The sequence below is a fragment of the Oxyura jamaicensis genome, chromosome 8 (assembly GCF_011077185.1).
Source record: "Oxyura jamaicensis isolate SHBP4307 breed ruddy duck chromosome 8, BPBGC_Ojam_1.0, whole genome shotgun sequence".
Classification (NCBI taxonomy): domain Eukaryota; kingdom Metazoa; phylum Chordata; class Aves; order Anseriformes; family Anatidae; genus Oxyura; species Oxyura jamaicensis.
The window spans coordinates 16,007,516-16,079,604 of record NC_048900.1 but is presented as its reverse complement, the minus strand read 5'-3'; positions in this window follow the sequence as shown (position 1 = coordinate 16,079,604).

The following is a 72,089-nucleotide window of genomic DNA, read 5'->3' as shown; positions in this document are numbered from 1 at the left end:
ATTACTAAGAAGAGAAGATAACCCTATCCCCACTCAAGCTCTTCAGTATTAATAGTGCCATCATGTAATTACTTTAGGCATGGGCAGGTGCATGAAAGGACAGACTCTATAGTACACTGCATCTAAGATTAATGAGTTCTGTCAATTTGCCCAGCAGACATCCGATTCTTCAGCTTTATGTAGCCACTAGTTTTATACACGCCTCAGGGCTTTTTTTCCTGAAAAAAAAAATCAACTCTTATTTAAATACATTCAGAAAGCTTATACCTTTAAAAAATCCCTAATTTGTAAGTAAGATTGCACCAAGAAGATTTCTAATATGAGCATTAATACAGCACGTTGCCCTAATGGTTATCCTTTCAGTTTACCATTATTTTAGTCAGAGTAATGAGTGAAACACAAGGTTCTGGGTGTATCTCATGCCTCCAAGAAAAACTGACAGCATCCAGTTCTGCAGTCACAACATCCTGAATTTCACTCACACAATCAATTCCAATAAGAAAAAAAAAAAAAAAAGTAGAGAAAAAAGAGAGAGAAAAAGAAATGTTTCAGTAAGTAAGTCATTGCTCAGAAACCAAGACAAAGCAAATACAGAAGCACTTTGCTGCTAAGTTAGCAAACACGCTGAATGAGCACAGCTGCCAAAAGCAGAATCATTCTCCGTGACAAGCTACAGCCTACAGAGTTAAGTCAGGGATACGTAGGCCTATGGGTCAAGAAAGAAATGGCTTAAAATAGAATTTCTATCTGGAAAGTGGTTTCTTTTTTCTTAAAGTTATATCTACTGTAGTCAGCAGCAAAAGTCAGTTTTTAAAAAGAAAAGGTTCCCAAGTGAAATATGACCAATTTTTAGAAACATCTTCCCCATCTGGGAGGTACATGAAAAATTCCCAACACCAGAAAACACGACTCATTCAGTATTTAAAGAAACCTTCACACTTACTAAAACCCTGTTTCAAGAAAGTGCTTAAACACTTGCTTAAATCTTTCAAAATTAATCCGGGATATTTAAAGTCATTTAGCTGCTTAGACGTGCAGACAGTCTCTCAAAGATCCTATTAGGCATCTCTCTGAAAGTTCGGGCTCTTAAATACGTTTGAAAATCTGGCTCAAAGTGCTTGGCTGTACATGCACAGAGACCTGATGAAATAGCACACTGATCTACATTTGTGTTTCTTAAGTGCAATTCTTCAAAACTAAGAATTAAAAATTTAAAGAGTCTGGACTCGTCAGCAAAAATTCAAGTTCTAAGTTAAGGAGGTTACCGCACATCAGTCAAACCTCATTAACTGACCCTGTGAGAGGTCCAGTTTCCTCAATTGCAAAAGCTTAAACTCCTAAGAGCCCCAGGAGCCATGAGGAAGGTAGTGAATGTGACCTTCTTTTGCTCCAACTGCCTAAGGCTGATCCTTGAACACAAATGCAGCTTCTGTAGTATCAAAGTATCAGACTCACTGACCAGGCAACAATGATTTCTGTTTTCAAAGTATTTCTACCTAAAATGTATGCCCCTAAATATGGGCCTATGTGAAAAACATGAAAACTGTTCTCAAAGCCTTTTTGGTGCCAGGTACAAGAACTGACCCATTAAATTCTGTCATGCTATTTATTACTTTCCTGTCACTTCTGCTAGATTATAGAAAATTGCTAACAGTATCTGTTTTTTTTTGTTTTGTTTTGTTTTGTTTTGTTTTGTTTTTTACCTTCCATTTAATGTCACAATTGACCACCCATGAAATCTTTCTCAAGACTACATTTACTGGATATTAGATTCTGCTAATTAATTTTCTGGATTAATTTCTTCTGAAGTAATGTTATCAATTGTTTCCAGTAAAGAAAAAACAGGCCAGCAGTAACTTGATTTTCACATAAATGGATTAAACCTACACAAATGCAGTGGCTGAAGATATCATTGATCCATGTTCATCAGCTGTTGCTGTTTCAGTTGTTATTTGATATGGTAAAGGACAATAGAGTGGGAAATTGTTTTGATCTTAAGCAACTGCTTCTAAGAAGATACCAGCAACTCTCTCACAATACATAACTTACAAAAGGTATTCTATGCATTTAAATACACTAATCCCTAAAATTATAACTATTTTTGAAACTCATAGTTTATGTTTGATCCCAAAAGATGCTCAAGTTCATAGAAGACATTTGAACTGAGGCCACTCAGTGTGCAATAAAAATGTGTGGGAATTACCAGGGGGAGGAACTATTCTACAAATTGAAAAGAAGCAAAAAATATGAACTGTCCTTGAAACTACAAACTGGATAACATCAGTTAATGTTTTAACACAGAAAGGCAAAGACAGCTGTGCCAGTCAGCATTAAATATGTTAAGGAGAGACCTTCACAGACATAATAAGTTAGGGATACCTCTCTTTCTGAAAGTTAATGGAAAGTTGTCAACAAACTTTCTTTCTACATCTGCATTTTATTTCCTTGTAAAGATGCTCCTGGAAATACTGGTTTGGCATGCTGTATTTATTGCGTACTGAGTGTTGTATGGTGGCACAAAACCCAGAGCTCCACTTTTGAACATTTTTCTTTCTTGACTCTGTTCACTTTTGACCCCCAAATGAAGTAGAGTAGTTTTAAGGGTTGCTTCAATTCATGTGAGCTGACAAGAGGTTCAAAGGATATCAGAGAGGCTGCTCCTTTCAGCTCTTCCTACATAGGAAATAGATTGGACAGGAAGAAGAAACGACCTTTCCATTTAGATTTTGCTCCTTGTGCTCTCTCTGCACCAACATGACACACCACCAACAGTGTAGACAGTTTTTAGCATGATGAAAATCAAAGTTCAAGAAAGGAGGGAATGAAAAGTGAATGGAAAACAAATCTCTAAATGTTATTGAAGATACTACTGAATCTAGACAAACATGATTTCATCTCATCGCTTTTTATATTTGATAGCAGGGATTCCCACATTTACTTCAGTCATCTGCTGCCATGGGGCAGACAAACTGCTCTTACTTCCTCTCTCATCGTACCTCCAAACTTTCTGCTGTATAAGCTCACTCCCACCAACATTGTACCCCAATGTACACCACGAGCTAACCTCACAGAGCCTCAGGCCCTACTGGTACCTAACCTTTCCATATCAGTCTTGGCCATACATCTTCATTCCAGACATAGAGGTTTCAGGTCTTCCCAGGTTACTGCTGCTACTGTCAATGTGCCAGAACAGGCAAGGCAGATAGAAGCCTGTAGCCCATCTGCTTATGTTGACAAGCCATGGTACAGTGCTACTACTGGGAAGAAGTTCATGCATCACCTGAATTAGGCACTCCACAATTTGGGAAAGTATTTGTGCAGATTTGCCCTGGACACTCAGAAAAAAATCTCATTTTATAGGTCCCATTCCCCCTGATTTCTAAAAGAGATTAATTGGACTCATTACACATCATTTCTGTCACATCAGAAAGCGACCCTTAATTCCACCTGGAAGAATTCAGGTGCCCTGGTCTGGCCTGCCTTTGCAAAACTCTTGCATCTCTCTTGAAGCATTTTGCTCCATCTTTGTTGATGGTTTAACCAACAAATCTAACACTGAAATACATTGCCTCTGTATCCCAGACAGACTCTAGGCAATAGAAAACAAACTTTCCTTGGTTTTATATTTACCATAGTTTTAGTAGAAACACAGCATTTTTCCACTGCAGCATCTTCTTCTGAAGATGCACAGAATCACTATTTCAATATTTTTTAAACGTGCTACAAAATTCAGATAAAGCCCTACTGGTCTGATTAATAATCACGTATTAAACATTTAAAATATTTTCAAAACCATAATATTTACAGTCAGAGAGGTCTTCACATACTACATCTTTCATTCTCGGTAATTCAAACAGAAGAAGATATGATAAAAAGAGGAATCTGCCTGGACATTGTGGGCATTAATGTTTCTTGTTTATTAAAGGAGCTTAAGCTGCCAGTGTTTATGAAAGGGTTATCACTGTAGGGAACCTGTAATATAAGTTAAAGTATGTCACTGTAATAAAAATAATGTCTGAAGAAGTTTCTAACTGTTTCAGTTCCTGTTTGGCAGAGTATCACCAACTGGTTAATATACTCAGTTCATTTGATTAATTAGCTTCATAAATTAGTGTAAATTATCCTTTTATCTCTGTGGTATTAGCAGCTTTCTGTTTTGAACATGTACTCTGCCTGTAAAAACAGTGACTGCTTATTCAAGAATTCTGCTCCTCGTATAAAATTTCCCATCTTCAAAATCATATCTATTAACTTTAGTGACCAAAATAAATAAATAAGCATATTTACTATTTTTACTCATTTTAGCATTGCAGAGACAGTACAGCTACAGGAATGCAAGGCAGAATCAAGTCATGCATTGTGAAGAATTACAGTTCTGTAACACAAATGCAAAACCAGATTTCACTAATCAAATAACGGCAAGAGAAAAAAAAATCCTGTATTCTACATGTGAAAGGTAAGGAGATAACCTAGCTATAACTGAAAGCAGAGTTAGACCTACTGAAACTTTCATTAGTGATAATTATGCTTGAGCTAGAAAGAATCTGACTGACATTCAGAGACCAGTTGAGTTTGCTGAAGAGGCAGTTCAGAAGTTCATCTTTGACATGTCAACTCTGCAAATATAATAGGGAGTCACTGAGAAAAATAAACATGGAATCTGACGCTATTTTAGCACTACATTTTTTACAGTACTATTGAAGTATACAGCAAAGGCAGAAACATTATGAGAAAAGAAACAATCTAGCCTTGCTGTACATATTTATTCAGTTATCATGTCATCAGCCCTCTTCCTTCCTGCAAGCAGAAGTGAGGGGAATTATTGAACAAGCATGGCAATGTTTTAGTTCATGCTTCTCCTCCTGTTTATCCCACCATGACCAAAATATTCGCAGAAGCACAGAACTATTGCATCATGCTTCATATTTCTATTTAAAACATACTTATACTGCAGCCTCCACAGAGCATGACTTGCCCTTAATGGTTATGCAGGACCAGAATGGAAAAACAGTTCCAATCAGTATCAGTCTATCCTTTTATGGCCACCAAAAAGCTCCAAACAACTTGCCTAGCTTGTCAGGTGATAGAAAAGCCCACGCTATCAACGCTTGCTTTTCATCCTCCATTTGTACTCACCACAGCTAGATGTAAAATAAGAAAGAAAACAAAATTCACAGTTTGTGGTGAGGAGTGGGGAGAGAGGGTGCTATTTTTTTTATACAGCATCTTCAATTACACAATAGGTAAAAGCAGTTAGAGTTTCTGAATACCTTCACATCAGAAACAAAAGGATCTAAAGGACATTTCTTAAGATGATCCATTACAATTTGTGCTTAAAATAACCATTTTTGATGAAGTTAGCTATAGGGTGCACCAGACTGTTACAAAGAGGCCTCACTGTAGTGGAATTTGATCTGCTCACTTTCTTTCTGCTCTACCTAATTTCTGTCTAAGAAACTGCCTGTTTACTCCAGGGCTGCTTTGACAGTTAGGATTGGCTGTTAACATTACATTAGTATTTTCTGGGTATCCAATGCAGAAGATTTCAACCACAGTACTTTCAGTAGCACTTCTTGCTGTACAGATTTGCTCAATTCCAAATTCAGTGTGCAACTCTCTCGTCTCATGAAACTTGAAGGAAACAAACATGAACGTGAGAAGTTTAGAACTACAACGCCTAGGTTAATCATATGTTTATAAGGTTTAATGTGCCTGTGTTTGTCAGATGGGCATATTTTATATGCAAAGATACACATGGAATTCCAAATCTACCATAAATTTGCTGTTTCATTGTAATTATTCTTTTTTCTCACCATACCGTACAAATTGAATGAACTCTGTTGGTGGCTATATCAGACTATATTTTGGTGACTATACCAGTTATCCTGACTGTATTGCTGTTTGATTTTTTGTGTTTTGTTTTGTTTTTGTGGGGGGGGGGGGGGAGGGGTTGTTTGTTTGTTTGGGGGGTTGTTTGTTTGTTTGTTTTTAATTACTAATCATTTCTTCCAGAAGTGCTCTTGAGAGAAACTATAAATCACTGGAGGATCACATTGATATAAGTCTAAATACTAACGTGAAAAAGGTAGAATAAGGACACTGCAGAACTGTTATATTCATATGACAGCATCTGAAATAAAGTGAAAAAACACAATATGGATAGAGAGGGCAATACCTATAATTCAGACTACATCCAAGTCCTAGACATAATGTCAAAACATGAGTACTTTGGGCTTTGATTCAAGTATGGCAGGGAAAGAAAGGAATAGGAAGGATTTTAAACAGAAACCCAAAACATCCTCTGTAAAGCTAGTTGTATCATAGGAAAATTCCAGTTGGAAGAGATCTTATTAGGTCTTTAGTCCAAACTCAAGCAGGGTTGGCTCTGAAATCAGATCAGGTTAAGAAGGGCTGCTTCTAACCCTGGTGAAGGGCTGCTTCTAATCTCCATGGATGGAAGGAGATTTCACAATGGGTCTGCGTGCTCTGTTCCAATGACTAACTGCTCAATATGACACAGCTGTCCTTTATGTCCAGTCAGAACCTCTATTTTTTTCAATTTATGCATGTTTTCTCTCCATGTCCCACTGTGTATCACTGTGAACAGCCATCTCTCTAGCCCTCTGCTGAATTTGCTCCTGTTTATTAACATCCTTCCTGCACTGGAGTTCCAAAACCTGGACTTGGTATTCTTGGAGAGGTCCTCATGACCTGGAGTTCTAACAACACTAGATAAACACTAGTGATTCCCTGGAGCGGCTCCTCACCTCCACAGCCACATCCCTTCTAGACTTTATTAAAAGAAGCTGAAAAGCTCATAGCTACAGCTCTCATTCACAGCCTGGCAGCAGAAGAGGAGTTATGGGCAGGTGTTCTGCCTGGACAAACAAGCCTTTTGAAGGATGGCAGAGGGCTCTCTCACCATAAGATGCTTTTTAGTCTTTTATTTTTTGGTCTTAATTCCTCATTAGGAATAGGGAACAGGTTCCACAAACATCCACTGCTGCTGCAGGATTTTCATTTTTTTTTTCTTTTCCATCTTCCCCAACCCCACTCTACTGCCTTCAGTTTCTGTGTATCATAATTTTATATTCAAAGAAAACCCTTAGTGTTAATCACCCACAGAGAGGACTTGCCAAGGCACCCTGGGGGGTCTGGTTCCCAAATCGCACTGAATTTCACAGGGAATTTGGCACCATACTCCTTCAGGTTTCATTTAAAAAAATGTCATTCTGAAATTAATAATGTGCAACTGGAAGTATTTGCTCTGAGTATTAAAAAAAAGTCTTTCCTGTTCTGTTTAATTTTCTAAGCATTTCTTCTTGCAGATTGACTCAATAGCCACATCAGGCTAAATCTAAGTGGAGCAAGAATAAGCTTCTCATTCAGGCACACAGTACACTACCGCTTGATTGGAATGGATATTGTACATAATATGTCCCTGCAGATGTTTCCTCCAGTGGGGCACATTGAATTTCATTTAAATGCCAAGGCTCAAAATCTAAAACAATGTGACTTTAACAAAAAATCTGATGAGGAATTTGATGAGAAAATGGCAAGAATTCCTGTGGCATTTGGGTAACAATTTCAAGCCTTCGTTTTAATAGAATAAACAGGATCATATTTCATTCAAATCTGGCAATGAGATGAGCTTTGGGTATTACATTGATATAAACCAATAAAGAATTTGCAAATTTGAAGCACTAATTAACAGACACAATATTAAATGAAAAAAGTTTGCTCGAGGGGCAAATATATTTTGAAGACTTTAAACTTTTATTAAAAGACAATTTTGAATAGCTTCTTCAGCATTTGACTATTTTGTTAGTTTCAAAGAGGAGGATTCTTGTGTTTTTAAACTAGCATGTTTAATATTGTTTGAATATAAATGAATACAATAACAGTTTCACTTCTTCCATCTTGAAAAAATAACTCAATGTCATGCGATTTCAACAGAACAGAAAAATACCTCGTAAGTTGAACCTATACAGCAGAGAGCTGTGTAACAGGATGTTAGTATTAAGTGTACTTTATCACCTACACTGAACTCTGCTGTTTTTATTTTTATTAAATGATTTTTTTTTAAGTCTTACAGTGCTGAATTGAAAAGCACTCATATGTAGAGCCTGTCTGTGCTATTATGAGAGTCCTAGTAAAAACATAAAATAACAATAATAATAATAATTTGGAAGTTTTGGTTTACCAGTCACATAAGTACTATAGCGAGAGGATTTTCTGTACCTATTTGCAATGCTGCACATAGTAGCCTTCTTGATACTACAATATCTAAGACTTATGTATCTAAAGACTCATAGTTCAGAAAATGGGAATGTCAGCTAGAATATTAAGGAATGAAATCTATGAGACTGACCTTCACATAGGATATTACAGTCTGTTTTTTGGTGTTTTTTTGTGTGTGTTTTTTTGTTTTTTTGTTTTTTTTTGAAACAAGTGGTTATTTCATCCTAAGCATAGTATCATCAAAATCTGTTGATGATAGTCACCTGCTCCAACAACTCAGTAGCTGTGCTACTCTTAAAACCTGCCAAATATTTAATTCATTAGCAAGCCAGCTATCTCCTTGTTTCAAGAAATTAAGATTTTTTTTAATATTTTTTTTACTTCTAAATCTAAGGTGTCATTTCCTTTTTTACATTCTGTATGATTATTGTGCACCTACATCTAATCCAACAATGGCAGGTCTGTGCTCCCTTGTACCTTATCTTAGATGATGCCTCCATTTTTTCTAACCACTTTCATTTTTCTTGTCTTAATACAGCTGATCATGGTACCTTTTTTTCTTTCTTTCTTTTATTTAAAGGAAAATTATGAGGTTAGTGTTTAGAAAGGTAATTGATCTGTAGTTTGGAGATAAAAGGTTTGATCTTTCCTTCTGATACTGAATGTACATCAAAGTCAAGTTGAAGCACTTCTCATGCACTGCTTAATTCTGCCAAATGAAAACTTGTAGTAAATGGAATATAAAAAAATCCATTAGCCATAAAAATAAATGACAGGGAGTACGGGAACCTATTCACTGAAGATTTGTGTTATCACTTGGATTTAACATTTTTAGAATTTACACACACATGCAATACTGCATGAGTTTCATGAACACCTGACTCACAAAATCTGCTAAGAGTGTATAACCTGTACACCAAAAACTCTGCACTTAAAGGATGCGCAGAACAGGATGACGTGAGGATTCAAAATGTGGAACAGGCTTTATAGCCTGTTCAAAAACCAAGGAAGAACTGTGTGTGGTAAATAAAACGCTTGAAAGCCCTGACTGTGAACAGGCATACACATCCTTCATGGCAGCAGTCAGAGCAGCAGCCCAGTTCAACACATCAGTGATCTGGATGGAGGAAGTGAAAGAGGGCTTCTGTCCCCTGTGTCACGCTGGGCATCATCACACCTACCCCAACACATGTGGAGAGCAGAAGACAGTCCTGTTAATCCTGTTCCTAATAACAACACCCACATAAGCCCTCTACAACGGAGTCTGTTTCATTTTGCTGTTAATGCACGCTATTTTCTTAATAGAAGAATGCAAGGCAAATAAATGTTTCAGAAGCAGATTGAAATTTTAAGGCTGTTGGACTTGCCTCCTGTGCAGCTCTTCCACAATAACAATGAGCTATTAGAGAAATTAAGTAATCACAAAATGAGGAGAAAAGTTTGACTTGTAGAGAGCTATTACAATATGGATAAATAAACAATTAGATGCAGCAAGCTGGAGTGTAATATTGCAGCACTACAGCTACTCTGTGCTAATTCCCCACTCTTGCCCCATTACTAAGGAGGACGTTATCTTACATTTACCCTGAGTTAAGAAAAATTCAGCTTGCAGTTTGCACTGTTGTGCTGCCAGCTTGTTCTTTTGCTTTATGGATACTGTTACCTGTTCGCTTACCCATCTCATTACAGAATTACGTAGGAGATAATTTCTGTTTTAAAAGAGAATTCTATATTAAAAACTATCTACTTCATATCCTTCTGAGATCCTCACTGCACTGCAATTTTTTTAGTGAATGCAATTTTGCAATGAAATCTATCATTGTTCAGATATTTAAGATTGTTGTTGGTCTGTAAAAGTAAGAATAAGCAAATTTGCATTTGCAGCTGTCACATTTTAAGACACTTCTGAGGAACTGATGGAAAGACCTAAGGACAGTGGGTGAATGTAGAATGCAATGCGAACTCACGAAACACTATAGGAATGAGCAAAGTATCATGAACCAGAAGGAATAACTTCAGCCTGTATTCTGAGGGGTTCTGAATGGCACAGGAGTAGAGAGAAGACATAGCTAGAGGCACCATGGGCTGCTCAACCAAAAAAAAAGTGGTCACAAAAGCAACTAAGATATTCTGCTATGCTGAGACAGGAAGAAGGAACAGTACTGAAAATACTAACTCGTTATCTAGATCATCCCTTTATTGCCCAGGGAAACAGTGAGGTGAGATAGCCCAGATAAAGCAAAATCACAGATACAATGAAATAGAAAATGAAATTTTAAGGCAGAGGAGAAAAGTTAGTGACAATGATGTACAGAGATCCCAAATTAAGCCTCATCAAGCCAAGCAAAAGCACATAACACAGGCCTGCGTAAACCCAGCTATCATGTATCCAGGCTCACGTCAGTTCAGGCAGAGCATGCGTGGTGGATAAGAGGAAATCCTCAACAATAAATCTGGAGAACATAACTGGAGAACCTAACACTGATCACAAATTTGAATATGTAACAATGAGTGCAACTTTTGCATTTGAAAAATAAAAGGGGGTAGAGCTCTAGGATCACAGAGGCAAAACGGGTATTTGTGGAGTAATTTCTAATAGATGCATTAGTAAATATTAGGTCTTTCCAAATTACAGCTGAAAAAAGTAAGTGGGGATGACACCTCCTCTATATTACATCCACTTTTCTACACTAAGTACTCCTACATACCCTTCTACATAACACATGGCCTGAACTATACCAAGGAGAAATCAAACACTAAAGTTTTAAAACCACAAAGCAGTATTCTAAATACAAATAAATAAACACTTTGTGGAACTTACTCTTGTATGTAATCAGCTTGGTTGACGGTTTGGCAAGCCTAAAAAAAAAGAATGCAGTACTTATGCAGATGAAGATAACTTCCACAGCTACAATAAGGTCTAGACCCTTTGCAAAGGCAATAGGAATATAAGCCTTTTATGAAAGTAGATAAGTGTCTGCAAGATTCACATCTCAGATGAGGTCAGATTTACCAGTGCTACCACTTTTTTGGATTAAGGGAGAGCTGTTTCTTAAACCACATTCGACGAGTTCATGCTTTTTACCGTTTGCAATACCTTTACCCTGTTCTGAAAACAGCCAAATGAGATGAACCAGAAGTATGGCATAAAAGACCCTGGAACCTCAATCTCAGCAATTCACCAGAGACACATCTTTACTGAACAAAACACAGCATTTTAAGTCTGGCAGACTTTTCTGACAAATACCCAAGCCAGCACTGCAGACATTGACCAGCCAGCCCAGGAAGCAGCTGTACTTGTTAGCTAGTACTTGTACTTGTTAGCTACCCTTCTCTGCTTTACATCCAATTTAATAAAGTATCTAATATAAGCATTTAGAAGTCTTTAATGTTTCTGAACATGCTATCCTAAATAGAAACAGTCTCATGAAAGCTGCTGAGGAAAAGGACAAACACCATTGTGTATTTTTGCAAAATACTGCTTCAGGCTGTTAAAGCATTTATAATTCCTGAGTAGCTATCTAGATCTGGCGAAACAAGTGCACTATGCATAATTCTCCTTTAAATACACAACTTCAGAAAAACGCTACTCTAATTTACTCCCCTACTTTTAACTCTACTTTTAAGTAGCTTACTTCAAACTGGAAGAGCTTGCTGTAAAAGATGAGTTTATATTACACAGCAACTCTCACTTTCTTAAAATTCTTCATTTCTAAGATGTTGGCAAATATTTTAAGAAATATGTCTAAGAAAGTAATTCAGTGGCATGGCAACTGACCATCTTCAATAGCAGCTAGGCTCTTTTCAGTAGTCATCCCTGTAAGAAAAGCAGACTGTTGGAATCATCTTACTCTAAACTGTACTAGTGTACACAGTATCCCACAGGCAGTCAGCAAGATTCACACAAGGAGATGAAAGAATAGGAAGTGTTCAACAAATTTTGGAAATTTTAAGAACATTTATTTTTAATAATATTTTACTTATTTATTTAATATTTTAAATTTTCAATAGCAGCAGATGAGAACCAGGTCAGGCTATTCAATCATAGTTCAGAAAATAAATTGCTAAATTTTCAAAAGCTTCAGTATTAATTTAACTCTGGTCTCATTGAAGTCATTGGGAACTGCTAACAGGCTTCAGCATGAGAGTCAGATGAGCCCCAAGCAGTTCTAGAAACCTGATCTTCAGACCCTGCCAGCCTGGTCACTGCAAATACATATTATATTCAAGTACACATGTACACAATGGTTTTTCCTTCTCTTTCTTTCTACAAAAACACATATATAAATATATAAATGTGCTCACAAATACAACATCTGAAGTGAAAAATCGAAGTACTCAGGAAACTCCAAACTGTATGAATTTCTCCCACCCAAGAAAAGCAAACAAACACCAAGAAGAATACACTGGTCTATTTCAACCACTTCATGGGTAGCAAAATGTTGTAATTATGGACTTCAGAATGCACATCTTTTAAGCCCTACATTTGTATTTGTACCGTAAGATTGTTCATACTTTCAAAACTTGGACTGTAGTCTTTCAATAACACTAATGAATATATCTTTTAAAAGAGGTACAATGGTGATTAAACTTCCAGGAATGGTAAGCAGGTACATATATGGATTCCAACCCAGCTGCTGGATAAGAGAGAATGCTGAGAATAAAGTCCCTGCCACGACTGCCCACTGACTTGTCTTATAGACTAGCAAAATCTCTTCTTCTACATGCTGGGATCTATGCTCAACTCTCTGAATTTGAAATGACATAAATAAAATTCTACATAAGTGCATCATGAGGGCTTCTGAGAAAAGGAAAACGCTGTGTGTAACTAGCAGGTACTTCTGTGAAAAATCCGAAATAGCCATCTCCACAGGGTGTTACTGCTAGAGAATGAAGCCCTTGCCATATTACAATCCCTCACAGAAAAAGCAGCTTCAAAAATCATAAATATCCGGCAATCAGTATCTACTGACCACTCAAGACAAATCTTTCAACCCCTCAACTCTTTCAAAACCCGTAATACTTAGAGGCGTGTGGAGCTCCCCTTGTCAAACTCTCCCTAGACTGTTTTGCTATGTTTCACGCCTTAGAATATGAGTTTCTTAGAACAGGCTCACTCCCTCTCTGTCCCTTTTCCTGTAGTGTGTCACACTTCTTGGGTAGTCTTTGTCTCTCTGCCCCCTTCCCTGTTATCCTCTGAGATTAGCACCACTCAGAGTTGTTGTTCTTGTCACTGAGACCAATGCCAGACCATCAGGCTCCCCCAAAGCATATACATACATGTGTTACCCAGTTTTGAGCTTAGTCCTCCATGTATAACAGCAAAAAAGCAGCAATCAAGTAGGTTTTGATAAGATTTCCACACACAGTTCTTTGTGAGAGAGCACAAGAGCCTCATACGTAAATATACATATAGTATACACATATACATACAAACGTACCCACACATGCACACACACACAAAGACTATAAATCTATAAGTATTTCCCCTTTCCTGACCCTCTTTCTGGGTCAGTTATCTCTCAGATACATACTATTGAGTATCCAACTATTTTTCTCTAAAAGTTCACAGTTATTTTTTGAAATGCGTTTTTCCTTTTTCCCCTCCAAATCAGTTGCTGGTCCATGACAGGCTGCACAATGACTTTCCTTCCACATACCTTTCCAGTTACAGTCAGTCCTTCCCTCACCAAAGCATCCTTTCCAATTGGTCTGTAGCTGTTTTTCTTTATAACCCCCAGCCATCCTTGCTGATGTGTCCGTATAAGGGCCTCAAACAATGTACAGCACATTAATGCAAAAGTCATCGGGATTCATATATTTTATATCCACAAATTACACAAGCAATTTTTTCAGTAAAAATTTTCCAACAGCCCTTTACCCTTGACTCTTTTGGTTACCTTTACTTTGCACAGAAAATGGTTCAACGAAGCTCAGCCCCATGACTATGTGCACACATCCGGGTGCTGCCAGACTCCACTCTTCAAACTACAACATTCCAAGCAAAACTGAAGCAAATGTAAGCAGTTTTCAAATTTCTGCAGGACTGTCATTTGTGTCACAGAACCTTTTATGATAACTTCCAGACATTTCTAGAAGGCATTTTACATTGATTTTGCTTACACAGGCGATATTCTGGTAAAGCAAGAAAAAGGAAGACAAACAAAAGACTCTCTCTACACAGACTAAGCTTTGATTAATCCTAGGCAGTACTTCAGAGGTTAGAAACTCTGATAAGCATGTGACTTTGAAATTAGAATTGTACAACAAGATCAATAAGAGGCACGCTATGGTAATAAGTGAAAAGAGATGTTGGAAAATGTACTCGTTTTTTAAGGTGTATAAAAAACAATTATAGTAGTGGGATTTCTAAGATCAATGTATGATAGTATAGGGGACAAGTTAAAATTATCACTAAGACCAATTGGAGCTCAAAATGCTAAATAGTCGTTTTTGACACAGGTATTATATCTGAGGTAGGTAAATTCTCATCGTGTTATGGATAAATAAACTGAGGCACAGAAGTTGATGTCCTTGGCTGAAATCACTCAGTATTAAACAAAATCTGCCTTAAAAATACATAAAGTGCTTCACTTAGAAATTATTGTTGATGAAAATCAAGTACCTAATTATAATCAAGTAGTAACAGGTTAAGCTGTCATGTGAAAGTAAAAATGAGATACACACTGAAACCTGAAGGCTTGTCTTCTGGATCTAGTCTGTATGGGTTTTAAGTCCTTTCCAAACTATATGTAGTAAAGCACCGTCATTACAGCATTATGTAAAACAAGGAATACACTTTGCAGTACATTGTTTGCCCAGTGCAGGCATCATATCCTACAAAATCAGGATATATCCTTATGTACATCCTGTTAGGCAGCCTTGCTTCCCCATCTGTCTAAGCAAAACTTCATAACGAAACCTAGCAATGTCAAGCTATTATACCATGAATTCCTAAACTAGTATGAAGTTTACTCTTCAAACATCAATTTTCACTATGGACCCAATCCTATAAGGTACTGAGTGCCCTCAGTTGCCATTTGCCATTCACTATGGCTTAATGACTCATAAAATTGATTATAATGTTACATTAGACTGATTAAAGCCTCTGGACAAATTTATTTAGGATAAGTAAGAGCAAAAGGAAAAAAAGCAACACATAACTGAAAATAGGACTCATTTTTGACATCTTGGGCACTAGCACCCTCTTTCATTTTACTGTACTAATGGAAGTGGCCTAAGAAATAAAAAGAAAGACAATTTGAGTCTTTCGGTTGGAAGTTCCATACTGCATAGTCATTGATTTCCTTCTCAGAGCACTACGCTGACAACAAAATCTCTTAAGTTGGTAAACATTAGCAGAAAGGGAGAACATCTTTTTTTTTCTTTGGCAGTTGTATAGGCATAGGGCATAAAGGGAACAGAGGACACTGGTATTATTTCATGATAAATGATATCAACAGTGGAGAAGTCATATGTCTTTAATGCAAAGTGAAATAAAAAATACCCAGGTTATTTAGAAGTGGCAGAAAGAGGGGCTGACTTCTTAAAGGGTGTTTGCACATACTATGAACACAATTCATCAGGCTACATTACACCACGACGCGTAAGAAAATTCAGCAGGAGTACTTTTGTAAGCATGACATCAGCATGCACACCTGTTTTTTTTCCTATTTTGGTCCCAAATGTATCATACTATCTACAGTACAGAATAATTAACTATTACTAACAAAGAGCACTTACATTCTAACATAATGAAATGGAAAAGAAGTCTCAGAAAGCTCATCCATAAAAAAAAGAGTACAGGTTAATGAATTTTCAAGCCTAAACGGCATCATCAGATGATTTTATCTGACCTCTTACAAAAGCCTTACAATGCTTCTGCTTGTGATAAGTCAAATGACAACAGACCACTGACTACAGACTACCTGACTACACATCTGCTCCACCTCCCTCAGAACCATACTTCCATAGATGTACAGAACAACGTCTGTGACCAAAATGGGAAAAAGAAAGGTTTTTATATAAAACAATAGCATCTTCTCCTCTTACAGCAAAACACAGTAAACCAACAGGTATTGTATGTTTTTCAGCACAAAACCTCTAGCTATACGCATCTGAAAATTTAAGAGAAGGGTTTGGGACATGTTTTTTTTAGGAACATACAGATAGTCTACGAGTTTTGTCAATAGTGGGCTGTTTAAAATGCACCTTAATTATATGAATAGTAAATATGATTAATGAAACTGATTCAAAAATCTATAATTAGGATCTGGGTGAGTTAGTTATTAAATTATTATTTTTAAAACTATTCAGGATAAAATGCTGATATAGTTCTATTAACAAAATAATTCTGTAATAAAGAAACTGTGAGGGCTGACATTAAATCAATTTGAGAACAATAACAATAGTGGGGGTTTTTCAGGTTTGCACTTTAACTGCATTAGAGAGTTCTGAAGAAACAAAAAAAAAGAATTTACAGGTTTTTTTCAGAATGCAGCATAACTCAACTTTTCTAGCACTTCTACCATAAGCAGTGTTGAAAGCTAACTTTCCCTTTTAGTATGACAGGTAGAATTGTCACTTAGACCATCAAGCCATTAAAACAGTTTTTAAAAAGTATTTTGTAGATGCGGTAACACTAGCATTCTAGATAATTTTCCAGTGCCTTTTCAATCAAGAAAATCTGGCTAAAATTGCACTATCTGACCTTTCGATTAATGGCACTGCCTCTCGCCTGTCATACTAATACAGAGTTTGGGGAATAGTTAGGATTCATCTGGAAGCAATGTAACTTCTGCCTGTGTCTTCCTTTTCTGGACGCTAATGGCTTTTAGTCAGTCCTTTTCACTCAATGTATGACACATGTAACCATTCTATTTTAGTTGTCCATTAACTTCAAGCGTTATGACAAGAACAAAGCAACTTCTTAAAGAAGTTGAGTTCAGCTATGTGTATTAAATTTCTGTAAATCCTTTGCTTGTAAGGTGCTGTTTTCAATCATCACTAATGTTTATCTGAGTGCAACAGTATCTATTACTAATTAAAAGAGGCTGTTTAAACAAATAAAAAAGGTCCCAAGGCCTGAGGATTCAACCTTGGCATTACTATTCAGTTTCTCTATGCGTTACTGTGTGATGATTTTTTTTCCTACAAGTATCTACTTTTTTAAGCAAGAACTGTGGGAAAATCAACAGCCAGAAAACTGCAATTGTTGGTTGGAATTCCAAGGCCTCAGCATGGTGCCTGATATTTCGTCCCTGAGACCATGCAAAATACGGCATACTACAGCACTCATAAGCAGAAACATACATACATTTCTATGAAGACTTACAGGATCAAAGATATGAACTACTTGGGGAAATCGATTCTACTAGGGAAAGTGACACCTGTAGTCCTGGAAGCCTTTTAAATAATATTTCTGATCTTTAAATATTTATCACTGAGCTGCAAATAAAACGTCTGCAATACCCTGTAGAAATAACGTGCATTGGATAGCTTTTAGAAATATGTATCACTGTACTAGTATTTTACTTGATTCTACCAATCTGACATCTGGTCTATGTCTGTATTAAGGCTGCATTACAAAGCATTTCAGTTCCCATTTTAATTCCTCATACTGTTAAGAAATCTCAGCTCCCAATATTAGAATACCAATTAGACAGGAAGTTTCTAGGTATGGCTGAGAGGTTTGAGAATCTGAACTATCCTTGCCAGAGCTTCTCTATCCAGGCAATCCATTTTAATTCAATTTAAATTTATGTGATTTTTAGGCCTATGTGGCAAAGGCATTTGATTCAGCTCTGACTCAAAGGTACATATTCTATGACTGGGCTCTGGCTGAAGTTAACAGCAACTTGCCTCTTCCCTAGCCAAATTTTCCACCACCCATTCCTGTGAAATGATACCTGTAGCCATGGCATGGGATGTGATGTTCTATCTCAAGCCACAAGCACACACACAGCTACAACTCAAAGTCTGAGATGTTTACTTTCTACCTGAAACTGGATTTTGCATAGGGTTTTTAGGACACATTATCTGACACTTCTGGATCTCCTGGAGTTACCTTTTTCAGTTTCTCACCTTGGGCTAGATGAGGAGTAATGAGGCAGCTATGTTCTAGTCTTTGTAACATCTTCTCTTCCATTCCCAAAAGCCCCAAAACAAAGACCTCACTTCAGCTGAGTGAATCTGCAAGACAATGAATAAAACAAATTTTACTCATTAATAATATGAAGCCTTGACAACAAAAAGGTATTTTAGTGACCTGAACTATCTAGCCATACTGCAGTATCTCAAACAGAAGAGGGACCTTCCATTAAGTCACTAAACCTACACAGTGTTTTTAAACTCCTGTCAGTCTGAAATCACAAACCTGTTGCACTTGAAATAGAATAATTCTCTGCTACTTCCCTATCAGATGCCAAATGACATTCAAAAGATAATTTATGTCAGAAGAAAACTACAACTATTTGTAACAACTTTTGTGTGTGCCATCCTATGCAATAGTTTCTCCCTATTCTTTCTTGCCAGCTATTCATCAGAACATCTCCCCTCAGAAGAGGCAAGGCAGTGCAGCAGTGTAATGTTAGCTTTGCCCATCAGTGAACAATCATCTCCTTCTGATGATGGGTCTTAGGACCCATTCAATGAAAAGTGTCTCCTTATCCCCAGAGTGCTGTCCTTTCTTTCTCCATCCTCTGACATTTTAAGAAAAAACAAGGAACATTCGGGATAGAGAAGGAACCAGTCAGGTGCATGAGTACCAACAGGACGAACCTGCTCTCTCTGATCACAAAACGTCTCTGGTAGTCTGAATCCAACAGACAAAGAGAATTGCTCAGTGCATTCCAGCCAAGGCCCAGCAATCAACCCTACAAACCTGACGAGTATCTGAGGTTCAGCTGCACAGTGCAAGGTTGCTGGTGGAAGTGGGGACAGGATAGTGTTGTCCATCACAGAAGACGGGTGAAAAAATAGTTGCCAATAGAAAAAAATAGTTGCCATGTACTCAGCGCACTGCCAGGCAGCTCAAAGAGCTCAGCTTCATGCAGGCTGATATCTTAGGTGCTGTGAAATCAGGGCAGAAGATTCTCTGAAAATCTTCTATACCGGTTACTTGCCATTACGGATATAATTCTGTAGATAATTCTGGAATCACAGGTTTAGATAACAAAACAAAGCACAGAAATAGCCCTGGGCAACCAGCTGCAAAGCAATGTGGTTTCAACCTCTGACTGATTTCCTTCTAATGGCCAGTGCAGTTTTTTCAGAACTTCCTTGCAGATTATGTTCACCTGCCAGACCACACAGCAATGGTGCACTTGTAACATAAGCTAATCACAACTGCTAACAGGAGGTAAGATTAAGCTCTCAGAGCAAGGTATAGCAGGCTAAAAAGAATCTGTGTAAAGCTCTGTGGATGGCTGCAGAGTCCCCATGGATTCTTACTGCTCAGTTCACTCCTACTTTACAGCAATCCAGTAAGAGCTACCATCACCTTTTTGATACTTTTTGAACCACTTTTTGATACCATATTTTCCAAGTGCCTGCCTCTCCCTCTGTCCCAAATGCACTCAGTCCTTCCCCTAAAGTAGCTCATTGCCATCTGAGCAAGGTTTAGCATACACATGCCCACACACTTTACTTTAGACTGCTAAAGACAGACTATACATGATTGTTCACCTAACCACATCCAGCCCAACCATCTGCAAAAGGCTAAGACTTGGCAGTATTTGTCCAGCATATTTTTAAATTGAAAAACCTAAAACATATATTTCCAGATTGAACCATTTAACAAATATCTATATGAGGATTGGAAAATGCACAGGTTTTTCAAGTCTCCATTTAAGTATGGTATAGAATCAAACCCCTGTTGTCACTTTACATAGTGTGACTATGTAGCGCATGAAAAACTTCTATATTCACAGACAATGCAGCTGTGTAATAAAGTTAGCTTTGTCCTCCAATGCAAAATCATTTTTTCTGACATGTGTCTTAGGACCCATAATACTGAGACATCTGAAAATAGCGATCTTTTGTCATTTTGCCAAATTTCGTGAACATGTAGCATCCTTTTTAAAACTTTTGTTCCAGCATCTGCTCTATACAGAAAGAGACATCAGTCTGAAGATACAACTTCACTGCTCTGTGCAACCAGTGTGTTCTATAGCTCAGAGTCAATGACAAGGGATTGTACTAAAGGCTACTTCTATATGTCACTAGACAATTTCCATTTATGATATAGACCTAAGTTTCAAGATAAAAGGAATTTAATTCTTCAGATTAGTTACATGTTTAAAAGCCTTAAAAATTCCAGCTGTTAATGTTATGAAAAGGAATTATTTAAAAAACCAAACAAGCCGAAACCCAAAACCCCAAGGGTATGCGTCTGTGTGGGGTTGGGAGTATTAAAAATGCAATGAGCTACAGAGCGTTTTTCAAAGCAAAATGCTTTCACGTAACCCTTGAGAACTATGTATCTGTGTACGTGTATGCCCATACAGACACACACACTGAAATTAGGCAACTTGTCCTCATCTGCTCTGGTGCAGTTCTTTCTGATACTGTAATTGAGGTCATGTAATAGAAGGAAATCACAGTAGCAGAGATAGATGACTCCTGTTCAGATGATTTTTGAAAGTGAGTAAGAGAGAAACAGAAAGGTGAATTACAGTGTAATGACAGAAATCAGTTTTTATGTGAAAAATCAGATGATGGATTTATATGACAGATGAGTACTACCCCAAATCACTCTGTAACATGGGAAGGTGGTTTCATTATAGGCTGAAGGAGAAGATATTTGCAGTGATAGTCATTCATACTAAATGCAGAGAGAAGAGGAAATCGGAAAACAATATAAGAGAGAAGCTTTAAAAAATATATACACCAAGCTGACGACAGAATTAGCTTGGTTATATTAACAGGTAGTCTTTAGCGTAAGAAGTTGGACAATATAAAATAAAAACAAAATTTGTTAAGACATCTTCCTAAAAAAAATAAAAAATAAAAAATAAAAAACTAATGAAACATTACACATTGATACCACTCAAAGTAACCAATTTAGCTGGGTGGGGAATGAAAGTTCTTGTTCTAGCAACATACAACATCTCATCAGAAACATTCCTAACAGTGTAGTTTATCATGAAGTGTGGGGCTTATGAAAAGCCGAATGGAACAGCAATAAATAGGTTATCTATGACCTAGCTGTGACTAAACAAATAGCTGCTAATATTTTCTTCAGATTAGACAGTGTCAGCATAAATTAGAGAATTATAATTATGTCAGGAACTACACATTAGTGAAACGGATTTTAATATACTATGAAGTATATTGGTACTATCTACTACTAATCAATGGACATAAAAACTTTGTTTACTTTTGTTTTGTTCCCAGCATGCAGTGTATATTAACCTGTCCAACTGCACATACAAACCAATTGTGACTATTACAATCCATTTATCAGATTTAAAAAAAAAAAAAAAAAAAAAAAAAAATTTAAACCCAAGCAACACCTTTCCATATGGCCAATTAGTGAAGTCATAAAATGCAGCAAATATATGATGCCGTATTGAACATCTGTGCTGGTTATCCTATGGGAATTTTTAATAAAGGACCAAACAGCATATTGATGTTAATTCTATGTTACCGGGACTTTAAATAAAAAACTAAAATAAATAGCATCCATTAAACTGATCATACTGTTGTAACTCAAATTGTGTTTATTATGCTAATGGAACATGAAATTAAGAAAAAGACCTTTATGCCAGTGGAATTAATTAATGAGCTTTATGAAGGCATTGGGATGTAATTTATTTCTAGATAAGTAAGTCTAATTTGCAGTTCCATGGGTCTCTGCAATGCTGATTGTAATAGTTATTCCTGCAGATGTGCTGCTCACAGCATGTCTTTCCATTAGAACTGAACACCTCATTATATAAACTGTACCTAATTAAACATAATACAGTGGTGACTTGTTAAACTGGCCTTTTTAAGTCAGCAGCTGCCTAAGCTAATAATACCGTACACAAGATTTATATCATCTACCATATAATACTGATATTAAAATATACTGCCCAAGGGATTGACAACTAATTTACCAGTATGTAACAGGTACCCTTCAGATTCTGCTGTGGAGATTAAAGACTACTAGTCTATAAAAATCAAATGAGTTAAAGTCTATTTGGAGTTCTAAATAATTATGAAAGTTTTTTAATACTATGTCATTTTAGCAGGTTATTTTAAAAATCATAGTCAGAGAATAACTCTTCTTATATCTTTTCACAATATCTGATGGGGTACTTTTCTTATGTGGTCTGAGTTATTACAATATTTGAACACAATTGGGTATGTGCAGGCTTACTTTGTTTCAAGCAAGCCAAAATGAGAAATCCCCAAGACAGATATAGCTATTTTTTGAACTTTGCAATTCTGACTCTGTGACTATTCTGTACATGTCCTTCTTTCCACCGAAATGTAGATATATCTCGTGTTGAAAATAATGACAGTCTGTCCCTAAGAAGCCTGCCTATTTTGATCAGAAGATCAGAAGGTCAGAAAATACACTGAGAACAGATTGATTCTCTCATGAGATAAGATAGGAATACTTGAGAACTACACAAGAATAGATTTTGGATCAACAATGTTTGATCATGACAACTTTCACATTCTGTGTACAGTCTGTGGTTTAAGACTTCTTTTCTGTTTCTGCCTTTTTGGAGGCTGAATCAACTGCCACTGCGTTCTAATGTAGGACAAAAAAAATCTTTTGGTTCTAATTCCCATTTTGCCAGTATCTGCATAAAATATATGTTGTGCTTGCAGGTATATGCATGGAATGACAGATCCATTCCTCTCCCCCTCAAACACCTGTGAATATTCCTTTCCTCCTTGCCTGAGTATGCAAACCTGGCTCAACTTCCACTAGCTCTTGCTCAATACCACAGCTGAACCACCTGGAGACAGGTGATCAGCCCTGCACGCTGGTGCCACCTCCCCTCTGAATGAAGAAAATGATGCTCAAATTCTGAACATCTTCTCACATATGCATTCCAAGCTATAAAAACATGCATAAATTTAGTCCAAGACTTATGTCCACCAATGTCCTATACCAAGACTCAAGTTCCAAGTTAAGAAACATCAGTGTGTACTTATTAAGGACGTTGATTTCCTCACAATAGTCACTCTCTTCTACAATCATTTCTTGCACAAAGAAGTAAGAAAACACACACAAAAAAAGAAAAGTGGTCATATTATTTAAAGGCGATCACTTTGTTTGGATTGTCTTCATGCTTGGGAGGAAAAACATCAGGCTCATATCAGATTTGCTCTGAGCAAAGCACTTTCTCTGTCTTACTGAACACATAACAAAGGGACAGTGTTCTTAAACCAGCCATTGCTCTGTCTTTGTTTTCAGTAAGTTGTGACAATTGAGCCACAATCCTTTCCTAAAGACTGCTGCTCTGATAGCAACCTCTGCCACTCTCATAACCCTTAATATCCGCAGCGTCATACTTTACTTTTAAGGTTTCTTTGTAAAGACAGTTTGACAGTCAGTCACCCCTCTTGCCTGAATCCCCGTATCATTCTGGACTATCATCCAGAATACATGAATCACTGCAAATGAAGGTAAAATTATGGTTTGTCCTAGACTTACAGATTCAGAGAAAAGGGATCTGTCCTGTCTTAAAGGATGTACATCAAGAAACAAAAGCAGGTGCAACTTTACTTCACTGGCAGCAATGAAGAGCTGGCTTCCAAAAGCAGCAGCCTACACACAACTAGCCTTCCCTACCGACAGAAAGAGTATTCTCAGGGTAGAGCTGTCAGCATGCTTTGAAGAAGCCTGGTCTTCCAGGATAAGGAATAGAACAGGCATTTGCATGGGAATCCGTGATTAGAAGCAAAGCCTGCACGGGAAATAATTTTGTATGTAGAAATTGTACCATAATCATTCTGTTCGAATACTGCCTTTACCAAGGCTGCATTTTAATTTCCTGGATGTCATCATTTACTTCATGCTTTCAAAAGACTATCCACCAATATCATCCAAACTATTTAATTCTTTCTATACAGTGGGATAGCTTGGGATCTTTATTGTGAAATTTTTTACTATAAAATCCCTAAACTAAAACAACTATCCTTAAGATAAAGGATGTAAGGATGTTGTTTATATTCAAAAACAGAGCTTTTTTTTATTTTCATAGAAGTCCCATTTAAATTGTTTCACAATATTTTAGCAATCAAACATGAAATGTAAGAGAACAGCAATATAATTTGCTGTGAGAGTAAAATTTAGCAAAATCAATCAACAAGAAAAAGAAAACAGGAGTTCATGAGCACCATGGGTCCATTATAATTATTATTTTTAATTAAAGTATTCCACATACACATTAGTTTTCTTTGGTTACTACTTTTATTGTTTGACTTGCCATGAAATTGGATCTATGAACACTTTGAAAAATGGCTTGAAAGAATCTCGTTTCACAACAGATCAAGTAGTTACTCCTCCATCCTCTGCCAAAATGCATTTTAGTAACTTACCATGGCAAAACTCCTCTAAGACTCACAGCAGATACCTCCTGACTCTTAAAGCAACAGAAAACAGGAAAATAGTTTCCTTATACCTCTATTGACAAAAGCACATAAATCTCACTAAAGGCTTTCTGAGACCCAAAGACATGGCCATGTCTTAGATCTTAAACTTGGAAAGCATTTTCAAGTGATCTGATTTAAAATTATCAATCTTTATTCGTGTCTCAAAACAGAAGAGGAAAATCTTGTCATTGCACTTTCCAACTACTTAACAAATTAAAGATAAACAGAACTCAGCCAAAATAAAATGCAAAGTTATTTAATAGGATTGATAGGAAATTTATGAATTGAATACAAATTTTGACTATTTTATAGAAGCATTTTACATCTTCTTACTCTGCCTGGTCGGGTGAAAAAAAAAAATCTAAACACAAGAAGAGTGACTTCACAAGCTTACTGGTATGCCTGAGTTTTACAAGTTCATTTACCATTTCAGGAAATCAATGAAACTGACAGAAATATGTACATAATTTGATGCTTATTGAGCTGCGCTTCTAAAACCTTTTTGAGAAAGTGACTCACAGCTGGTATGATCTCACAGGTGCCTGGGAAGACTGGCTTGGAAGTTATACTGCCTACTTAACTTCGTTCTTTGACAATGAAGTAGCACCATACACACAAGCAGATAGCCTGGAAGAAGAAAAAATATCCTAGACTATCACTTACAGATGATCTTCAACTTCCTTTGGAGATGAAGGAGGACAAACAACTTGGTTCAACCAAACAAAGTCTCTCAGAAACATTTCTGCCTAGAGGCAGAAACATTTCTGCCTAAAAGCATGCAAAACTGGAAAAAAAATGGGAAAAAAATTGAGAAAAAAGTTGGAAAATAATTATTCTGTATTAAAGACCTCACAAAAAGAGTTATTATTTCATCCAACTGCTGCTACCATACAATCAAAAGAAGCAGTTAGATGACAGAAAATATGAAATTACTTATTTTTTTCCACTCAAACCAAATGCAGAAGCTTATTGTCAGCTGTATTGAGAAACACTTTATTCATAGAGTCTCTAAAACTTTAGTCCTCTTTCTGGAATAATTTAATATATACAGAGACATTTAAGCAATTTTTAAGACAACATCAACTGAAAAAATAGCATCACATGGTGGTTTGGGACTATTACAAGAGGCATTAATAGCATCTTCTTCCAAAAAAATGCCAGGCTAGCTAAAAATCTGTGTCTGGGGGAAGTGAAACCTCCTAAATCCACACTCAGACAACAGAAGGATAGGATAAAAGTTCCATCCACTGTCTCACCATATCACTTCGCCTAAAACAGGACAATAATTTTTGAGCCCTGGAAAAAAAAAAAAAAAAAAAAAAAAGAAAAAAAAAAAAAGCTTTTTTTGTCCTTTTCCCAGTAACTTGGAAGGCAAAGAGAAAGTATGGAATATATGTACATTATTTAGAGCTCATTTTGTTGCCAGACCTTGTAAGATCCCACAGGCACCTTGGCAAAACAGGACAGGTTTCTTAATTTCTTAATTGCTGATAAAGTTACAGCACTAAAATCTTTTCATTTATAATGATATTTTCAGGATTTCAGAGGTCAGTCTATATTCCCCGTGTGTTTACCTGGGAAGAACACTAACAAAATGCAGTGAAGAGAATTCAGATCATTGATTCTGCTCCCATCAATGACAGAAATCCCCAATCACTTCACTGTAAGCAGAATCAGACCCTCCACATGCATATTAAATAAAGCAAACACTTCTATCCTGAATATTTTGAGTATGATGGCACACAGGAGATAAGACGATCTGATAAAAGTAACAGATGAAAGCATGTTACTATCTATGCTATCTCCATTCTAGGACATAAAAAACTATCCTGCGTTTATGTATTACCATAAGCTACAATGAAAGTTGACCTGGTTTCTAGAGGACAGTTTTTTAAGTACGCTGCTGCAGCAATTTTTGATGAGATACATTTCTACAACATTTCTCATGCCACTGAAGATTAGATATGTCTGCAAAATAGAGTATAAATACAGAACCAGAATTGTATCTTATCTCTTGGCTATCTATGAAGTAAATGTTTCAATATTGTTTTCTATGTAAGTATGAATCATTTAGACTTTTCCTCAGACTTTTATTAAAAGACAAATTATTATTACTGTCATTGTCACTAGCAACAATAACTACTACTACTTTTTAATTGCATGTTCTCTTTTCTCCATCTTGGGAGGTTCCTGTACAGAACCCCTCTATAGCATATTTTAAAAGCACTGGTGTTTTGAGTTATATTTCCCCAGCTTCAGAAGCAAATTCTCATAGAAACAGGGTGCAAAGCAGTAAAAAATCCACAGAAGGAAGCACAACTTGCATAGTGATAGCGTACCCCCTTCCAGTAAGTCACAAGTCAGCAAGGAACAACAGTCGGGTGGGTTTTGCACACCAAGCGGGCATTTGTGGAGCAGAGACTTAAGCTGCTCTCCTTCAGATGGCTCCCCAGGTGACACCTGGGGTAATCCTAGCACAGACAGCTGACATTGTTTTCAAGGTACAGAACATTCCACTGAATTACTATGCAATACATTAGAAACTGTATTAGAGTACTGGTAAGAGACTTCAGCTAGGTATGTTTGATGTGCTCTGGAGAGGTTAAACTTTGTAGGAAAAGAGCTTACAGGGGGTGGGGAAAAAAAGAATGTTATTGACTCAACAAACAGGGAATCGAGTCAGAAAGAAGTTTTGGCAGAAAGCTGCAGAAAGCTACTGGATGATTACCCTGTGTGAGGGAACCCCAGGCCAGCTGGATCCCAAAATAACACCACTTCTTGCCAAACATCTCCTAGTCTCCAGCCTGCATCAATTACTGGAACACATACCATAGGACTCAACAGTGTTGGTGTTAGCGGAGTTATTTTTCCTGAACCTGAGACCAGCATGAATTCAACACATAACTCAAGGGAAACACAGCAGAGAAGGGGGAAAAAATGCAAAGATGCCTTTGATTCCTCCTCTCTGCATAATGAGCCAGATTCTCAACTAATGCATAGCCTCATTTTTCCACTCATACCTATTGAGCTCTGATATTCTGTACAACTGGTGTGTTTAACAGCATGGCTAAAAGTAAACTTACAGACCTAAGTCTTAGTACTTTCCAGACCCGTACAAGTACATAATGGGATGAAAGGTCATAGAGCTGCCCATATTTCTACCCTTTGCCCAACCGTATCACTAATTCATCCACCCATGAGCCGAAGATTTGCTCCAGTCACCAAGGTACTTGTTAGGTTTAATGACTGAGGCTTTGTGCAACAGCTAAGTTAAATCTAGACATGCATACACAAATTCTGACCTCCAGTGAGAAAAAGAATGAATATTTGTGCTCCTTTTAGCTTTTATTGGTTTCCCACCAAATCTGTTAATTTCACTATACTTTTTCTGACTTACTCCAAATTCCCAACTTTTAAATAACTACATTTGTAGCTCTGCTAATTTTGCTGCTTTGGGAACACAGCAAAATCTGGCTGCCACAACTGTGGTTCTTTTGTGTTCAAAACTGCATCACTTATGTATTTAAAAATACATATGATATTTATAAAGCCTACTCAAAACATTACCAAATTGTCCCATTTTCATGTTTTCATGACAATTTGTATGTTTTCCATATGGGCAAGTGCTGACAATATGATACAAACTTAATGGAACAAATTGTGGTTTCTCTTTATTGTCTTGGCATCAAAAATCTACACTGCATAAAAATAACTCTCTCCACGATTTTCCAGGGATGATTCTTCATTAATGCAATATTAAGTGCTGCCTTCTTATTTTACTTAAAAATGTGCCAGCAATTTTCAGTGCTCACCTCACCACAGTATCTGAGAGCATTACCAATCTACTGAAAAACCAGCAGCTGATATCCACAGTTTGCAAATTATTGAGATGAGTTTTCTGTAACGTACCGTGTGCTCCACAAAGACTCAGGTTCATGGGCATGGTTGCCTCACTCTTTTTGTCCGCAGGCAGACAGAATTCATCTCTTCTACACTGCCCTTCTGTTTTTGCTCCCCAGCTTTCTAGAAGCAGGAAGAGTTAATGCCTGCAAGCATTAGAAGACTGTGCACTAAAAGACTAAGGCTGAAAAAGCTGACAGTAAATGATTTCCTTAAAAGTTCCCCAAGACTCCAATGTGGCACTGAACAGAGCTATTATTTCTATACTCCAACAGCATATGTACTTCAGCCATCCCCATCCAGTCTCTGCCTTCCTCTCCCTACCTTACCGCAGATCTGTCCTTGCCTTCTACTTTTCTCCTCCTCCAATTACTGCAGTCCTAATGTAGAGAAAGCTTTCCCTAACCTGAAGCTCCTCAGTAGGCAGTCAGATGAGCTAGCTTTCTCTTCATTTAATCTAGCTCCTACACACGCTTCACAACATGACAGACATGTCAAATGAGCCATCCGCCAGGCCACTGACAGCAGTTTCTGGGGCATAAGAGAGGCAGCTGATGGAGAGGAGATTGTTGGAGGGAGTCAGGAAGACAGAAAGCCATAGGTAATATCACCAGTGTCCCGCTGAAAACTGACAGCTTAATGGGTATGATACTGACGGTTATTTTACGTACCTCAAGTCTTGGTCTTGAATAATACACTTACTACTGAGATGTTAAAGTGGAAAATAGATTTTGCCAGAGTTAATAACAAAGGCTAATTCTACAGGAGTTGTGGGTAATAGGCACCACCTCAGATACATTCCAAAATCTGTTTTACTTCCCAAGAGCTGTGTGTTGATGAAAGTTGCCGTGCTGATGGAACGAAAGCTAATTCATATCATCCACAGAAAAAGCAGCTTGCACCACACACAAACCTTCTCCTGGACAGCCTCTCTCTCAGATAGGCACTAGGCAATCTGTTTAAGAAGCATGCATTAAAAAATGCTGACTCAAACATTCTCTGAACAAGCTTCCTATAAACTAACTAGAGATATTCAGCCACCAACTGGAGCTTCCTCCCACGAGGAGAAGAAAGCAGCACTGCCACCAACTGTTCCCTTATGAGGTGACTCACCTCAGTGACACGACTGTCCTTAGACATGCACATGGTTTCCATTTGACTCCCACGTCCGATGGGGAAAATCTGCAGTGAGCACTAAAAAAGTGCAGGGATTGTCACTCCCTTTTTTAGCAAGACATTTTTTTTATCAGTTATGTGGGAAATGCACTTCAGGACAGTCTTACTGCCTTCTGTATGCCACATCACCCTGTTCTCACAGCAAACCATACTTGCATGAATGTAAATATGAGTGCAGATCAGCTTCAGCAGAGATTTCCACTGCTGGCATTCTTTATCTAACTACGTTTTGTTTATTCTGACTCATGTTTCCATCACCCATGATCTTCATTTCCCTCATTTCGTTACATTTCCTTTAAAAGAGTTTGTGGCTGAAGTCTAAGAAAGTTCAAGTAATAATTGCTATCATCTTTTTCTTTTGGTAGATCCCTCAATGTTATTTATAAAATGAGCATTAAGAGCAAAAATATTAACTTCAGAGGAACAGAATCCAGTAATAACTTCTCTTGTTTTGGACTTACAGATTGTTTTAATATTAGATACAATATACACATATAGTTTAATTAGGACAAATTCTCTGCTTGCTTATGATCTCATCCTTTGCAAAACTACCACGCTAGTAGTGTTGAATAGGCTATAAATCAATCTGATGTTCACACATAGTGTTGAATCTCTCTCACCAATTAAGCACACTTTTTGGAATAGCTCTGGATCCAAAAGTTCACATGATGAAACTTTTGGCACAGAGATGAATATTCTCCATTAAGAAGCACTACACAAAGTAGTAAGCTATATTCTGCAGTGGTTCATTTATCATCTAAGCAGAGTCTTGATTAAACACCTGTCTGTTCCCTGTACTTGTCAATAGCTTGTATTTCAAGCAACTGATTGCTCAGTAACAGGGAGGAAGTTTGCAGACAGGAAACTGCTGAGTCTATTCTGTAAACCATAATAGAATTACTAAAATTAGGTAAATTTCCTGGAAGCGGTGCAATGGAATCTACTGCAATGACAACCTATAGCATTATATCTTAAAATTTAACGAAATTGCTCATTTATTCAAATAGCTAGTTGTCATCAGGCTATAGATGATTCTTGCTTTTTCATGTAGCAATGAAACCTACATAATTTCATTTTGAATCTTCACTGCAGTTCTTCATGATCAAAGTGATTTAATAGTCACTAAAGTCATTAATCATATCATAATTTTTAAAATGGTGTTTTTAAAGACAGAAGAATACAGAATACTAACCATTGTGCAGATATTTTGCTGAGGAACTTTGGTGCCTGGATGGACAAACAAGATTTTTTTCTTTTTTAAGGAAATTAACAAGTTGAAGAAATCTGCTAAAAGGGAAAATGAAAATAGATATTTTTGCCATTTCTTTGGACTGAATTAATAGGGTGAATACTCCTAGGGTAACCTGACCTATGAATTACAGTGAATGGAATTCTTTGCTGTTCACAAACCATTTGTAAATGAGTTTTTCCACATTATTAATCACACAATTTAATCAATTCCAGTTGTGTCATAAGCATCAAGTGCTCTTTTTATTTTGGCACTTATATGCATTTCACCCTTAAAACATGCTTTGCAGTTAAAACGTCGACACCAAAAAGTACTGATATATATTTTCACTAATTTTGTGTGCCATTTGTTAAACATTTTATAAAACAGAACCAAAGCATATGTATTAACTAAACCAGACAATATACATAGTTTTATAAACAATAATAGACTGTGGTCAGATCACTTTTAATTTTCACCAGAAATGCAAGATTTCTTTACTAGTCAAAAGGGCTTGTCCAGCCCTGGTAATGGCTGGAAAGCCAGAAAAGAATGGCAGGTTTTAAAAAATTCCCTGCAGAAAGACTCCAAGTGAGTGTTAAAGGGTACCTTACGCTTACCACCTGATTTGGAATTTAAACCACTCCCTTTTGATACTATTTTCTTTCAACAGATGTATTTGAGGTGTGCAAACATGGAAAGCCTAGACTCTTTTTTACATAAATTTGATTTTTCTACCTTAATTATTGTTTATATTGTACATCATTTAGGTGTGATTATGTTATATTTAAGTATTCCTAAATTAATTCAAATTAATCTAGTTACCTAAATTACCTTTGAAAAATTATTTTAATGCGACATCCTGTTAATTTGTTCCTCTAGTACTTCAGCTCTGCAACCCTGGGGCAATGCAACCATATCCCATTTCTAACACTAGAGTTTCAAAGCTCCAGTACACAAACTTAGGATCGTACGAATCGCCATACATGATCAGGATCACAGGCCATTTAGTTTAACATCCAGTCTCCTGCACAGAAGGTGCTCCAGGGGAAGGTGGAAGAAACCCAGCAGTAGGCAAAACAAAATACAGCTTGTAATGCAGTCATTTGGCACAAACAAGGAAGACACCATACCAATGATTTTATGGACAACTACTGTATGAGCAGAGATGAAAATACAATAGTAAACAAGCATTTTAAAGAACACCAGGATGTTTCTTTTATGTAAGTTTTCATTCTAATGACTCTTGATAAACCTCTGATATTCGAGCATGAGTAAATTTAAAATTACTTTTCAGAAGACAGCTATGGGAAAGTGAGAAAAATGCACACTTATTTTATAAATGCCTTTTATAAAGTGTTCTCCAAGTGGTCCACAAATTCTGAAGAAATATCTGCTTTTGCTTATACTAGCTTAAGTCTGTAATAAATCTAATCGTACTGCCTTTGGTTTTGTATGGCATAATGGAAAGCAGAATTCAGCCATTATGCACCCACCCTAGGACATACCTAGGCAGTGTGCACAGGTCAATGATCTTTGTCAACACCTGAATCACAGCTACCCAAAAGCCCATGTACAGAGAAAGCCTTGACAAAAATAGCAGGTGCAGAAGCCCCACCTCCCTTACCCTCTCTTAAGTAGAGTACCCCACTAGAGCCCAGAGGCCTGAAATTTCTTCACCTTTCTAGACAAGTCTTCAACTCCCACAAAAACTGAGAAGAGACCCTGGTTCCTTTTCACTGAAAATTTTCATGCTCTCACACATCTTCCATGAGAAAGCCCTGCCCAAAGGAAGCTAAGTTTGGAAAGAAGGTTTGAAATGAGCTTCCACAAAAGGCATTGATATTTTGCAATAAAACTTGCCTCAAATTTTCCAGAGAAAGAGGGGATCTCCTTGAAGAACATAAAACCAAGCCTTCTAGTAGTGATACAACAATAACTCCATATAATGGAACGTTTGTTTTAACATTTTCTGTACAAAGTAAAGACAATTTAATCGTGTTGCTGCAGCAATGAAGGCAAATTGGGTCCTGGGCTGCCTCCACAGGAGTGTTGCTAGCAGAGACAGAGACGTGATCATCTCAGTCCACCTAGCACCTGTCAGGCCACACCTGGAGGACTGCGTCCTGCTCTGGTCCCCACAATACAAGAGACACGGACAGACTGGAGAGGGTCCGAAGGAGGGCCAGAAAGATGATCAAATGGCTGGATAACCTGCCTATGAGGAAAGATTGAAGGAATTAGGTCCTTTCAGCCTGGAGAAGGCTCAGGGGAGACCTCATCACAGTTTTCCAAAACTTGAACGATGACTACAAAGAGGACAAAGACTCTCTCTTCACAAGCAGCCATGCTGAAAAGACAAGAGGCAATGTGTACAAGTGGCAGTGGGAGAGGTTTCATCTTGATAGAAGAAAGATATTTTTTTACAGTAAGAACCATCACTGGAGCAAACTTGCCAAGGATTTGGTGGTGTCCCTATCACTGGAGGTTTTCAAGATGCAACTGGACAGGGTGCTACATAATCTCATCTAGGTTCCCCTTTCCATGAAGGTTGAACCAGATGACCTTTCCAGATCCCTTCCAACCTGGGCTGTTCTCTTATTCTATGATCCTATAAATCCAACTTAGTGATTTTTCAGAAAACTATATTAGAAATGTCACATGATCAAGCCCAGAAATTCAAAATCTTTTTAGCTCTACACCTTTTGCTTATACATTACAGTACAGTCTAATTGCACAATCACTTATTTGTCAATATCATATTTTTTCTCCCACAAATTCAGAGACAGATGTAATATCTTTTAATGTTTTTCATTGCCATAATGGCCCAGTATGTCTTTACTGACAGACTTTTATGTGATTAAATTCTCATATCTCTGCAGTAAATATTTTATTATTTTAGTCAGCAGTCATATACTATAGACTTTTTTTCAACAAGCAGCATTGCTGCCTTAAGTTCAATTTTGAGATGAGATTTTACTTCGAAGCTAACCTAGCTGCATGGCTAGGTAACCTACAAATGCGAGTCACATCTCACAATGTTCTTCAGCTTGTCAGTGTAGCTGACAAGTAGCCAAACTACGCAACAGTGGCCAACCCAGGATCAACAAATAACAGTCGTGGATGGCTGAAAAAATTCTGTCTGTAACATTTTCTTAGTTCTTCGTAAACAAAAATACTCAAGAACAGAACTTTATTCTGCCCTTGAAAGTGGATTAAAAATAACTACTCAGAGCATCACCCAGGCTTAAAATATGGGTGATCTTACCTGCAATGTAGCACAAACCTGTGAAGCAAACCAGCTGTGCCACTGGCTTACGGAACTGTTCACTAGAGAGTGAATAAATGATCCAACTAAGATGGTGGTGGATCGGTGAATCCATGCTCTGTTTCTGGCCACAGGAATACAACACATACCAGTGGTTAGAGACTGCAATAGTCAAGAATGCAGATTTGGCTCATGCGCTTTCAAAAGCTGAGACAGATAATTGATTTGCCAGCCTTTCCACCACAAACAAATTGTTCAACAACACAAAATGCAACATTATCTGAAGTGATATGATAATTGTACTTCAGAAGTAGTAGATGAGTAGATGACAATGTAGTCAAGAGTTGCCTCTTACAGGGATTTTGTGTGACATTTCTTTCCTTTTGAATACTTTAGCTCACTCCTGCAACATGTTTTTACCGTGAGGACTGCTAAAGAAGCACGCAGAAAAAAACAGGAGTAGAAAAGAGCTGTACCAAAAACAACACTGTCCAGTTGGAAATTAATTCAAGCAACCTGTACAAAACCAATTGTAAGGAATGTATTATTTTTCAATCTCCAGAAAATAAACTCAGAATATACAATAATAAATATTATCTCCAAATAAATGGAGTATTGTTTGTACTGTAGGTAGAACCAACTTAAGCTCTTCCATATAGGCAAAGAAAAATTTAAGCAAGGCAATCTTTTTCTCCCCCTTAGTTCTTTCTTGTATGAACAAATAACAATTGATTTTCATTTCCAGTGTCTTGTCTTATCCTTCTTTGAAACAGGGAATTTGAGCTTCAAGCCAAGATAATTTACTAGTTACTACAGTCATTAGTATAGCCAAATTTACTCAAATTTCTGTTGTAAAAACACTTAATTTTCTGTTTTAAAATACATATTAATATGTGCCCAGTATTTCTGTTTCTCAGACTGATAAATTTCACTAGCTGAAATTTTTCTAACAGTTCATTTCTTCTCTAGGAAAGTTACAGCTTTGGCTGCATTTTGTTTATGGAGTCATACCATTCCTGCCTGACAGAGACTCAAAAAAAGCCAAACCTCCTGGGAAAATATACTCTTAAATTAGAGGGAAAAACAAAGGACATGTTCACTGAGATCAGATTCAGTTCTGGAATGGGGAAAGCCAGTTTAAGACACACACACAAAAAAAAAGAAAAGCTGCATTTGACATATGGTCTTCCTTTGTACATAAGACAAGCAACTTTGAGAAACTGTTTCACTGTACCACATATAGGGCCCTGTAGGGTTTTTCCAGATGAAAAGAAAAGCTAGTAGACTCAACTGCACAGGTGTCAACAAGAGTCTAATCAGACAACATTGGGACTGCAGAAGGTAGGCACCTAACTGCAGAACTATTACTACAAATGATGACAAATAGATGGAAGAGCTTGGTTTAATGGTCAGAGCTTAAAGGGAACCTGTAAGATCTATATGCAATAAAAATGGTTCTGCACTGAAGAAGTTGATAAAAGAATCAGTGATAAACATGGAATATGGAATACCACAGTGCTATTACAGTACGGGTATTTCTAACAGGAACACTATCTTAATGACTTTTTCCTAGATGTTTTATAAGGTAAGCAATCTTTGGAACGTGTGTGCGATCTCATGGGTTTAATCTGGCACGTAGGCTGTAAAGACTGATGGAGATTTGACATCTCTCATTAATTAGAGCACTTTGTGAATACCTTTACAATGTTTTCTATAGCTGCAAACACCTCAATACTTTTCTAAGTCTGGTTTATGTTTCCTTGAACCCACAGATATGATTCCTACATGAAAGAACACAGCTGTGTATGAACTGCAACTGCAGTTTCTTGTAAAAAAGAATTATTCCATCTTTTTCTAAATACCTGCAGTCTGAAAACATATAATACACAAGCACACTAGACTAACAAATCTTTCTTTATCACTTCTAGAAAACCTCCGACCCCATTTCCAAAGAGAGAAAAATATTTGCAGAAAAATTCATTCAGAAAATGGAAATCAAATCCTTGGCGCCTCAAACACTTCAGAACACAGGTATCCTTAAAGCAATACTGTTTAATCTCCCAGATTTGTAAAAACAAACTTTTACCCTTAATAAATATTTTCATTTGTGTACCATGCAAAAAGTCTCTTGGCACTTCTTTCTCCTTTATACTGAGAAAACATAACAGGAAACTCCAGGGAAACAGAAACCTATCAGTTCTGGATACACAGTGGGAGCTGCTCACAAGTCTAGAGCAGATTGTTAAAGGTGTTTAAAGGAAATTATTCAATTTACTACTTCTTATTTTAAAAGAAGTATATGCCTTTACTTGGTGTCTGGGAAACAAAGAACATACGTGTAGGGAAGGCACAAGTCTGAAAAGGCAGAAGACTGAAATTCAGCTGGCAGAATTTCACCACTCTCTTCACTTAAAAGCACAGAATTTGATACCCCCTGAATTTGTCATTAATCTTACTATAAATTACTTCAGTACCTGATACATCACTGTATCCCTCATCTAACACTATTCTTATAGGTTCAGCCATAAACGGTAACATAGATTGTTGTTTTTTCCTATTTCATTCCTTAGATCCCCTTAAAGAGGCTACATAATTTCAAAAATTCTCAAAGACATGGCATGACCAGCTCAAAACAACATAAGGAGACTTGGCTCTTGATCACCTCTGAAAAGCTAGAGCAGGCACCCAAATCACACAACAATCTTGAAAAAAATACTTTGTTCTCTGAAATGGCAAAATAAAAGAGCCTGATCCTGGTGTCTATACCACAAAAATAACAGTGGAGAATGGTGAGGCTATTAAAGCACCTAAGGGCAGCAGGACAGGAACACAGAATGAAAAGGGCAGAGTCCCATCACTATTCATAATGCTGTCTTGTTCTGCCTACGTGTTTTAATGGGGGTAGATGCAAGGTATCTTGCACTGTGTTAAAGAAAGAAGGTTGTGCTACCCACCATTGACCCACAATGTAAACAGGGCTGCCTCTCGGCATTTGAAGGTGCACAAAAATCTTCACTACTGCTCCTCCATGCATAGCTTCCTGCATTGAAGTTAAAATGTGGCTTTTTATACAAGCTATGTTACAAGATAACTTCTTCTAAAAAATAAACTCATAAAAATGCTCTTAAAAAATTCCTGATCCATGTTTTCAGCCCACATAGATATTAAACCTAGTTTCCTAGACCCTGAAAAGCTAATTATGCATTCAATTAGAGTTTCTTAATAAAGATTAAAACTCTGAAGTCTATTACAAGCCCATATTTAATTCAACTGCCATTTTATCCATGCCATGAAAGTGTGAGTGGTAACAATGAATATAAATTATAATACATGCCATAGAGTGAATGCTATTTGTCCAAGTACGTTACTATAAAGAATTAAATTTTGCTATCGGTTCCATAATCTAGTTAAAATTGGTATTCTTTATTTGGTCTTTCAATGTAGTCCAATTTCCTACTTTGAAAAACAAATTCTAGGGAATAAAGAAAAGAGATTAATTTATCATTAAGACTCTGCTTAATTGAAGTCAATTCCGAACAAACTTGAATTCAATTTCTGCTCATTAAATTGAATGTGCTCTGCGTTTCTCTCTGCATTGCTTTGAGCAAGCAGCTGAGAACAAGGGACTAACATCAAAATTATTAAATTGAGGAGATTTTATTTGGTCTTCACATGCCAGAGCCGCTTTGATGAGGAGCTGTTTTGGCACTGAAAGGAAACGAGAGCAGCTGGAGGAAAAATCAAATGAAACTAAGCCTCGGAAAATTGAAGAAAACGCAAGCTTAATAATATTTAATAATTAAATTTCCACAAACAATAGCGGCAAATGAAGTAATCTGCAAAGTCTGTGAACTCATTTGCATAATTGATGCCGGTCCCCTGTAAATGAATAATGAAGATAATAAAAGATGTTGCTAAAAATGGGCACAATAACAGCAAATTTCATCAAGCCGTGCGCTCTGATTAATCTGCTCTTGCAAATCAGCAGCGAGCGGGGGACGCGTGATTACCCGCGCTGCGGCCGGCAGCAGGCGGCAGCCTGCCTCTGCCCCTGCCCCTGCCCCTGCCCCTTGCCCACCAGCAGAGGCCCGAGGCACGCAGCCACAGCCGAGCAGCACAGCAGGCAAAGCCACGGGCCCTCGCCAAGAGGGCGTGCTGAGGCTGGCCGCAGGGCTGCACCCAGCCCAGGGGGGTCCCATGCTCTGCCCTCCCGGTAGGCCAGCTCTGCCACTCGGGCTGTCCTGAGGTCACTGTTCAGTGACCTTCCTGCGAGCCCAAGCCTTCTAGAAAACACTTAGCCCAGCCACTGAATCACCTGGCCACCACCCCAGCACACTATTATTGCCTGGTAGGGCCTTCAGAGCTAGAGAAGGTGCAGCCAGGTGAGCTGAGCACCTGGAGCTTCTGCTCAGCCTGCCGTCTGTACCACCGCTCACTTGTTGGCCAAACTAAGGCCAGCCGGATGGGTGACTATCGAACAGCCTGACGCAGCACCTCTGGCTCTGCCCAGAATGTATGGCCCACCGCATCGCGAGGCAGCCTCTGCAAGCGTAAATCACTCACCAGTCGTAATCTGGCTCAAACGTTGCTCACCATAAAATAATACTTCTAAACTACAAAGTCAGTTTACCCTGATTTAGCTACTCCCACAAGGTTTCAACTCTGCAGATTTTACCAGTATTAATTAGTGCTTCTCACAGGACGGAGATTTTTCACAGATTGCAAAGAAGCTACGAGAAACCGGTTACACTGCTGCCTGAAGCTGATGCGTAGGCTGGCAGTGGACACTGCATTGGAAATGGGAAAGTATTCTGAAAAGTAATATATTTTTATAATGCAGCCACTTTTAAAGCATTTAGAAATAAACGTTTAGGAAGACATGACTTCATTGGGATTACTCATAGGAGTATTTATAGGATAGGCACCAAACTGTTAATCTGTAGATATAACTTCACATTTATTCTGTTGGCTTGAACACATGCTCTCTTAGCCCATTTAACTATTGCAGTGAATAAGAACTTGTCATTGTATCTAATACTTGTGTTTTATAGACAAAGCGCAAGGTACCCTCTATTTTAACTGTGTTATTTTGCCCAAATTCTGGATCCACCTTAACTAGCATTTTTTTCAAGTAAAGGGTAGATATTTTATTACAGAATGGAAACTTCAATACTAGACATCCAAAAGAGAAGCCTTTCATATCAGTTTAGTGAAAACAGCAACAACAAAATTCTCTAGGTAATGCTCATTTGCATACTGCAATTCCATCTGTTTAACTTTGTGAGCTTTAACAAGTCTTGTGAACCACCATCTCACTCCTTTAAGCATAAAGGAGAAGAAAAGCCTGCCCTTTGTGGCAAACTTACCTTCTTCATCTCTCTTTTTGCACTGGAATTAAACAAGTGTTTGAATCTGGTTATTAAATCTATGTACAGCACTATATAGATACGCAGTAGAGTTTGTTTGATAAATCATAATTCATACAACTGTATCATGGGCAAATTGCTTTCAGAACATACAAAAGCACCTAAGCTAGCATTCAAGCTAGCATGAGCTGTTTCTCAGGAGCTTGACAAGGAGGGCATTAACTAATCTTAAGGTACCACAGAGCCTGGATGGCAAGAAAGAGTAGGGTTTGATTGTTTTATTAGGTATGTAGGGAATTGTTCTATTAGTGAAATAGGAACAGATCCCACTATAGGAGATTATAAATCCATGTTGTGCTGTTAGGAGAATAGCTTTTAATCATATCTGTGTTTTCCTAATACTTGAAGAATAATTCTGATCCCAGCATAAGTTAGGGCAGACTTTGAACTGCTAGAAATCCAGCAACTTTGTCACTGACCATAAGGGCATCCTACTGGCTGTGAATGGCGGTAAGCACAAAACAGCCAAAACCCAAAGGGGAGTGCTGAGCTGTGTATCAACCAAAACTGCTCCAGCTAAACCGTGCCAAGTCCATGGAACAGGACTAAGGATCCTCACTCCAATAGTTTTGTAAAGTTAGGAGTCAAAGATATCATTTATAAGGCAGAATTCACTGAAAAAAAATGAAAGAATGAATGGGAATTAGGATTTGATTTCTGATAGAAGTGATATATTTGGAGTGAAAGCTAGCTGATATATCAACTTGGGTTATATGTAAATTTAAAGGAAACCTTATGGTCATTCACAACAAGAATTACATTCAGACTAGAATCAAAGTAGCAGGTGGAAGTGTTCTGCTTGGGGCTCTTTCAATTCTCAACTTGTCGATGAAATGCTGAGTCAAAAAAAAGGACATGATGACTTCTGAGTGAGGCACAAAATAATGCAAGGGCCATAACAATAAGAGAGCAAAGATGGGTGTTGTCATCTGCAATATATACATTTTTAAATTCAAAATAGAGTTCAAGGAAAGAACAGAACAAGTGTTGCCCTCTGCATGGTGCTCCAGTTGTAGTTTAGCAGCAGAATCGCTTACTAGGCATTTGCTCTGAGTGATTTTTGTGAAAAGGAGGAAAGAGGCCACAGACCCACACCAAGCGTTCAGGGCATTCACATGGGATATGGGATAATGACAAAGGAAGGACTAAAATGCATGTCCTAGGTGCCAGGCAAAAGTACCATTTCCATCCCATTCTAACCTACAGTCAGAGTCATTTCAGAGATGAGGTTTCAGCTTTTAACATCAACAGTCATTCTTATGCCAAAAGCATATCCCAAAGATCAGTGGTGATTCTGGAAGGGAAAATTTGTTGAGAATTTTTTTACATAAACAGTCTTCAGAGCTAGGACTTGAATGTGAATTTCCCAGGACAGTTCTCTATGGTTACCAGAAGTCTCCATTCTTTCCACCACAGTCCAGCATAAAAATGATTTTTCCTACAGAAAAATACTCAAAACTGGCATATTCAATCAACACTTTCTGATAAAACATATTCTCAAATACCTCTCTGTACAGTTAGATTCGTCAGAGTTGCAATGTGTAATTAAATGGGAATTAATGGTAGTTTCACATCAAAATGCCCGGGGGAAAAATGGTAATTCCACTGAACAAAGCTAGAACAATTCTGCTCTGGGCAGTATCCAGACATACAGGTATATCGCTAGTTCATGATCATGGAAAGATGGGGGAACCAAAAGAAAAAAGAAAGGTTTTTAAATGTTTCATGTTGTGATCCAAGACCAGGGAGGATTTACTGGAATTCTTACTAGCTAAATATGTACACTTTGGTATCTGAATAAAAGCTTGAAATTATATCCAGTACAGCAGCATAATGTAAAATTCAGTATTTTCAAAGCATATAACTTGGTATGACTTTTTTTTTTTCCAAACAGAAATGACAAAGTTCAAGTATTTCTTAAGCTTGTCAGCCTTCATCCCTCCACACCTCTCCCCTTATTGGAAAAAAAAATAAATAAACCTCCAGGCTGTAACTTGGCATGTAAGTACTCAACCAGAAAAGCAATTAGTACTTTTTTAATTCTGTTCTGGGGAAAGTTTAGTTCAGTCATTTTTAACTTAAATAACTGTAAAAAGAAAAAAGTATAGCAAAAGTAACTTTGAGACTAAAAATACAGATTTGCTAACTGTTGAATCACAGTACCACAGGCCAGGTATTTAAACAATACTCAGTACAGAATTCATGTATCACAGCCACAGTCAAAGAATTTGGACATATATTGACAGTACAAAGCATAATTTGTTTGGTGTTTGGATTTATTTTTTTTTAATATTTCCAACTTTTTTAACTGATGCACTTCCCAAATTTTTAAAACCCCTAAACCTTTGGTTTTCAGTGTGTTTTTTTTCAAAACCAGGTGACACTAAAGCTTGAAAAACCGATTCCATGTGAACCTTCAAGCTAGAAGAGCACTAGCATGAGCTTCTGAAGGAAAGGCAGGTAGCCATGCGCCATGCTAATACGTAAGGAAAAAAAAAAAAAAAAAAAAGAGTCGAACTAGTAAATTAAAACCAAAGTTGTCTCCTTCATTCTGTCCTTCCTTACTGCCAGACATTTCTTCCAGCCAAGGCTCAAAGGTGGGATGCAATGTGTGACAGATTCAGAATTAGCTCCGTAGCCTCAATATCACAATTCATTATTTTCTGTATAAAATATGTTCAACAATAAAAAGGAGTAGGTGTCAATGTATGTGAAACAAGAATATATTAGGAACTAAACGCACTGACATTTCTTGTAACATGGGAAGTTTGAAAACTGTTGGCAGGCTTGAACAATACCCTTTACAAATGGAAAAGTTCAGTGGGATAGTAGCCACAGATTTTAAAAATGAAAAATCAGATGTTTGATTTAAGAACTTCTGCAGTTTTCAGACAGTATATGCTGATATAAAGCCCATTTATTTTGAAGAATCATCTTTTATTTATCTTTTATTTCCTTCTCTTTTTGAGCCATATCATTGTTACTCCTTGTTAGAATTCATTACCAAGAAATCTTTGTCTGATAGTAAGACTGGGAATAATTAGATTTAGTCCAGTCCAGTCCAATGACTCTGGTGCATTGACTCAAGACCTGACCTTTGTTGACTAATTAATTAAAAGGACCCTGTATCAGATGCAAATGTCGTGATTGTTTTTAATGCCCTAGAGCAATCTTAGAAAAAAAAATCTAGTGTGTTTTTCTCAGCATATATTTTATACACCTGCTATTAGTATAGTTATTTTCATCTTTAAACATGGACATGAAGAACTGTGGTTTTAATTACTTTCATTTCCATTAGAAGTATTGTTTAGAAATGAGGTAAGCTCTCACCTCAATGAGACACTAATTCAAAGATGCTGAGACTGATGCAGTATCAGGATAAACATGATCTAAAAAAAAGTCAGGAAAAGCTTTTATTAGTATCTACTTCTAATTTCCTTCCTTTCTCCCTCTCCTCTCTCTTCTGACTCTTAGAGTGCCTATGTATTCCTTATTCATCCAAAGTGTTTTAGTGTTGTGTCAACATAGACTCCATTTGAAGAGCATCCAGAAATACAGATCTTCAGTGCATCCCTGTTTTGCCCTCCAGTGTTCCAAACAAAGACAGGCAGAATTTAGCAAGTCTTGCAGGAAATTGTTTCATTTGAAGTTTCACTTGATCTTAGCTGATAGTTTTCAGGGAGAACCAAGCTATATTGCTCTTAATAATAACGAACTATCAGATTGCATGACATCTCACTGCAAGGGGGCAAAAGGACTTGTTGCTCATTCAACCTTCTCCCCTGATTTCTACCATCCCTAACTGGAGCTCATGGGTTTTATCTGCAGAGCCACTCAATAAATCTGGCCAATGTCTTTATAGGCTAAGCCCACCCAGGAAATTGTGTTAAACCTTTTTGTGCTCTCTTTATTATTCAGCTGCCAAGTTTCCTGCTATAATCACAGCCAACTTGTCAATTTAATTGTTAGGAAATGGGCTTTCTTCAACCATTCCATTTGTTTGTTTTCACTTTATCTTGAAATTGTATATGATGGTCTTCCATGTTAAATTTCCCTGGACAGTTTAAGAGTTGAATAGTATTTCTAAAAATGAAAAACTGAAAATTGACTGGTTGACAGTACCTATATCATACTTTTAGGACAGATTTCTTCCCATGGGAGGTTTCTCTTCAAACTTTATATCATTACATTACTTATGTTGCATTTTGTTGGAATTTCCATGTTTTAAATGTTCCCTTTTCATTTTTATTTGCTACTTTATAGCTTGTATTATGTTAGTAACAGGACAAGACAGGTAAAAAGGTGTAAACTTATGACCATGGCTTAAAAATCCTTATTAAAGTATCATTAAAGATTGTGTTTATTCTAAGAATTCTCTCAACTAGAGCTTTGGCTCATTCCATCATGTATTTAGTCATAGCTGGTGAAATTTGGTTATGCAACATGCTTTCTTCCTCTTCTAGTAAAGGAGATTTATTGTCATGCTATGCCAATTTCCATACAACAGAAAGGAGCAATGAATAATTAAAATAATTTTATTGGAAAACAGTTGCTGAAGGGTTGTTTTGCCAAAAAGTTAAACTAGCTATTTATTTGTACTAACAGAGTTATATAGAACAAAGAATGTCCAGGTAGAAAAATTGGAACTATCTTTGCCTAAAAATAGTCCTGCCACTACAAAACATTAGGTTCTGGAGCAGTTTTCTCAATCTTATTCAACGTCATCTAGTTATTAATTCTAGGTGGTACTTTCAATGACTCTCCCTCGGATGGATGTTAGACTTGTATGATCTCCACCTTGTATGAAGAGAATGAATAAAAAATGAAGTTCTTCACTCTGAACTATTCCAAACTAGGTATTTTCATTTATAAATCTGTTTATTTTACTTTGACAGTATGAAGGTTAAATTAACTCTTCAGTTTTCTGTTCTTTTACTGTGCAACTAATGGAAAGACTTAGAACATATTGCTGCCTCTTAAGGAAAGCTATAACATAGGGCCCAAACATTAATACTTTAGCACATTAAACATCTAAGTCATGGACTCATCAAAAATTTTCTGAGCTGTGATAATGTTTGTAAAAGGTCTTGATACAGAACTGCTGTAAATAAAAATGAATTAAGAAGTTATTCAAAATAGATGCAAATTTTCTGTTGGGCATTTTGAATGCCATGCAATATTTCCTTTGCATTCCACAACACATGACTAGGTACCTCCAGTAGAGATACTGTTCTTGAGCCAGATACTGAAAGGAATTAGATTCCTTTCTTTCCTTCCTGTAAATGTACATATTTAAGGATTTCATTCCAGTACTGGATTCCTGCAATTGCCTAAACAGAAGCAAAGGTTTTGATGACCCTGACTATGAAAAAAAAGCATTAAAATGTATTGGTCATGCATATCCCTTTGCCCTTCTTAGTAATAAACTATAAGTAGAATTTGGGACATACTCTGCATCACAGATTTTGTAATCGCCTCCTCCACATCATTACTGAATCTTAATTGGATTCACTTGGGAGGACAGTTTTCCAAACAGTGAGGCTTTTCTGAAAAAGCTGAAGTTACAGGGCTTTTAGCTGAGGTTACCAGAATCTATATGGGGAATTGCAGGTCACTGCAGTCATATCACAAAATGCATATACTGCACTGGGAAGCTACACTGAGCGAGCTTTTTCTGGAATAAACCTGTAAAGTAGAAAAGTATTGGAGATATTTGCTACAAGCTCATAAAGAAATGAGTCCAGAGCCTTTTGAATTACTTGTTCCATGTTCTAGCTGATAAACCACAGCGTATTTATTATAGTGCTTATTTCTCATTGTTCAAAATGTACTTGCTCATCATGAAAGGCTGCTATATTGTAACTAAATGTAAATCTTAAATACACAAAGTCTTATCAACTATGTGTAGAATATCTTTTAAAAGCATGTCTTCAGCTAGAGACTGACTACTTGCCTTAATTTATGCAAATATAGCCTATAGCAAAAAGCTTTGTATATTTGTTTCCCTGTGGTATTAGTGTTCACAAAATAGGACATTCTTTCAAGGGCATTTTATAAACGCAGAACTATAATTTATATAGCAAATTAAAGCTCATACAAAATGTGTGCACTGAGGTACAGATTAACATATTTAATTTCAGTATTACCTGCAAACCTATTTTTTTCCATGCACTGCTCTAATTAGCCATATAAAATCAAGTCAGTATATTGTAAGCAATTATTTTAGTGGGAGTAGAAAGAGAATCTGAATTAAATATATGGTAAGAGATATTATCTTATGGAAATTAATATAGTCATTTGTATCAAGAAAAATGTGTTCTAGTTAAATTTTATAAGATTGTTTGGAGTTCAAAAATGTGACTCATGTAGAAGTTGTAGTTTTATAGTTACTAAGATGTTAGACTATGGAACTGCTTTTAAGATCCTTATTAATGTGCCAGTGCTCATTCTTTGATATCTACAGATTGTCAGTAACTAATAATGTCATTTCATATTGTGCAATTTCTCCTATTATGAATATTCACTCCCCCTACAGTCAAATGCTTAAATTGTTAGCAACTCTGTGTTAAAAGAAGCTCTTCTTCCATGATTTAAATGTGTATGTTATACTTGGCTCTTTATATTTTTACTTAACTATACACTTGAGAGAATTAAATGATGGTGAAAAGTGTAATTTTTGTTTCACTGAAATCTAAAAATAGTCTGCTAAAAAGTAAATTGTCTTTCCCATTTTATCCTCAAAAAGTCTAAAGCTAAGGATGAAAATAATGTTTAGGGAATGAGAAAACAAAAAGTGATCCACGTGATAATGAACTTCAGCTGTCTCCTCCTAATGCCGTTTCCAATTGTGATGGGATTCAGACAGCAGAAACCATTTTCTAGCAGTACGAGCATTTAGCTGATCAAGCTGCTGCAATTCAGAATTTTACACTCAATTTCAATTGTAGAGTCAGCAATACGTGTCATAGTTAAGTTCCCTTTATAAGAAGGATTACAGACCCAGACATTTATTCCCACTCCTTGCTCACAGTCTTAAGATCTCCATTGAAGACCAATACTAACCATATGGAAATCTGATGCCTGTATAACTATCTCATGGCTTTAAAGCAACTCCTCCCCACTTTTTGGCACAGAAGTTGCTGTCTGACATAGCTGTTTTATACCTCCACTCAGTCCTGGGAGAATGATAACAAGGAATTTTATTATTTGGAAGGGGCCCACAAAAAGAAACAAGATAATAACGCCTTTGAGAAGAGAGGTACAAAAACATGAATTCCATTTTTGCTTTCCTGCCCCCAGAAACACGCAAGAGTAGCCAATGTGCAATAAACTTCCTGGATCTAGAACTGTGAAGAAGTCTTCTCATCCCATGAAAAGTGAAAGCTTTGGAACACTTTAATGTTTCATATCTTGATAAACCAGTGGCCACTACAAAAATACAGTGCCAAGAAGCATCTTCTAGTTCTTCCTTTAGTATTCTCACACATCCCAGCTGAGCATCCTGGCTACTTGGAAGTCTGAGGTAAGTCATTCATGAACTTCCCACTGAAGCCTTTTCATCACATGTAAGCAGGAAATTTTCATAGGATGAATCTGTACATGGACAGAGCACCAACTACTGGCCAATCTTAAGGAGCCAGCCAGTATCACAAAAAAAGCATGTACACACACACGTATTCCTGTGAAACATATGGGTTCAGACAAATCATCACCTCTAGTGAAACCCATTCTACTTTACAAATCCCACATAGTTTCCCTCACTGAAGGAGGAATAATTTCCTATCCTCTATATTAAAGTGTACAAGTAAAAGTAAAAGAACTGTGAATAAAATATTTTTATTTAATAGTTCCCTTAACATTGTAGGACAAATTGGCAACATGGCCTCAACCCAACCTCTAGAAGTATGTGGAAGGACTTCAGATGTGACAGCTAAGCCTTGCACTCAACATAAAGTGCAGTAGGAGTGACAGAAAAAGTGGCAGACAAATTAAGGAGCTACCTCTGTTTTAGCAATTTTTTGTGACAGCATTTTAAAAGTTTGCTGGGCAATTGCTCTAAAATGACAGTGTGCTGCTGAGCTGGTAGTGCACTGAGTACATAAAAGAACTTGTCAATAACTATTTCAATAGGGACTTTCAAACTCACAAGAGCTTCAGTATACATCATTAAAATATTAAATTCTTTCAGCTTTCACAGATGTAAAATTTCTGCTGCACCAATTTTGCTAATTATCTATGACCTTTCAGTTTATGGCATAAATGTTACAAACTTCAGAGACATCTCATTTATATATGCTAGTTACTAGTTCTGCATTCTGCTGGGTTAAGGCAACCCACTTGTAGTATCAGAAGCAAAAGATGAGTGCTCAAACAGAGAGCTTTAGGCTCAGTGAGGCAATTTTGCATTTATTTGTTTCTTTTGCAGTTTCTTCAGCTAAGTCAAGCTTTTGTAAGGAAATTATTTCCATGTGATATTGAAAATGCATTTTAAATGCATTTTCATCTTATTGTAATAGAAACGATGTCAAATATGAGTATGCCGTGATTTTATTTCAAAGGAAAGTGGCTTGCTTACAAAGCAAATGCAAATATAGCCATGTAACAGGAAATATTCAAGTAATATTACTAGAGACTGGAGAAATATTTTGCATCTGCTCTATATTACTTACTTTTTGCAAACTTTTTCATACTTATTTGCTCAGAATTAATAATGTTCCCCGTTGGCATTTTAGAGCATAGCCTCACTTGAGTAAAGATTTTCTGAATATTTTAATAAAAATGGAGTGGAATTTTTCTCACATACATCAGAGGTTTTCCAGTCACTTTAATAAGTACTGTCTTAATCTTCCCAGCCAAAGTGACTAGTGACATTTTTCACCACATTACTTTGGCTGATGAGGTATTAGAACAAGAATCATCCAAGGTTAGTTTACATCAGAATTATTCAAGTGACTCCTATATCTTTGGTAACAAATTTTAATACTGGATAAAGTCTGCTGATGGAAGACAGATAAACACAGACAAAGATAAATACTGTTTTCCACTTCCATGTCATCAGTTTGAACCTATTCTATTTTACGACTCTCCCAAAATCATCACTGCTGTAAGCTGGCCTGTGTGAGGTTACTAATAAGAAACTAGTACTAAAAGAGACAGAAGATAATCTGAGATATACAACAGTTTAGTATTTTGTTATAAACTGAAAAGACGGTTGATGAGCCATCTAAGATTCACTTCCATCCCATGAAACACATTCAATGCTAGCATATAAATGGAAAAAAGTGAATGCTATTCAAGAGGACTTGTTACCAACCACCGTTAGATATATTTCACGTTGTGCTCTTTCCCCAGTCCTTCATATGAATTGGTTCTTTGCTCGTGGCATGCTCTCATGATTCCTGTTTGTGTGCTTGACTTTGCATTTTGTTCCTATAGCACAGAGCCAGTGTGACACCCTAGTGCTGGTCACATGACTTTTCAGAATTTATTAAATATTTATAAACATTTCTAGCTTTTGAAAGCAACATATCGGGGTAGTACTGGTGGACCTAAAGCCAGTCCATTGTTTTCTGAAACTGTTAAAGTTAAAGCAACATAATACATACCTATAGGTATGTATAGGTAGGCTGGAGCTGGAGCAAGCATGTACCCCATACTAGAATATGTAAAAGCCCAGATTCCCTTCAGTTTATGCATTTGGACAGGAAATAGGTGGGAAAGATGTTATCAGTGAAATCATACCCAGTTCTGTACTTCTGAGACCACACTGGAAATCCGAAGCAGTGGCTCCAATGTGTCAAAAAGTCCTGTACCTATCTACCCCAGTCCCTGCTCTCCACCTGTCTAAAGATACTGCAGTGTTGAAGAGTAGTTCACAGGCTGTCATGCAACCAAAATATATCAAATCTTGCACCTGAAGATATTCTTTCACTTCAAAAAAAAAAAAAATATGTTGAAATGGATACTGCAGTATCTAGCTTCATGTGAGTTAAGCACAGCATTACTACAAATTCATATAACTCTCTGAAGCTCCATTCTACCTCAGATACCACAAACAGATATGCAGTAATTCAGGTATTATGTTAAAATGATAATCTTAAAATGTTTAGTAAAAAACGATATAATGTAACTAAATTTTGACCACTTAAATGGATGATTATAAAACAACTTAAAACATCTGAATGGCCAATAACTTTAACGTCTTCAAGTATTAAGTCATCCTCAGTGATTTTGTAAGAAAATTACTAAAACTCACCACACAGCAAAGAAGTAGAATGCTTTTTAAATTTATAGTGGTTATATAACAATTCACACAGTGATCCCCATCACTACATATAAAATTTCATTTTGAATATTTGTACCATCTCTTCAATCACGCTCACGCTGAGTGAAATACAAAAGCAACAGTAGAGAATTCAGATAATATTCACATTATTTTATATATCTGCTATTATATTTATTATGAAGTAAACAAAATATACAACATGAAGGAAATTCATCAATAAGAAAACAGTTTTCCTTGCAATAGATATTTCTGTCACTGAATTAACTTCTCCCTAGTTACTACAGTCCAAATGGAGTGGCAAAGAATGAGTTTTATAACACACGGGCTTGATCTGCATTCAGGCAAAACTCCCATCAAAATAAACGGGAATCTTGTCTAGGACTATGATTCTGAAAATGCTTACACATGTGCCTAACTTCAGACTTAAGCAGTCCTATTGAAGTCCGCAGGGCCACATGCTTAAAATTAATCCCATATAAATTTGCAGGATCAGGGCCTGAAGACTGAGTTCAAAACCAGGCCCTGTGTATAGCCCAGGGTTTCCAAGAGAAATTACTTACAGAATATTACTTTAAGAGTGCAATGCCTAATTCTCCTAGTCCCCTTTGAAAATCTCTTTCTATTCCCCAGCTATTTCCTGAATAGTTCAAGGCTCCTATGGGCCAGGAACAAAAGAGCACAGATATTCTCCTTAACCAACTCCAGGATTCACATGCTGTGCGAATAGTTTTGTTCCAGATCAAGTTCTAAACCTTATCTTTGTTCTCTAATATGGTAATGCTAACCCTGTATTCATCGGTGGTTTGGTCTATGGGAACATATGTTTGTAACAGTTACATAGTGTCACACAGGAGGGAAAAGATGATTTTGTGACAGGCAAATTATTGCTATATCTCATTAGGAATGTTATGATCCTGTGCTGAATTAAAACATGCCAATTGCAAAGTAGTAATCATCATATAATCATCAAGATGTTGCTGTATTTGAATATCAGATAAGCCTACCACCAGAACAGCCCATTGTCACCTACCAGCTTGGAATACAGAGAAGATACTGCCTACAGTGACTCATGCACAGAGAAAAGAAAACACATACTACAAGTACCTATTAGGACATATACTTAGTAATTCGTTTCTAGAAGCCTGTGATTTTACACTTGAAGAGTGGAATATTTTGAAGGTGTCTGACCTGCAAGGAATGGCGGCTGATCTATTCAATAATGTGGTATTGAATTTCTATAATGTGATGGCCGGCCTGGCAAAATTATATGAACCTGCAAGCCTACATTAGTTATACTAGACCATTTTGCTTGGCTTTGACGGTGAAAAGGCCACTAGACTGATTTTTTATTTCTTTATACTGCAGGTCCAGTTCAGTCAGTCTTTGTTTAACAAAATAACTGTACACTCCACATGAGCGAGTCTTCAGACAACAAAATTGTCTCTGACTCAAGTGCCACAAGGGGTTCAAAATCTATACCTGACAAAATTCTCTGTCACGTAAGGAAGAGATGTAAATATCTAATACTTAAACACCTGGTGAAAACAAACAAACAAACAAACAAATAACAACTAAAAAGCCTCCTCAATTATCTCACTCTAAAGGCAGTTCTTCATTTATAGATAGCTAGAAGGTGATTCCAAGTAGATTCCAAGAAAGAATAATGTAAAAGAAAGTATCTCTGTTGCTAAAACTTACTTGCAAAACTGCAAGGTCATTTGTGACATTAAAAAGCTGGGCTCCCATTTGACCTTTCAATGCCCTTGAAACTCCTGCAGACACAGTGGTGCAGACCTGCAATACAGAAAGATCTTAAAATTATGTAGAAATTGTCCATTTACTAATGTGCTTGAGAATCATTCAGCTTCATAAATGAATTATAGTTTTCCAGGCTTTCCAGCTCTGTCCTATTCTTCCTCCCCTGGACAATCTCATCTGATTACATATCCTTGCTTGCTATTATTTAAGGCTTTCTGCTCCCTGAGCTACACCTGTGAAAATTTAATCACAAAATAAAATGAAGAAACACACAATTACTAACCTAGTCCTAGATATTTTTCCACCACTACCAAAAAGGTCTCCCATGATAAACCAGAGGAGCCTACTGACATTAAAAAAGTGGAACCAGCACTTCCTTTTCTGATAATTTTTCCTCAAAAGTAAAAACAAAATAGGAAGGAAAAGAGGATAGGAGAGAAGAAATTGGGTTCTATTTCCCTATCAGGAAATATATTTTTACAGTCCATATAAAACTTTCATTCAGAGAATCTAGAAATGAGAAGAATGCATTCCCATTGGACCTACATAAGTATTTCAGTAAAACTATCAGTACTTCCCAATTAATCTCTTCTATCTATCTATCTCCATCTATCCCTTCTCCCATGAAACCAACGATGAACACCTATACTGAAGAACCAAAGCTTTCTTTGGATGAGTAATTCTTCAAGGTCCTGTACTCATAGATACCAGCTCTGTTTTTCTAGATACTAACACAGATGATTCTGTACATCTTATCATTCAGCACATAAGACTTCCAAATGTCTCTGCCTGATGCTAGGGCGCAGTGATAGTTCCCCCTGCGTAAAAGTGGCCCTGAACATCTCCTGATAGTTCAGTTGGTCTCATAAGCAATACTCTGTCCCCGCACTGTACTGCCTTTACCGATCTTACATGGAACTATACTGGATCTGAATTGATATGAAGACAGAAAGCTGGGGCCTCCTACTTTATATTATGCATGCTGTTATATTTTCCTCTGACTGACACAGGTAAAATAAAACACAAGTAATGCCGATATGCCTAGTATCATGCATTTTCAATGCAATCCTGAGTTACATTATATTAGGTGAGTGAAGAATTGATATCATATGTCAAGATGTCACCTGACATTTTTTTTTTCCAATCGGAGATTACAATATCACCACAAATATTTTAAACTAAATCTGAACGCAGATGAATGAATTTAAACCTCTAATTCCCTAAGAACGAAAAATTTAAGTCTAAAGGACATACGTCACTTTGGGTGATTCCAAGGGAATCTACATTTTTCACCAGAATTTTAGCATCGTAGGAAAATGTGACAGTAGTAATAATACATGATATTATATACTGCAAGACAAGTTGGACAAATTACATCTGCTACTGAATAGATGTGGAAAGAGTCTGTATTAGAAGACTTCCTGCTGGGTCACAAACATACATCAGTAATGGTTTGTCTTCAGCAAAAGAAAAATTGCCATTGTCATATTCCAAAGTGAGTGTAAATTGTTTCATTATAAACTCCCTGTTGGTCCCTGCTTAACTGAGAAATCATTCAATCTAAATTTATCTTTTCTCTGCATGCCTTTGCAGTGGGTTGGTATCACCAGACTCTGCCTCAGTAACAAAAACATTACTCCCTTAAAAAACAGACCACACTCTTGATCTTAAAGCCACACTGCCACACATTAACTCTTGGCTTCTGTCACTTACTGATTTGTAGTATGAAGCTCCCAGTTGCACAAAGTCAAGCATTGTTACTGATTCACAAGACAATCTCTCCAAACTTCCACAATGCTCAACAATTAGACATTTACATTTTATATGATGATATATATTTATATGATGATATATATTTTGAAAACATAAATCTGTTTTCTATTTACAGGATTTGCTGTAGTGTTGATAGAGAGAAAATCTCAATCTAGGTTAGCAATTATAGATATACTTCTTCCTGCCTTCCTCCATTCAAATCACTTTTTATTTCCTAGTAAGCTGACCTACTTAAGTAATGCCACTTAAATGTACATAAAACAATATGTTGCCTTTGTGGTTCTCATTTGCATTTTTTACTCTTCCATCACATTTTTAGCATCTGATGGAAAAAGGGTAAGTGAGAGCAAAGACTCAAAGAGAACTGTGAAGCAACCACTCAGCCATCACCAAGGCTGAGAGTCTTATTGTTTTCTCCAAGAGCTCCACTAAGGAAGGCTTTGTTGAGAATAAAATTTTTTCATGCATAGTGCCATGAAGTGTTAACCTGAAGCAGTATCATTTCCACCTCACTTGGACTCACAAACAGCTCTATTCAACAGGAGCACGGCTGAGAAAAGTGAATGAATCTGGGCACTCAGTAAATACTTAGCTGCTAGATCATTAAGTGTTATACTTGCATTTATTTGCATTGGAAACTTAATAGGTTTGATTTTTGTATGTAAACATCTGTCTGTATTTATAAGGGGGTAGAGTTGTTAAAAACAAAATGAAAGCCAGGAGTTCTTTCATTTTTCTTAATGAGAGACAGCAAGCAAGGTGTCAGAGAACACTTCCTATTAATTTAATCTCAGAGGAGTAAGAACATACTCTGTATTTTACCACTCTTCACTGGAAACATTGGAAAAATTTGCATCTCATTCTTTAAGAAAGGAGGTTGGAAGAGATGATGTCACTACAAAATGAGGTGATTCTATCTTTCCTGGGTCCAGTTTCTCCTCATTCTCACTGCCCAAAGTGACAGCCAGCTCAAACACTAACTTGCACAGGCAGACTAAGCCAAGGGATAGGTGCTGTCTCAGAAGACAGCAGGAAGGGAGAATTGCTTCACTAATTATGGTGATCAAGAGCATCCTTAAAGCATATCATTCATGCTTTTTTCATAGGGTTTTACAGAAGAGGAAAACTAAGAATGGAAACATCAGAAGCATAGAAACACCCTTCTGCTTTTCTATTTTTTTTATTTTTATTTTTTTTTAATATTCCATGATTTACTGGGTTGGCAGAACATTGGTTCTTCCAAATCTCTTGCTCTAAATGGATTTTTCCAGTTCCTCTTCTATACCAGGAAATTTTGGAAAAACAGATGAAGTAGAAACCTTGAATGAAAAATGATAGTTTACTTCCAGGTGACCCTGAGGGCTCCTTCCAATCCTTTCCAAGTTAAGAAGGAAGCTTGCAGTCTTCTGTAGTATGCAGAAATTTAGGGGGTTTCCTAGAAAGTGAGTGTTGCAACATGGCTCCTATTCAGTTAAATCTGAATAAGGGTTCTTTCCTGTAAGAAGAAAGAGAACCTGAGCTTGCTACAGCCCTCCTCTTGCTGTTTTTCAGTTCGATAGTATACAATGGAGAAATCATGGGTATTCCCGAAACAGTCTGCGTCTCTGCACTGGCAGCTAGTAGGTCCCAGCTAGTCCAGCTGTGGCTAATTTAAGAAGTCACAGGTGCAGCAATAAGCTAGCAGCAGGAACTGAGTCATTGTGGATATTCTTTTGGATATCTAACTGCAGCTACAGGCTAAAATCTGCCTCAGGTATGAAATTCCTTCAGATCCCAGAAGACGGTTAACCCAAATCTTCAGCAGGGACCTCAGACGTTAGAGACTGAGAATTTAACTCTTCTCTGAATTTTGGACATGTGTGGCATACTCTATTATTCTGGAGTTTACCTAGTCTTAAATTACATAAAAATTAAGAGTGTGAGTAATAAAAAGCAGTGACAAGTATTCCTGCTACCGGCTTAGCTTTCCTATTGGGAAAAGTAGTGCATGAAATATTATTAGATGGTTTGCTGTAGCTGCATGATATCCGTTTATTAGAACCCACTGATGTAACTAAGAAGCAAAAACATCACATTTGCCAACAAAACTATTGCTACAGAAAAGCACACATCATCACAGATAGTCTTCAAAAGGTATGTTCCAGAGAGACTTGCATTAGGACAATCAATAATTTGTGTGCTTCTGTAAAAAATAAATTAATTAATTAATAATAATAATAATAATAAACAGTACTTTGTGATATTCAAGCACAACTTTAATCTTCCTTTGGACAAGCATTTTAAAAAAAGGAAAGAAGAAATGATGTATTTGAATAGAAGTACCTTATAGAAAAAAAAAAAAAAAAGGTAAAAGAAAAAAGAAAAATATTTTCTATTAATCCAATTCAAGAGCAATAATTGTGTAATTGTGCACAAAAGAAATGCATTCAAAATGCACTGCATTTAGTGGTAGGATCTCACTTATTCCAAAGCTACTCAAACCAGCAATCCCTTAATGAAGTATGGCTACGTAATTCAGATGTATAAATGAAGTGTTCACCTTGTGAGAAAAGCAGCACAGAGAATCCATTAAAGGAGGAATGAGAGCTGGAGGACACAAGTTAGGAAAACAATACAGATAAAATACGAATAAAAAAAAGAACCAGTGCACATTTGATTTCTGAAAACTTTTGAAAAACAATAGTTGAGGGAAAAAAGGAGTAGAAATCAAAACAAAGCTTGTTTTCTGACTTTTACCTGCCAAGACCAGAAAAAATGCAGATAGAAAAAAGAAAAGCAATATCTGAGGATGATGTGAACACACCAACTGGCAGGCTGGAGAGTGAGTAACCGAAGGGACTTACAAGGTGAAAAACATTCTGAGTGCCAGGAGAAATGACTCGTATGTTAATCATTCACAAGCTGGAAAAGAATTAAAATGCCTACCCATTCCTCGATGGTCATCAATTCTGGACTTTATGGGTAAGAATGTTATTTAAATAGAAAAACATGAAAAAGAGTTAAATATTTTTTTCTGTTTGCCAATACATTTCAGTGTAATCATTATTCAACTAATATGAAGTCCTAAATAGAAAAAGTTCTTTTGTTCCTGAATCTCTTGTTCCACTTCAAAATTCATCTTCTCAATCTATCTGCACATTTTAAAAAAACATCTTTTCAATGAAAAACATACTGAAAGATCACATTAATGCCATCCTTTCCAAGACCTCTTCTCTCTCCAATTCTGTTAATTCTAGCTGTTTGTTATTGCATGGCCACAGCAAACTATAAACATTGTGGGGGGGCTGGAGGGGTTTGGAAAGGGCATCTGGTTCAAGGTTAAGCTGAGATAAAGCCCTAACTTGCTTTAGACTTATCTATGTCTCATCTCAACTGCCCGATATGACTCTATCTTCTTGCCGAGCTGCATTATCTGATTTTGATAATATGCATCAGCTGACAGACTTCTTGTTGGGGTTTATTCTTGCCTCTGTAGTTTCAAAAGCTGGCTGCAATGAAGTATGCATAAATATTTAGCAAACGTAACAATGTTTGGAAATAATTCTACTGGTCTGTTTTATAGTAAACTATCTGACATTCAGTAGTTTTCAAACGCAGGTCAGTTAAACCTGCTTTTTGACTATTCCCAATGAAATTAGGGCTTCATTAATTTCTAGTTCATTCTTAACAGTCTTGATATTTTTACCTCAATCCATACTATTTTAAATATACTCTGCTGCTTAAAATGCCCAATAAAATCTTCCAAAAATACTGGAAAAGCACCAGGAGCACATATTAAAGTGGGAAAAATTAGCAGCAGAAGAAAAGGCTCTAGGGCCTTTACTTAAGACAGACAAACACTGTCTTGAGTAAAGAGCAGGAGATGGCTTGAAAGCCCAGATCAGGTTTTGAGAGTATTTCAGCTGAATTTTGGAGCTAATAGGCAGTGATATTATCCAAGCCACCAAATTTCAAGAGGTTTTTAAAGGATTCAGGCTTTGGCCCATGCCAATGCAAAAACAGTTATGTTGGTTCTAAAATACTTTTGATTTTCAGCATTACAGAAACAGCTGACAGTGCTATACCATTAAAGACTGTTTAGAACTTCACGCTTGAGCTGGAATGGGGCCAGAGATGCCTACATCTGTTTTTATTCTTCAGTGATCACTTACTCTCAGTAAAGAAAAGTAATGGTTTGGATTTTGATCCTGTCCTATTCTATGCCAAAGCTATTCAAAGAAACCCTTGTCTTCTGCCTCCCATCAACGATGTTAAAATGTTTTTTCCTGAACATACGTATTTATTTATAAGAATGGATTCAAGGAATACTTTGGCTGTATTCAGACCAAAGAATACAGCGCTTACCAGTACATTCCTTGTGGCGCACTTGTGGCGCTTCTGCAATACCCATACCTGGCATGCTTTGCCAGATCTTCTGATTTATAAAACAAAGCTATAGTAATTACCACAGAACAATACTATTCCCAGAAATATCCTAATTGTAAAATACTTGCTTCTGTTTGATTTGGCTTATTCAATTTCTTAAGATTAAACCTTATCAAAAGACAAATAGCTATCATTACGTACATTACACAGCATACAAAATATGTAGGTTTTGTTACTCCGCTACCTTTTTTGATGGTGAAAGTAAATTTTCCAAAAAAAAAAAAAGACAAAAAAATATTAATGGGCTATTCCCTGTTGTGTTTTTCATTCAGCATCTAAATATTTAAGGTAATCCAAAGCTTAGCCGCACATATTATGAAAAATACCATTTAAAATGAATTTATGTTTAACATGACCTATAAAACCTTTCTTCTAAGCCTCAGTTGAGGTATCAGTTGCTTAAATATATTCAACACATTTAGCAGAATCCTACCACCTCTCCTATCCTCATTTAATTAAGAAGTACTTTTGCCAGCCACAGGAGAACCAGAAGAGCTTTCTTTTAGTTATTCACAAAGTGGTAAAATAACACATGCAGATACAGCAGCTGACAACATAAGCAGGGTCAGTATTAGGACAAACTGGCCAAAAAGAGCAGCTTTTGGCATAATTTTAATCAGTCCTTGGGTACATGAAATGTCATGGAGTTTCATATGAAATGAAATTATCCCTTTCTCTTAGCTTATTTCTGTTCCAAGTAATCCTCTAACTCTTTATTAAACATTATCTTTGCCATCTGCTCTGGGTGAATGTTCAACACCTTGCAGAAGAACTCGGGCTGATTGTTTTTTATGGGCAACATGATCTGAGTTTTATGCACATACTTAGGATTATGTCAAGGACAAAGAGGATGAATAATCCATTAACTATAATAAGCAAGAACCCATATCAGCGCAGCTAGAACATGTGTTATGTTTCAAAAGCAAAAGATGAATTAGAGATAGGCGGATCATAAAATACCCATAACCCAGGACCCTCTCTATACTAGGACATCATTTCCATACACACACACACCCCAATAAACAGCATTTCTGGAAATGACGTTTCAGTCCTGATGAATCAGACTTTTTAGTGCTGAAATGGCATTTCCAAGCCTACAACATGCAAAGAAATAACCCTGCTGAATTTGACATTTCCTCTAACATGGAACAGATGGTAGCAAAATACCTGCCTTATGCATGGATCTTTAAACCACATCTATATGGTCAATAGCAGAATGTTACTTTATTTGCATACTTTTTGGAAGCCTCCAAAATAAATCAGCCTCTGCCATGTAAAGTCACAGCCTACAAATTTACATTAAAAGAAGTAATTGTCAGAGGTTAGTCAAAAGTTGTTATTAATTAGATCCAATTATTGCTTCCACTCTTTGATAACCACAAACATTAAAATTAACGTTATCACTATTAATCATAATATTCAGTATAAAGTGTATCATCCTACCAAGACCTCATTTGCCGCAAAACACATAATTGTAAGAGTTTGGTTTCTTCCTCACAACATTTCATGTAATTACTCACCTCTTTCACCTTTACACAGCTGTTGCAATCATTTGTCTTCCTTTGGCTAACCTTTCAGACCAAAGTAGTTACCCTCTCTTCTACTATAAAGGTTTATGATCCCATAATGAACAACAATTATGATGGCATCTGATCACAGTGTGTACATTAACGACAGAAAATATCTGGACAAGATGTCTTTACTCATCTCCTTCTGGAAGGTTTGAACCAGATACCCTTGCAGCATGCTCTAGGATGTAATTACAGACTGGTCTTTTAAACATTTTCAGAAATTTGCAGATAATTATTTGACCCATAGTGAGCAGTATATTTCACTACACATCATTCTGTAAATGAAGGGAAGGGTCACATTTTCTACTCTTCTAAGTCATCAGGAATCTGTTGATTTCAGTAGAACTACATTAATTTAAACCAAGAGTGGGACCTATATACTTTTAGAATCAGTGACATATTAAGGACTCTGAGAGAGGTATAGATTTCTAACTATTGGATGCGCTACCACAAACTATGAGGGATGTCCAGCTGAGAGCTTTGAGTGGCAATAGAAGTCAATATTATATTCTGGTATTCAAACCTCAGTACTCTACATGCTTAAGTTGGCCTGGGACTTTGACTCTTTTACCATCTCCTCCAGTATCCACTGAAAGCAAAACAAGGAAAAGATAACCACTAAAACTTTCCAACACATATCATGCTTCAGACCATTGCACTGTAGCACATTAGATTAGAGGGAGATCAGATTAGACCCTAATTCACTTATTATATGGGAACCTGCTAAAGTTGCATACCCTAATTTAAATCTTGTGTGCTAGGCAATATATGACAATCTACACAACAGCTGATAACAAGGGTTCTTGATAAACTTGTTTTCCTGAACTTCAAGACTAGTGACCAGCTTAGAAGTATAACTTAAGAAAAAAACAACACCAAAAAGAATTGAGATGAAAGAGCACAAAACAGCATTCTCTGAAACGGCAAACAATAACCTAGTGCATTTCTCTCCAAGTCCTCTTGCCGTAGCCAGCATTCAGTGGTAGTAATAGGTAGGCAAGGCAGGATCCAGACACTAGATGCAACACCACACATTTCTGTTTTCTCTCCCATTTCCTCTGCAGGAGCTCTGTGCCCAGGCATAAACCAAAAAATCCCAATTCCACGTCATCTCAAACACAAGCACGGAAGTCCTGGGGGCTGAATAAAGGAAGTGAAGGGGAATGTTATAAGGAGTCCTTCTACAGGCACTTCCAGCTGAGATCCCAACCTCCAACTGTCATCATGTGTTTGGCCCCATCAAAACCACACTTTACTAATTTGATCAGTTTAAACTTGCAGTCTCTTATTCCCAAATTTAAAAACCCAGTGCATTCTCTTCAGTTAAACCTATTATATCCTTGAATATTTTTTTTTACTGGAAAATGTATGTACCAGTAGAACAAATATGACACAATATGGCACATTATTTTCTGAGAGTGATGCAGAGTTCTGTCTACATTTCCATAATTACAGCCATATTTATGTCACTGAAATTCTCACGTAAATGAATGGCTGCTTGACACACAAGGGGAGTTCTTTTTAGATTAACTAGTCTTTGTGGATTCCCCAGGTTGGAATACAAACAACTTTACTAAAGCACCTTCAGAATAAATTGATACATACTGTTCAGAGAAAATCCCATACAGGAGAGGATACTTCTATTCATGAGCAGACAGAAAAGGGTTCCAAGCACTCAAGTCTGGTCAGAGGTCTAGGCCATGCCCTAGAAGGCACTCCCATTAGCTCCCATCCTAGACACTTAACTTCAATGACTCTTACAAAGTACAGAAAGAAGTTCTATTTTTTCCTGCTTATACTTCCATTAAACCTCTTTGACTTAAAGGTTTTTAAGTTCCTTTTCAGGTGTGCCTGTGGAAGAGTGTGAAGTCCCAGCCCAATGGGAATTTTAACACAAAAGATAAACGTAGCCTTCATTCTTGTCTCGAGAGTGACTCTTCCCTGCCCACATCTTGTTTATGTACATGCAGGATTTACCTGAGGTAGAAGGGCAGTGGGATACATGGAAGAACTCTCTCCAAAATACAAAACTAGAAAGTATAAAAAGAGGAAAGCAAAAGAGTTAAGTAAAGTGTTGGAGGGAAATAAAGATTTTATACAAATCTAAACTATTACCATGAGTAATACACAAAATGGATTTGGTTTAGGTTACCAGCTTTTATCCAGATTATCCAGACAATCAGCATCTGGTTTAAGTCCACTATGCAACCATCTGTAGTAATGTCACATGAAGGATTACCCTTATCTGACATTTATAATGAATACATGGATGGAAGAAGAGGAAGGAGTGTGAAATGAAGTGCAATTGTTACAATTTTTAAGTCAGACGAAACTGCATCTTTACTTGCCAATTCTGATAAGCATTTAAGTATGTATAAAAAAAATCCCAACGTATCCTCATTGATTTTTTAAAGAAAAGTGGGTATATTGAGAAAAAATAATATATTCTTATATATGAGCTTTTACACATAACTAGAACATTATATAAAAATAATTCTCCATATTCAGTTATGACATGTGGGTGTGAACACACAAAAATAATAATAATAAAATAAAAGACAATCTTATCCTAATCCTGTAAAGTGGTGTTTCCTGAAAGTCTTGAGTGCCTTCTAATCCTACTGAGGATAGGCCGCAAACACAAGAGGAAGTAGGAGTAAGTAGCAAGAGCAATGGTGGGCTTTCCTGTTCATAGGAGGAACAACATGTACAAAAAGATCTGATATGTTAGAAAATAACCTGATTTATCTAAACATGGAGTGTTTTATCACTAAAAAGCAAGAAGCATGGAGACTGGAAACTTGGAAGGTGTGTGTTTGTTTTCCACCTCTGAAAAGCTTATATAGTACGTATAGCATAGCCTTGGACACAGATTATGTGGCTACAGTTCAGAAAATTTGGCTATGTTATTTACTCCATATCACACAGCATTCCAGGACAGTGTCCCTACCTCTTGGCATCAAGGTCTTCTCTCCACAAATGGTGACAGGGAAATTACCTCTTCCTGCTCAATCATGAAGTTGTGAAAAAGTGACAAGACATAGGAATCTATTACCCTCAGAATATGTGATGAAAAAGCTAACTTTAGAAGCACAAAGGAAACTCAAACCAAATCTTAGGAAATGTTTTTATTTGGGGGATTCTCCTTTTGGGTGCAATCAGATATTCAGGACAGGGAAAATGAGAATAAAGGATCTTATAAAGATGACACAGGTAATACTACCTTTGGAAGAAGAACAGAATTTGAATGACTCTAGATTAGGTCAAACTCACCAAGAGAAATCTTTTTATCATAAGATGGCTAGGAGAAAGGTCTAATGAAGTCTAGACTAAGTGGTCTGAGGCTAGATGATACAAGAACGTAGCAAATACTGTAGCAGAGTGTAACAGCTAAACAAACAAGGTAGATTGTGTCAATGCCAACCACTCCTCCCCAGTTTAAAACAAGTCTGCTAAGTCACACAGCAGAAGTACCTTGTGCAGTCACAGATAACACCCAGGGTAGCTTAAGAACTTAGCCTCAGCCAGTTTTATCTAGCCTTAACGAAACTCTAGAATGAATCCTATTGGTCATGTAAGACATGGATATCCCATTTCCTTTGGTGAAATGGCCACAACTAATAGCTGATATTAAAAAAGGCTTCTTCATTTGTATATTATTAAGTGTCACATGCTATGAAGTAGCCTGACTTTTTTTTTTTAGACATTTAGATACTGCTGTTGCCAGGCAGAATGTTGCTAATGACTACATTTTATAAATTCGTGTGAGACATTTTTATAGCACATGCTGTATTGGCACCATTGCCCAATACTGTATGCAATTACTTTGTTGTTGCTGTTGTTGCTGAGGGCCAAGCTCTAACAAATTAAATTTAGAAAAGGGAAATAGGCTTATATGCAAATGGAATTAAATGCTGACACAAGGATAAAACTGCACTGGATTTAGATAGGGCTCTCCCCCGACTTTTTAACCAATCATTAGATTTAAATTGAGCAGACAGTTTCATTTTTGATTTAACTCCACTGTAATCAATGGAACTGTAGCAGGGACCAATATGTTTTTGACAGTTTTTATGCAATGGATATCCAGAATGAAGTAGATGAAAGATTTTTTTTCTTATAATTTATGAAATTATTTCCCCATCCCCAAATCCCTACATCAAGGGAATGAGTTAGTGCATAAAAATGGATGGAGCAGGCAGCTGCATGCCAAACACCAATAACTGATCACAGACTCTGTAACCATAAACCCAAAGCCAAAATATTTATCTGACTTACCTGTGATCCAGATAGAACTCCCTAGTGGTCTAAGTACAACTGGATAATTGCACAGTTTATCCTCAATATATAAAAAACAATGAAATGCATTTAGTGTTTCTATAATATTAGTACCACATATAAATAGTTGCTAAAATTATAGAAATGTTCTTTGGTGATCTATTGAAGACATGGAAAGAATAATGATTGTTAGTTTGAACATAGCATTAGAGGAGATCCAGTAAACTTTTAGAACCCCTGGTTGTATATCATGCCTTTATTACACGACTTCTCCTATACACTCTTCCTCCCTTACCTGTCTCCACTGGCACTTCTTGTGGAAAGAACAAATTGTTTATCAAAATACTTTGTAAATTAATCTAGGACCAGAGTATTCTGGCAACATGCACTGTATATAGAACTAATGAGGAACTAGGGATCGTTGCTTGTACCAGTCTGACAGATTCTGACTTTTTTGGCACCTTGTTTTCTGGCATCTAATCCTCTTCATTTTTCTCCCTCTTTCTAGTTTTTCAGTGCTTCTTTTCAGCTGACAACTCATTGCCTATTCATTTATTCATGGCTCTTTTTTTTTTTTTTGGTTTTGTTTTGAGGATTTTTTAGTCAATGGTAGGTTCAGAGGAATTACAGTTTGTTATTCCACACAGCCACTTCTCTGTGGTAAAGCCATCAAATGATATAGAGAACCTTCTGTACAGGCATTAAGTTTACCCTTATTGTGTCACAGTTCACTTTTATAGTACTTTCTCCCACAAAAGCAAAGTTCTGGCTTATTTTTCACTGTACATATATAATATTGTTTTAGATAGCTGATAATGGTTAACCACCTATATTTAAAGGAAGCATTTGAAACCTTCTATGACATGGTCACTAACAGCCAGAGTTTGCAGATGTTCTGACTGGAATATTACAGTAGTACGTGCTTTTGAGACCTAGGGAGACCCAGAGTCCACAATAGGTAATTGAGAAGTCTATTGTCAAGAAAGAAGTCTACATATCAAAAAAGATGTAACTGCTACAGTAGAATTATCCTCAGGTGGCTGAGTAGCCTCAGGGCTATAGATTGCCTCAGCCAATGACAGCAAAGCAGACAAATTTCGAAAAGAAAGACAAATTTAAAAGCAAGACTCATATCTATTTTCTATAGCTGCAAATTAATTAAAGTTTCTTTGTTCTTGTATAAGATTCGGACACATTGGCTTATATACATATAGGCAAAAGGGAAGAATCAAACAAGACAAACACCTAGCATCGTGCTTTGGTGGGGACGGAGGAAGGGGGAGAGATTACTGATCTTTGCTTACACTTGCTGTTCTGTATCAAATCACTAGGGACATAGCAAAACAGTGCTTATTGGTACTATTATACTGAACAAAGGTACTAGAATCAGGTCTGAAGCGCCTACAGACTTTTTTCCTCCCCTCAAACATAGTTGCTTCTTCTCCACACATCCAAAATAATAATAATAATAATATACAGGTTACTTGCTACCAGCATATTTTGCTTTACTGGAGATTTTTGAAATCATAATCAGAATTACTTTGGTTACATGCAGTCCTACCACAGTATGAATAACCAAGAGAAGTACTGTGGTATTATATATTTTAATTAAAAGCTAGTTCCAAAAAAAAGGTTAACTAAGTTATGAAGACTTAAGCCAATAGAAAGTGAGGAAACCAAATGCCTTCATGGTACACATCCAGCTTACATGTGCCAGAAAGAGGCGATCCTACATTTGCAAGTACATAACTGTATAACTTACAGGAAAGTTAAGGTTTACACTTGAGCTACTAGTACTTTCAAAAACATGAAACATAAAAGCCTAAGTATTCCCCCTTTTTCCAACGGTAAAGGTTTCAAGTTTTTATCCTGTTCATATTTGTTACCACTTTCCCATCATTTATATTTCATTGATTTCAAAACACAGAAAATGGTCCATCAAAAGAAAACATTTTATAGATGCTACAAACCGTACTACAATCCTTCTAAATGTTCAGCAGGGAAACTACAGTCATTTTCAACTAACACAACTCTATGCTTACTTTCTGGAGTGCTAGTCCTAAACATGTTGTTCTGCTTAGTATGGCCTTCGTATGACCTGATAGCAGCACACTCCAGGTATTCGTTCTTCTCACATGAAGAAAGAAGATTAATAAATGGCAACTAAGATCAGCATGAATTCAAGGGTCTAAGTAAAACTAAGATACAGGAGGCCTATTACGTAAGTCACATCTGTGTTAAACTGCCCCTTGCAATATTACTAATATTAATAAGAAAGTTTTCAACTCAAGCATTATAAGCATTTTTTTTCCTAATCTTTAAACAGATGAAAAACAAAGAGCATTGTAATGAAAGATGCTTCAACTCATTTCACCAGGAAAAAAAAAAAAAAAAATGCTAGATATTGGGATCACCCTCAAAGAGTAGCATTAACAAATTGTCTTGAAAATTCAACTTAAGTGGTCCATTCATTTTTAGATCTTTCTTCTAGTTTTAGAATTTATCCTTTTTGTCTAACAAAATACCCAGATTGATTTGTAGTTGCAAGAATGTTATTCTCTATGTGTTTCTTATGTCTGCAAGTAATCAGTTTCAAAATCAGTTAAGTCATTCAAACTGAAAAGAGACTGTCCATTTAAAGACATAATTCAGGGGCGTATTGTCATTTTTTAAGTTGAAACAATAAATAAAATGAAACTATTCAATACTTTTTAAAATGCCTTTCAATGCTCTGAGGTGACTGGCTGCTGTTCAGTGAAATCTCTCTGCTGCTCTGGAGCCCCCTGCTGTAATGTGAATACATACCTTGCCAGTGCCAAGGCAACAGGGGCGGGCGGCTGCCTTTGCCTGGCCCCTTCATCTGGAAGGGCTAGCTAATTAAATCCACAGCTGTGAATGGTGCACAGCTCTCAGATGGACATAACATCTTGTACTCTGAATATTCCCTCTTCACTTTTCACCAATTCTAGAACCTTATCTCAGTCTCTCACCCAAATTAAATGATATTCCTCAATAAAGTTTTATACTCGTCTGGGGAGAAAGTAGTAAAATGGAAAGTCAGAAAAGAGTCTTTTATACAAAAGAAAACAACAAAGAAAGGATGCAGAATATTCAAGCATGTCATCTTCATACTAATCAAATGAATATCCCCAAATGAATTCTGAACTGGGTTCACTGCGAGAAACTGCCCTATTAATTGGTGACCAGCCACAACAAAGACAGAAAAAAACAAGTAAATGTAAAAGGAATCATCTGAACACAGAATCTGAGAACTATTTAGAGAAACCATTTCATCACCTTTAACACAATGAAACATCCAGCTTGCAAATATACACTCCAAAGAGTGGGGGAAAAAGGTTAGTTACATGCTCAACTCAAGTTAATGTAACTTTTGGATGGCTGGCACTGAACTGTGAAGTAGGAGAATCTGGATTCAGTTTGCAGTGCTATGTCTGACCTGTTGCGAAATCTGACTGAGTTACTACTTGTCTCTGCCTCAGTTTCCTTCATTCTTACCTCAAAGTATGGATCAGTTGTCATGGTGGATCCAACTATGCTAAATCAGAAGAGTAACAGAGGGGTGTGAGTGAAAATACTCACAGATGGCTTTAGTGGCTTGCTCAACTGTCCCAGGTTCTTTCAGCTGTGCCTACCAGTCCTTCATTCCCACCTCCCACTTACAGTGTGCAACAGCCACTTCGTGTAGGTAGCACCCAGATCTCCACTGAAACTCCTTGGCACAACTTTACAACACATGAAACTAAGGGCTCCTGAAATACAAGCAACTTTCTTGCACTGATGATTTACTGATGAACTAGCCCCACTTTTCTTCCAATCTCAAGTTCAGAAGTATTTCCCACGACCCTGAGCAATTGACACCCCATTTGCCTAGAGTGTACATCCCTGCAGTGAGCGCACTGAGCAGCCAAAGAGCCGGTCCGTGGCCTCTACAGCAGCGCCTGCAGCACAGAGGCACGCGCACGGTGCCAGGCAGCAGGTGTGCTGCCTCCTGCTGCAAGCACTGCAACAGCCACTGCACAGGTGGTTGCTTAACACCAACAATATGACGCATATTTCCTGTGCTGAGGGGAAATGCATCTTTCAGGAATTGTATCAGGCTCTGGCAAAAAAAATAATAAAGCTAGAGAGAACATATTTCAATATGAGTGAGCTAATTATAATTTTGGCTCCTAAAGCTTTCTAGCAGCCAAAATATAAAGTCCAGCTGGCATGTCCTTCCGCCTGCCTGAAGGAAATAATCCCAATTTATAGCATAATCCAAAATCGTGTTTCCATATTTTGGGGGTTTTATAAGTTACTGCCAATACATCAGCCTATGGAAAAGCCTCAGATTGCTTTCCAAGTGATGGAATGCCAGGAAGAAAAAGTTTCAATGTATACACACTTTATCACCTCTACACTGGTTTGCAAAGCACACAGAATTGCCTGGCTGGAAGTGAGGGGAAAGAAATATCCGTCAAATAAGAACTCTGTGACTCTCATAGCCCTGTGCAATTAAGGGGCCGTTGTTAATTTTCAGATTGTCATAAATCCATTTGAAAATTTGAGACAATTCAAAAAATAATTACAATAGAATGAAGAGGGGACTGGGTAATCAGCTGAAATGAAATCCAGCCCACGGAAATAAAACATTGCAAGAAACCAGCCCTAAAATATGCTCGGAGAATAAAAGGCATATGGAACCGAGCGACTGCATACACACAGCCTTTTTTAAAGACCAAGGTTATTTGGCATGAAGGCAGAGGGTGTTGCACAGCTCTGAAAAATGTTTTGCTAAGTACAGGAGGTCCCCAGCAAGTCTTCATTTCAGTCAATAATAAGCCAAAAATGTCAAAAGTACCACAGATGTACAGGAAAGCAGCTGTATGGTTTTCACTCACTCTACCTGTAGTAATAAATATATCTCAGAAAATACTATTGCACCATTTGCCCTGAAATGGCATTTTGACTACACACCTGCAAGGGCAGATACATTTTTCTACATCTCATAACCAAAACACTGCACTTCAAATAGCAGTTTGGAATGATCAAAACAGCATTCATATGTCTATTTTTAAGTGACGTTTCTTTAGAGATATAATTACAATTTTGATTACTTGTGCACTGATGTAAACTAAATGAATTATATTCTAGGTTTTATTGAAAAAAAAAACATAAGGGACCAATCCTACAAACTTTACTAACATGAGCAAATCCTAAATAATTAACAACATTGAAATCAGCACAGCACTTCACATGTGTAGGAATTTTATGTAGTAACCCTAAGTGACTTAAAGCCTAGACATGCTATTTTGATTAGTAACCCTGCAAACCAAGAATAAAACCACATTTACTCTATGGCTGATAGTCACCTTGCAGGATCTGTACTACTTGAAGTGCTGTAAATAGCTTAACATTGGTTCAGATTCTGAGACTGCAGTCAAGTATGGCATGCCTCCTGCCTTCTATGGCACATTGTGACTCAAACACAAATTTCTGCATCACACTCATCCACTTTACCTTTGTATGCTGAGATATTCAAATTCTTTCAATTTAAGTCAATGCTTGTTCAAGCCACCCTGTCTTACACCAGAATCTAGAGGGAGAAGGCTTTGCTAGCTAAGTGCCTGGAGAAACTGTTAGATTCCACTGTTTTCTGCAATGCAGAAGTTCTGTGGTATTCTTTCAGTGGTTCAGCAATATACAACCCTAAAGCATGCTTTGGATGGCAACAGAGACAGAACAGAAACCTGCCTCTACACACTGCCTACTACCTCAGTCTTTGGCCTTTCTGACACCAAACCCTTCAACAGTTCTCTGTGCCTCTCCACAGCTTGCATTATCTAACACTGTAAAGAGTATAGTTTGAAGTTTTGAAGGACCAGTATTTTTTGACCTCCTAGATCAATCCATTTTAATTTATCATTTAATTATCATAACGTGTATACCTGTTACAACAGTGAAGCACCTATCAGTCTCCCAGTACTAATACCCAGTTATTTACTAGGAACTACAGCCAGAACCCTGATTTTCTTTCAGGATCCTTTTCTCTCTTATCAGTTAAATACAAAATTCCATACATCTGTATACCTTGATTGTCTGGGTATCTTAACTGCACTGCCTTCTGAGATAACATTTCCTTGGTAGGGATCAAGTTTGTGGGCAAACAAAGCTGACGGATAGTAAGCATTCAGGGGCAGTAATCACATAGGAAATTTAGTGATAAGATTACAAGGAAGGACTACCAGCAGTGAAAATAGCCTCCTGCATCCAGAGAGAGAAAATACCAAGCCACTGAGTCACAAGACTGGAGGTAGTGGCAAGGATGAGGGAAGACTGAATATTCCAAAAGCCATCACTGTCCCAGAGTAGGAAGGTACGTAGCTGTTTCCATAAGGGCACAACAGAGCTCTTTACACAGACAGACTCCTGAGGGAGGATGCTGTTCCCCCGGTCCAGGGCTGCAGGGAGAGCCTGGGGCCTCTCCCTGGGGCTGGAGCAGGTGGAGGCAGTGGCCTTACCTGCAGGAGGTGTGCTCTGGTTGAGTTGTGTAGCCAAGCAAGCTGCAAGAAGAGGGGAGCAGACTGCACAGCAACAGGGAAGATGAAAACAAGACTAACGGGATCTTCAGAAAGATGCTGCTGAGGCAAGAGTTTGTACTCCTAACAGCCTTGAAGGAGGGACAACCAGAGGCTTTGCTTATTCAGGTGGCTAATGGAGACTCCCAAGACAGTAAAGGCCAGAAGTTTGTGACTTTAGGTAACAGGAGGAAGGCACTGTCTCCACCCACACATCTACAACTGCAGAATAGATTTCATTTCCTGATAAGGAAGGTGAAAGCAGACGAATGGAGTAAAAGCTCTGTGTAGGGAAATATCAGAGCTGGCCAGAACTATGAATCAGCACCAAATGGAAGTCAGAAGTCATATAACTGGAAACTCTCCACCCTGTAAAGGAAAAAGCCCCCTCCAGGGCTGAGTTGTTTTGCTACCTATGGAGGTTTGTTGCTTGCCAGGGGCTCACAGCCAGGCTGTTGCAGACACACTACCACTGCTTGTCTGGCTCTTACTCCTTGCTTCTCATCCACATGGGCAACAATCGTGCCTAATCTTCCTGATATCTGCTGTAAGGGCAACATGGCAGCATGCAAGCAGACAAACTGCCATAGTAGTAAGAGATTAAATAAGGAAAACGGAGGCCTGTGGCTGAGTGGAGAAATAGTGACAGCAAATATGTAAAAGAATCCCACAGAGAATAACTACATAGAAATCACCATTGAAATTTCTTGACTCACAAATGGTTGTAGGCTATATAAACATTCCGGTGATGCATTTGAGGTGTATTTTCATAATTTTCTTTAGCCATTTGTCGTTTTGGCTACTGTTTGAACACTGGGCTACGTAGATCTTTAACTTGATTCAATATGAAAATCTTTATAAAGATTATTTTCAACTGCTTCAGTAACGTGCTAACGTTACTATCTCAAATACCCAAACAGCATAACTGAGAAGAATCTCAATAACTTGAAGGGGTTTGGATTAGTTGCTGTTTTCCATTAGGAAAATACGAGGTTCAGGAGACTAGAAGACAAGATGAGCCATTGGAGAATTAATCTTCAGACATGGTCCACAGAAGTTTGAGAACTATCAAATCACTAAGTACTCAAAATTGTGTGCAAAATATGAATAAAATATTGATTTCATTAAAAATGTTAAGGACTACTTAATTCAACAACATTTTATATGTTTGCATATTTATTTCCAAATTTGCATATCTGTTTGCATATATCTTGTAAAGCTGAACGTTAATTATACTTTGAAATCATGTATAAATTGTAACCAAGAATGTTGTATGAATTTTTGAAATAAGAGATACACTCAAGTACCATTAATTATAAACTGCCATTTAAAGAACACTGAAGCAGACCTCATATTGAAAAAATATTGAGCCCTTGACAAATAAAAAAAGGCAGCAAGAGTTATTAACTGGTCTAGCTGATTAAACAGCATCTCCTACAAACATAGCACAGATTTTTTTTCTCTCTCCCTTCAGAGCACGGCTTACTTTTACTCAGAAGACACATGACAATTTGCTGGCCAAGACAAATAGTGGTATGTACCGCAAGTATGATGCACTGGATTTTAATTTCTGTTTAGAATGATTC